At 39.3% G+C, this 72089-nt stretch overlaps 1 protein-coding gene across 4 annotated transcripts; it reads right to left on the bottom strand.

Moving 5' to 3' along the window:
• Positions 1-15328: 15328 nt before the first annotated feature.
• Positions 15329-54220, bottom strand: ilf3b (interleukin enhancer binding factor 3b). 4 transcript variants are annotated; one of them, XM_030783395.1, is made up of 19 exons: positions 54136-54220; positions 43843-43910; positions 42874-43088; positions 39526-39706; positions 39230-39377; positions 37719-37810; positions 35983-36078; positions 35525-35636; positions 35316-35413; positions 35124-35235; positions 34613-34726; positions 34201-34406; positions 33784-33954; positions 27475-27612; positions 26825-26968; positions 26352-26478; positions 22908-22955; positions 16185-16616; positions 15329-15986 (listed from the first exon to the last, which is right to left on the bottom strand). In XM_030783395.1, exons 2-19 carry the CDS (start codon positions 43843-43845, stop codon positions 15868-15870), a joined length of 2556 nt encoding a protein of 851 aa, XP_030639255.1. In that variant the 5' UTR covers positions 43846-43910; positions 54136-54220; the 3' UTR covers positions 15329-15867. The 4 variants fall into 4 exon arrangements, with proteins under 4 accessions (XP_030639255.1, XP_030639257.1, XP_030639258.1 ...); XM_030783397.1 differs by lacking the exon at positions 22908-22955; XM_030783398.1 differs by lacking the exons at positions 15329-15986; positions 16185-16616 and adding an exon at positions 17267-17748.
• Between the last annotated feature and the right edge of the window lie 17869 nt (positions 54221-72089).

Here is a 72089-nt window from a genome sequence, read left to right as displayed (position 1 = left end):
GGTGACTTCTTTTACCTCCCCATGTATGACTAAAAACCTCTCATCACTCTGGTCAACAGCCTGACCTTGGCACGAGGGGTCACATATTCTGATAGCTGTCGTCAGAATATGTGACCTCACTGTAACTAGGGAGAAAATGCCTGACACACCACCCAAACCATTTCAGGTGACTTCTTTTACCTCCCCATGTATGACTAAAAACCTCTCATCACTCTGGTCAACCGTCTGACCTTGGCACGAGGGGTCACATATTCTGACAGCTGTCGTCAGAATATGTGACCCCACTGTAACTAGGGAGAAAATGCCTGACACACCACCCAAACTATTTCAGATGACTTCTTTTACCTCCCCATGTATGACTAAAAATCTCTCATCACTCTGGCCAACAGCCTGATCTTGGCACGAGGGGTCACATATTCTGATAGCTGTCGTCAGAATATGTGACCTCACTGTAACTAGGGAGAAAATGCCTGACACACCACCCAAACCATTTCAGGTGACTTCTTTTACCTCCCCATGTATGACTAAAAACCTCTCATCACTCTGGTCAACCGTCTGACCTTGGCACGAGGGGTCACATATTCTGATAGCTGTCGTCAGAATATGTGACCTCACTGTAACTAGGGAGGAAATGCCTGACACACCACCCAAACCATTTCAGGTGACTTCTTTTACCTCCCCATGTATGACTAAAAACCTCTCATCACTCTGGTCAACTGTCTGACCTTGGCACGAGGGGTCACATATTCTGATAGCTGTCGTCAGAATATGTGACCCCACTGTAACTAGGGAGAAAATGCCTGACACACCACCCAACCCATTCCAGGTGACTCATCTGCCCTTCTTATGTATAACTAAAATAATTTTACCACAAATGTAATATAAATGCACGATTTAGTACCACTGCATAGTGCAACAGACATGTTATGATATTAGTAAAATCAATGCATTTTTTTACAATGAGGTGTTTTAATGTTTTGTTACAAAAGTTTTGTGATACAAATTATATAATGATATAAAAAAATGATAACGCAAAAAAATTGTACAACTTTAACATTTTAACTTAACTTTAATTTAACTTCACGCTTTAACTTTACAATTTAACAATAACTTAATATTACTATAACTTTATATAACTTTAACATTAAACATCAAAAAGGGAGGGGAGGGGGAGATCAGGATCGGCACGCCGCACAGCTGTACGACTTCATGGGGTCAGGCCTTCCAACACACTGCATGTGGAACCACCGGTCACACATGTCACACTGGATCTGTAAAAACAAAGGTCATAGCAACATTTTCAGGGTGAATATCTGAGATACAGTACAACATATAGCTATGATATATATATAAATATGTACACATATGTGTATGTGTGTGTGTGTGAGTGTGTATGTATATATGTATATATATATAGAGAGAGAGAGAGAGAGAAAGAGAGAGAGAGAGAGAGAGAGAGAGAGAAAGAGTATGTATATTTCCTACTATAAGAAAGATATGCCATGTAAAGAGGTCTCAGAGTGATCAGAGCCCAGTGATGGTATGCCTTATTTTAAAAAAGAGCTTTTTTACCCAAGTATTTGACAGTGGTTTTCTCTGTTTCTTCCCCACTGTCTTTCCTCCTCCAAAGTCACTTTCTCCCCACAATAGTGGCACAGCTCACTCAGGTCATCTGGTCATCATTGAAGACAACATGACTTATCAATAAGTTGTGTCAATGTATTAATTGTTGTGTTTTCACACATACACAACATTCACGCAGGACACAGAAATAAAATTGACCTTGACTTTACTGTATCTGTCTCCTTCATTCAATCATTAACAAGGACTACTTTCTATATATCAGTTAACATATCAATGTCCTCAACACTGCATATTAATAGTATCACGGAACACAAAATAGTTCTTTCAGTATCAGTGACTAAGAGTAGTTCTTACATGAACATAACATTAATCATTTAAGAAATGTATTATATGATTAAAGAGCACAGAATTAAACAAAAGTACCAGTCTCATTTAGCAGTGTCATGGCCACCTCTCTTCGGTACTCGTTCACTGCTGAGGTTTCATTTGAAAAGGTCAGAGGTTCCTCTGCCAGTATTTTCTCTGCATACTAATAAGACATAAGTTTAAAAAACTCATTCGTCAGTGCATAGTACAGCTGTAACATATAAACCACCAAACTGTTGATGTAAGAGAAACAAAAAATTTAACATTGTTTTGAAATACTTTACAGGTATGGTAAAAGTTGACATAGTATGACAGACAAAAACATAAACTTACTTTCAGGACAAATACTCCACATGAGGTGGCATCCCTTTGCAGACTGTGTGGGTTCTGTGCTGGCTGTCCACCTGGATACCTGGCAGCCTCGTTTTCTGATGAAGGCCCTGACAGGTATACAAAAGTAAAATAGGACAATGACATATTTTCAAATATTTTGGTTTGGTTTTTAAAAAGGGGCACTTTTTGTATCAGGGTTTGTATTTTGTATCAACAGTTACCTTGTGGACTCCAAACACTGTTTGATTTTGAGGGAACCATTTCCCATGGGATCCACCGCAAGGCTCCTTCTCTCAGAGGGAAAGATTGCCTGTAGAATTGGGTATAAGTCACATATGCTTACACTACTATTGGAAATATTGTAGCTCTCAACAAAGGTCAGCAATACACAGGACAACTTACTGCCAATATCCAATGGTTAGGCTCATGGACAGCACCCAAAATGACGCTGAACTTTGTTGGATCACACTAAAAAAGATCATGAGCATTTACAAAATCACTTAAATAGAATCATGAAAGTACAATCCACTTAAAAAACCTTACAATGAAAATAAACGCCTCTTCTATGCCTACCTTCAATCTTGAGCCCCTTCCCTCCCATATACGTATCATTTCAAATGAGTCGATGTGAAATGCCTTTTTGTCCTGCACCTGGTTATTTGTTCTGTGTGGGCCATGTATGCATTGATCACCTGAGGAACAGGTAAATAATGAGTATACAAATGTGAATTACTTAAGGATATCTAGCATTTCGCTGGAGAAAATTTAGATACAACTCAAGTAGACAAATGTTCCATTCCATTCAGTAATACAGATCACCTCACTCTCGAGCTCTTGATTGGGAGCTGTCCTGGCAATGTCCCAATAAAACAGTTTATAGGGTCCCATTTTTGATAGGAGGACGTGTGAATTTTTGCCTTTTTTGTCTTTCATGCCTTTGTGTGACATAAAACAATAATTAAAACAACTTTAATGAGGTGTATCACAATGTCAGTTACTATTTAAGCATATGAAATCTATTTCTGTTTGAATGTGAAAAAATGTTGAAATCTTACACTTACATGAAGTACAAGAACTTCACATGGAAATGGTTACCTTTATTTAAACAGAAATGCATTTCAGTGTTAGGCCATACATACACTTTTAATGAGAGGATGATTCTGTAGCTGAAGGTGGAGAGGGGTCTGCAGCCGGAGGTGGAGAGGGTTCCGCAGCTGGAGATGGAGAGGGTTCTGCAGCCAGAGGTGGAGAGGGGTCTGCAGCTGGGGTGGAGAGGGTTCCACAGCTGGGGGTGGAGAGGAGGTGACATCAGGTGTCTGAGAGGGGGGAGCTGATGATGCCCCTTCAATTTGTGAGGTATCCTTGGGGTCTCCTCATGGTGGTGTTTGAGGTGGTAAATGTAGACCTTGCATATGGACCGACTGTCTTTATCCACAAGATCAACACTTTTCCCCTCTATTTTTGTTACCATGAAGGGACCAAAATAATCTGGGTCCAGTTTTCCCCCTTTGCGCTGTTCGGATCGGACGTTCCTTCTCCACACCACGTCCCCCACCTGTAGGCTTTGGTGTCCCTTTTTAGAGAGCCTTCTCCTGGTTCTGGCATGCACTTTTTCAACATTGCCGTCAACAACGTTCATAATTTTTTCATGCCGTTCAATGTCAACAGCCACCTCTTCTTTGGTGTAGTCATCCTCAAAGGAACCATCAACCTATGGAAACATGTTAGTAATGATTTTATTGTACATAGCATAACTATGTGATATCATTTTTTAAAACAATGTACCATATTATTTACACAAAATTAGGAGACATAAAAAATGTAATTTTTCAATTTCACCTGATCATTTTCTGGGACCTCGGATGGGTATCGTGCTTCTCTCCCAAACATTAGATAATATGGTGAGAATTGTGTTGTGAGCTGCTTCTTTGTGCGCAGCCCAAACATGACGGCCTCCAAATACTGGTCCCAGGTATTGGGCTTGTCCTCCTCCAGCTTTGCAAGAGTTCTAAAAAATTATATCGAAATATGATGGGAAGGCTTACACAAATATATATATATATATATACACACACACACAAACAGACTGAACTCCTTCATCAGCTGTGCAAGCAAAGTGCTTCTGAGGCTATATGATGTAAACAAAAAAGCTTAAAACATACTGCTCATATATATGTTCTGTGTTGGATGCATTTTTCACCTCTGTATGGCGCCATTGAGCCTCTCCACCAATCCGTTTGTCTGAGGGTGGTATGGGGCACAGAGACTTCTTTTGATGCCAAACACTTTGCAAACCTCAGTGTTGATCTACAGAAGTTATGTTAAAAAAAAAAATATATATATATATATATATATATATATATATATACATATACAGTACGTGTAGTGAAAATACTTACAGCATTGACAAACTCTTTCCCTTGATCAGTAAGAATCTGTTTTGGCACTTCAAACTGATATACAAATTTTAGAATGCATTGTGTGACCTCTGCAGCAGACTTTGATTTCATCGGATAAGCCTGTGCCCATCTGGTGCAATAATCAATTATTACACATATATACTGATTCTGCTGGTCAGATTTGACCAACTTTCCAATTAGGTCCATTCCAACCAGTTTGAATGGAAGCTTGGCCTGTCAAAACAAAGAAGAATAGAAGAAAGTTACCATTATTAACACACTCATATTTTTACATTTGAAAATTAAATAAATGCATTTTATTATTTTTAAAAAGCCCAAAGTATGTAAGATATTAATAGATCTGCATATTTCATGAAAGCCTAATATATAAATTTGGAGTTGGTACCTTGATTGGTCTGTAGTCTGTCTCTTGCTTTATGTCTTTTTTATTTTTGTGACACACTGTACACTGTGATACCTGTAAATGTTTATTAAGTGAATTAATTGTATATTATACATTGTGATACGATAAAACTGTATTGAATTCATTAAGTAATTGACAATGTGCACGGAGTACAAAGAAAGGGGCCATCCATAAATCCATAAACTGATTTTTGAGGATTTTTCGACCCTCCTCCACCCTACCATGACTTACCACGACACTTCGAGGGACCTCCCTCCCCCCTCCCCGGAGTCATGCGATTCCGTAGCCCACTCTCTTTTACAGTAAACAGCAGCCTAGTCACCTTATTATTTCGCGTTAATGTATTACTGAAATGTTAATATGTATGCGAACTTTAGTAACACACATATTTCCATCATCCCCTGCACATAGCACCTCTCTAGATCGTAAAGAGATAACCTTTTTCCCACTCCCTTTTTGTGTCATTAAAATAACAGAATGTAAAAGACCAGAATACTGCACTAAATGCTAGAATTTAATGTGTAACCTATCCTGAAGAGTCGAGCGACTTAGTTAATGACCCCCTCCCCCTCAGTGTGATCACTATGAAAATTACCTTATAATTACGTTACTAAATTACCTTAGTGCACTTTGGGCACTTTCTGTGCAATATATGTTTGCGTGTGTCTATTATATATATATATATATATGTACTTTTGTTTTCGTGTGCAGGGTATTCCCTTAACTAGCTAGCTACTTTTTTCTGCTGTGCTGATTACATTATCAATCAAGCAGAAGTTCGAGGCCTTATCGGATGTTTATCGGCATCTTTGGGATATTCCCCCTCAAGAAGATACTTCTTCAATTCCGCAAGCATTTTCTGATCCATTATGCGCAGATATTATTAGTATATTAATGAGATACTGTAGTAGATACGTGACAATCACTAGCGAATGTACGCTCTTCAAAGATCAAGTGTTGTCAGAACATGACGTGTTCCGACTTGAAGAGCGTACGTTCTACAAGGTAAAAAAAAAGTCACCTGTAATAGGGTGGTTGGTGTGTCAGGCATTTTCTCCCAAGTTACAGTGGGGTCACATTCTGACGACAGCTATCAGAATATGTGACCCCTCGTGCCAAGGTCAGGCTGTTGACCAGAGTGATGAGAGGTTTTTAGTCATAAATGGGGAGGTAAAAGAAGTCACCTGAAATGGTTTGGGTGGTGTGTCAGGCATTTTCTCCCTAGTTACAGTGGGGTCACATATTCTGATAGCCTAAAGTTGTCAGCGTGAGGTCAACTTAATCAGTTGTTGGTTCCGTAAGAAATGCAACAATAGGCTACTCTGCAAGTTCAAGTTCAAGTTTATTTAAAGCCCAATATCACAGTTTACAGTCTCAAAGGGCTTTACATGCCCACAGGATTACAACAACCAGAGCAGGGTGGCACTCCCTGACTTGATCCTCATAGGAGGCAAGAAAAAACTCAAACTCAAAAAACCCAGATGCCAGGGAAAAATCTTGAGAAGGACCACAGAGAGAGGAGACCCCTACTAGGCCAGCTAGGTGTGCAATAGGTGCCAACCCAGTGGGCAAATTACAAACAACACAGCGATAATGAAAATGAAAACACAAGAAGTAGACAATATAAAGAATGACAAAACAGCAGGGGGCTCAGGCGGGGTTCACGATCAACAGCATTTAATCTGACAAGCAGCTAAGCCTTTATTGTGGAAGCCCTATGATGCCATCAGTTCACATTCAAATTTTGACTCTGTTTTCTCGTGATAACGCGTTATTCTTCTGTGCTTACTCGAGATCTCGAGTAATTAAGTCATTATCAAGAAATAACGAAACTTTGTTTTCCGTTATAATGACATGATTAATGCGATATCTCGGGAAAACGGTGAATTGTTTATTTAGTTTCGTCATTTCGTGATAATGACATCAATAAGTCGACATCTCGAGATGTCGGAGGAAACGAAGAAAAATAACACGTTATCACGAAAAAACGGGATTAAAAAAATCCACAGCATCTCATGGCTTCCGTACTTCATGGTGTGATAAACCAGCATTTGTAAACAAAAAACTTCGCACTGCATTCACCTTTATTTGTTTACAGTCTGAGCTTCCGCCGTCTGCGTAACGAACTTGTCTGTGCGAGCGATTTGAAGCTGCCCAGTAGCAACAGCGCCCTCTAGGGTCACAGATTTCGATGGTCACAGAATTCGGTGTAACACCGGCACTATTTAAATGCCATCCATCCCGTGCAAACAAGTAACATCTTTCCCAGAAACTTGCGAAGTTATCTGCAAATGGTATATTTAATGCATTACCATAGCCCTTTAGCCAGACATGTAACTGGCGAATGCAACTGAAGTTCATGTCTCCAAACCAGACCGAAGGAATGGGGCCAGAGACGATGCATTGTTTCCTGGAGTCAAGTAGTGTATTTATAAGGATTTTGAAATCTGCCTCCAATTTTTCAGTTTGCTGGAGTCTGATGTCATTAGATCCAACGTGGGTGATGACTGTAGATGCGCTCCAGTGATCTTGAACGACAGATGGGATGGGTGAGTTAATGTGTCTGATCTGGTTGCTGCGGTCAAGAAATCTAGTTCATCGAGCGCCGAAAATCGCGCGACTGAAGCGTCTTCCTCTTTGTCTATGAAACTGAACATTGGATCACGATGCAGTGGCGATCAGTGTGGAGCATGCCGTGGTTTTTCGTTTGGCTCTGTTGGGTATTTACGTTTTGAATGTTGAAAATAATAAACAGGCACGATGATGACTTGAGGTAGCTTTTGTTTTCATTGAGGTAAAAAGGTGGAATACACAGCAAAAGCAGAGAGAAGGTCATCAAAGGCACCCAGACTGAGTCTTGATGTTGGAAGACTAGCGAGAGCGGTACTTCTCACACACACAGATATACTCTGTGCAGCCAAGGACTTTTGACCTTGGTTGCTATAGATAACGGAAACTCCAAAACTTACACTTCCAACTGAAGTGACAGTACTTTGTTCCTGTGAATTATATGAACCAGCACTCACCTTAAGAACACAGAAAATATGAAATATACCTATGTGAAAGAACGTACAAGACAAACAAATGCACATCTGGATGTAATATCCACATAAGGTGAATCTGTTCACATAAGGTGAATCTGTTCATTAGACGGGCTAGGCTGTGATTGTATTTTACCGTTATCTTGACACTGGGAATACTCTGTGATGGCAGAGAATATTCAGCTAGGCCACAAGTCCGGTTCAAGGGTTTTCCTTGGGAACTTTCGTCAGCATCAGACGACATTGCTCGCTGGCTTTAGCGGTAGAGGAGGGCCAACGGGCGGTTGTTTCCGAGTGGGAGGATTCAGTGTTTTGGGATGCTACATGGAGCAAGTCTAAAAATCTCTCATCCTCCCTGATGGAGTGAAGATTGGAAATCCAGCTCTTGATAAACATCGATCACACTGAGATAACAGAGGCATATTTTAATATAAACAGAGCAAGTTCATATGGAATCTTTCTTGATTGTGTGTCAATATTTTGTTATATTTTCCTGTCTAAACACACAGCGACTACATGCAAAAGAGCAGTGCACAGCTAGAGAGGTCACATGAGAGGGCGAATTGGGATACCACTTATTCCTCCTTATACCAGAGGTTTTATCAAAATATTTCACTTTTTTCAATATCCAGGACCTTATCGGAGACACAGTTCCCATCTCAAATGCCCTCTATTCCAGTGAACATACTGAAAACATGTTTGTCCTTTGTTTTTATTTATTCCTATGACACAGGAATTCAATATTCATGGAGATACTGAGGCAAAAAAAAAAAAATGTAATCCTGAGATGGATGTTTTTCTGCCATAGATAAAACATCTCTCAAATCTATGTCTATTTTTGCATGAAGGTAAAAACAGAAGGACATTGGCACTTTGTGACTTTAATAGCCATACATCAAGCAATTTCCATGTACATTTTTATGTTCCTACTAGGTACCCCACATACCATTTTGGTCCTATGAAACTGACCAAAATATGCTACCAGGCCTTGTTTTATTCATAATATCTTCATGTTGATGGGTGGTAGAGACCTCAAATATTGGCACAAAATGAATTAAAATTTGCATTTTCAGAAAAAAATAATGATTGATATCATATTGGTGCAAAAATGTGGGTTTGTAGTACCCTCAATACCACTCTGGTTTAGGAATTTTGCACTTTTTTCCGAATCTAGGGCCTTATAAAAATAAAATTGAATGCAGTACAGGCTTTCAATGATTTCAGCATACAGAAAACATGTAGGTCTTCCATCCTACAAAGTTTGGTTAGGCTAGGAACACTACTTATCAAGATATATATATATATATATATATATATATATATATATATATATATATATATATATATATATTTAGGCCCACCACTCCCCCCCTCTCCAGAGGACAACTTTATTTTATTATTTATTTATTTATTTTCTGAGTGGAAATTCAGTATCTTCAGTAAAGCCACTCCGTACTCACCCTCCCACCCACCTATTCTGATCCCATGTTAATACCCGAACACACAGACATACAGACAGAGATATTACGAGATATGACAAGAACAAGTGGAAGGACGGACAGGAACTCAACACACAAACAAGACAAGACATGATGAGACGTGACAAGACCACACTAACAGACGGACAGACCGACAAACAGACTGACATAACAGGAAATAAAAAGACCAAGCATTGCATATAATAAATGAGAGTTAATAGGGAAATTTATGTGGTTATGTAGGGGGAATGATATCAGAGTGTTTGATGAAAGGTAGGAAGTAAGATTTTGGTGAGGACTGTAATGTGTATGTGTGTGTGCGCGCATGCGTGCATGCGTGTGTGTGTGCGTCTGCGTGTCTTTTGGAGCTGGTGGGTTTAGTTTACAGGCAAATCTAAAGAGACGATAAAGGGTCCCCAGATTTTTTCAACGTGTGAGGTTTGGAGCTAGAATGTATTTTTTTTCCATAGATATGTAATCTTTGAGGAGGTTTAACCATTGTGTGATGTTTAATGTATTTCTAGTTTTCCAGTTCAGGAGCATTGTTTTCTTGGTGATAGTTAAGGCAATGAGTATAGTTCTTGGGTTTTGGATTGGTGGTTTTATTACTGAGAGATCTCCAAGTAGACAGAGGGATGGGAATAGTGGAATGCTACAGCTCATAATACAAGAGATTCTGTCAATGACTTGCTGCCAGAAACTTTGAGTTGGTGGGCATAGCCAGGTTGAGTGGAGATAATTATCTGGGGTGTTTAATGAGCAGTGTGAACATGTGTCAGAGTCTGAGAGTCCCATCTTATACAAACTGTGCTGGGTGATATGCGCTCTGTGGATTACCTTGTACTGTATTAGTTGTAGGCTGGTGTTTTTAGTCATTGTGAAGGTGTTCCTGCAGATTTGGGTCCAGAATTCAGTATATGAGGTGAGTGATAAGTCGTTTTCGCAGGCTTTGATTGGTATGGAGACTGTTGAATCTGTGGTGGATATTAGTTTATATAATTTTGAAAGAATTCTCTTAGGGTTTGTTATTTTGTTGATTTCTTCTATAAGTGGGGAACGGAGTAAATTGTTATTTGATAAATTAATTTTGGATTTTAGGATAGACTTTAATTGGAGGTACTGGAGGTATTGTTCTTTCCTGACATTGTACTTCTGGAGCAGGTGTTGAAAAGTAATGAATTGTTATCCTGGAAAAGGTGGTGGAGGTGTGTGATACCGCTTTCTTTCCATGTGTTGAAGATAAGTGGTTTCTTGTTGAGTAGAAAGTCAGGGTTGTGCCAGATTGGAGTATATTTGCAGGGTTTCATTGTAGATTTGAAGAGTTTGCTGATTTTCCACCAGGCTGTCAGAGTTGCTGAAATCACTGTATTATTAAAGCAATTATGGTGTTTTATAGTTGTGTTGAGAAATGGAAGGTCGGATATTGATTTTTTTTTTTACATTCTGATTGTTCTATTTCTAACCATGAACTATTCTAACCATGAACTATGGTATTTCATCAATTTGATTCATCCAAACCAACAGGTTTGGATGAGTCAAATTGATGAAATACCATAGTTGATTTGCCAGATAGTAATTTTGGAAGTTTGGGGCTTCTAAACCTCCTTGTATTCTGTGTTTCTGTAATGTGGTAAGTCTGATTCGGGGTGTTTTGTTTTTCCAGTAGAATTTGCTTGTTATGGAGTTTAATGAATTGAACCATTTAGTGGTGGGCTGGGTTGGTATCATTGTGAAAAGGTAATTGATTTTTGGTAATATGAACATTTTAACGGTTACTATTCTGGCAATTAATGAGAGAGGTAAGTTTATCCAGTGGTTTAAGTCGTCTTCTATTGTCTTTAGTAATTGAGTGAAGTTCAGGTGGAATAACTCTGGTGGAAATGTTAATGCCCAGATACTTAATGTTACCAGTGGGAATTGGGAGAGGCGGGTTTCGAGCTGCAGCATTCCAGTCATCGCCATATAAGGGTAGAATTGTTGATTTTGTCCAATTTATAGCATAGTCGGAGAGTTGGGAGAATTAATTAACGAGCTTGTTGGCCTCTTGTGGGGAGTCGAATGGGTCTTGTAGGTAAAGCAATACGTCATCGGCATAAAGGCAAATCTTGTGGTGAGTGTTGAGGGTTTGGATTCCGTTAATGTTGTTATTTTGGCATATTGCAGCAGCGAGAGGTTCGATGAACAAGGCAAAAAGCAATGGAGAGAGTGGGCATTCTTGTCTGGTTCCCCTGTGGAGTGTGAAATTTTGTGATGTTAATCCATTGTTAACAACTGTGGCCATTGGTGAACTGTGCAGTATTCTTATCCACTGAATGAATGATTGTCCGAAGCCAAATTTATGTAGTGTTCCAAATAAAAATGTCCAATTTACTCTATCAAATGCTTTTTCTGCATCTAATGATACTATTATTGTTTTCAATTTGTTTTGTTTTGATATATTGATTAGATTAAATAATCTGTGCATGTTATTTTTTTTAGTGATCTTACCCTAAAATTTTGACAACTGCATCATCTCTCAAAACTCTTCAGCTAAAAACCTTGGTGTGATTTTTGACTCTAGTCTCTTACTAGTCACTCATATCAAGAACACAACCAAAACTGCCTTTTATCACCTCCGTAACATTGCTAAAATTAGGCCCTTTCTAAGTATGGCTGATGCAGAAACCATTGTTCACGCATTCGTCACGTCTCACCTCTATTACTGCAATGTTCTTTACTCTGGCCTGCCTGCCTCTAGTACCAATAGTCTTCAGCTGGTCCAGAATGCTGCTGCAAGAATTCTGACCAGAACGAAGAAGTTCGATCACATTACCCCTGTCCTGGCTTCCCTTCATTGCCTCCCAATTCATGCAAGGGCAGATTTTAAGGTCCTCTTATTAACATATAAAATTTTACATGGGCTTGCGCCTTCCTACCTGTCTGAATTAATTACACCCTATAACCCATCTCGCACCCTGCGCTCTCAAGATTCTGGACTATTAGTCATTCCAAGAGTGAAAAAGAAGTCCGCTGGTAACCGAGCATTTTCCTACTGCTCTCCCTTCTTCTGGAATGGTTTACCTACAGAAGTTAGAGAGGCAAACTCTCTCCATACCTTTAAAACCAGACTAAAGACTTATCTGTTTTCTTGAACTTATGCATAATATAATTTTGATTTGACTTTGTTATAGACATGTAAAGCCCTTTGAGACTATAAATAGTGATATTGGGCTCTAAACAAACATTATTATTATTATTATTATTATTTGATGAGTGTCTTCCTTTGATGAAGCCGGTTTGATCTGAATGGATTAGTGATGGGATTACAGTTTCGATACGGGTGGCTAGTGCTTTGCTAATAATTTTTATATCTGTGTTGATGAGCAATAGGGGGCGGTAGCTGGAACAGAGAGTTGGATCTTTATCAGGTTTCAGCAGTACTGAAATGAGGGCTGTGTTCATGTGTGGTGGAATTGTTCAGTTATGATGTTAAGTACCATTCTCTAAAACAGTGGTGAGATTGTGTTCCAGAAATGTTTATAAAACTCTGCAGGAAAGCCGTCAGGTCCTGGAGCTTTATTGTTTGGCATCTTATTAAGTGCTTTATGGAGCTCTGTAGGTGTTAATGGAGTGTCCAGTGCATCTGCTTGTTCCTTATTAAGTCATGGTAGCTCTATATTACTAAGGAAGGTGTTAATATCTGTGGAGTTGGGTTCTTTGTCAGGGGTGTATAATTTGCAGTAAAATTCTCTGAAAGCGTTATTTATGTCTTGGGGTGACTGTGTGGTCTGTCCTGCCGAGTTCTTTATGACTGGTATAAATGATTTTTCCTTATTTCATTTGAGTTGGTTTACCAGATATTTTCCTGATTTGTTATTATGTTCAAAATGGTCGTGTCTGAGTCTTTGTATCAGGAATTGGGTTTTTTTGTTGATGATATTGTTGAGCTGTGATTTAGTTTCTGACAGTTCCTTCTGAATTTGCTCTGAGGTTTTTTTTAGCATATATGTCATTTAGTGCTTTGAGTTTATGTTCAAGTTTGTTTTCGAGTTCTTGCTCCTTTTTTTTCTTGTATGATGAAAATGATATAATTCTTCCTCTCAATACTACTTTTGCTGTTTCCCAGAGTAGAGTAGATGAGATTTCCGGAGTGTTGTTCGCTTCCATGAAGGATGCCCACTCTTATGTGAAAAATGTATTGAAGTTAAGATCAAGTATACATTTAGAGCCCAATATCACTGTTTACAGTCTCAAAGGGCTTTACAGACCACAACAATCAAAATCAAAAAGGAAAGATCCCCAAATCCCCATCTGGAGTTTAGATTAAATGATACAGGGGCATGATCGCTGATTATGATGGAATGAAATTTGGGATCTGAAATATCAGATGTAATTGAGTTGCTAGTGAGGAAGAAGTCAATACGAGAACATGACTGATGGGGAGGTGAAAAGTGTGAATATTCTGATTGAAGGGTTTTTCATTTGCCAACTATCGCCAAGACCAAAATCGTTCATGTATTGTTTTAATATTTCCGTGGAGTGCCAGTTTCTGGAATTGGCAGTGGTAGATGATCGGTCTAGATTGGGACTAATAACTGTATTGAAGCCCCCTCCAATTATGAATATGGAATCTGATAAGTTTGATAGTGAATCAAAAAATGCGTGGAAGAAAGCTGGGTCGCCAGTATTTGATCCATATATGTTTGGAATAGTGAGGTTGTTGTTGTTAATAGTGATGTTTATAATAACATTTGCCCCTCAGGATCAGTGACAATAGTGTTATGAATTAGTTGCACTTTTTTGTTTATTAAAATTTGCTTAGAATTGTAAGTTGATGAGTATACTTGATTAAATTGTGGGGTTTTCAATTTCTGGTTTTCTGCTTGTTAAGTGGGTTTCTAATATCAAACAAATATCTGCTTGTATTTTGATCAAGTGGTTAATAATTTTAGTCCTCTTTGCCTGTGAACTAACCCCACAGATGTCCAAGGTTACAAATTTGAGTGAGGTCATTGATATGGCTCAGGGTCAATTTTAAAGCTATATGTTGTGGGGGGAAGTTTGTATGTGTTAGAAAATTGTAGTGGGTGTGAGTGTAAAAATTTGTGGTGAGTGTGTGGTGTATCAACATTAGTTTGCAGTGTTTACTTTACATTCTGAGACAATATAAAAAAAGTAACAGTAGAAAATTTGACATCCCTGTGAAGCGGCTTCACCATAGTCACCGCTATAAGACCATACAATTTCTCCTCACATATTTCCTCGGCTAGCTTCAACAGATAAACACAGACAGACAAAAGACAGTGCATAATATCTCCCCCTGTGATATTATGCATAGGAGGAGAGTCTGGCAGAATCAGAGAGAGAGAGAGAGGTAGTGACTGTAGAGTCAGCAGTAGGTGTAATAATTTTTTTAGCAGTGGACAGCAGGGTGTAAATTTAAGTTCTGTTCGGGTGACCTTTAATCTACCCACCAACAAATCCATCTCTTCACCTCTGATGACAGTTGCCCTTATGCTTGAAGTGGGCTCCACTCCACTTTTGACCTGTCATTCTGCACTGATGCAACGTCATGTAGCATGTACGCAAGACAACAACTGCCAGCCTAAAAATCTGCTAATCTTTAAAACATTTTCTTAACCGTTTATCGTGAATATTTATCTACTAGAAATTTTTACAGGGAAAAATTGTTCCATTAACTCAGCACACATCAGCATTCCTTCAAAATAAAAAACTTTAATCAATACAAACATCCTTTAACATTGCTCTGCACAAGACATTTCGCAGTCACAAAACACACCAAATTCTACTTTCACCCAGCTTGAATTCCACATCTTTTACAACTTGAGTAATTTCCAAAAAACAAAGGAAAAAAAAAAACAAAAAAAACCTGAGGACTTAAATTACAAGCAAATATGTCTACAAACCAGTACTGTTACTAGTCCACGGTGCTGAGATAAGATGGTTCAGACCAAACTGAAATCAATTAAATTATAGTACCATAACTGGGAGATTTTCTGACAAAAATGAAGAATTAATGATGAGACACATGTGATCAAACATTGACCAGAACAACACAGGAAAACAGACCATTTCTCAAAGATCTGAAACACTGCCACTCTTTTAAAAGGTTTTTTGGTGACAGTTGGTAAGCCAGAATACATTTCCTGTTCACTCACAGCAGAATGTATAAGAGTGGTGGACACTTTGGGAAAACCTGGTAAAAACAACAGAGGCCAGGCATGAATCTGGCCAGATTCAGTCTATCTATACTGATAATTCATGTTAGGATCTCCTCTTCCATAGCCCAAATTATGATGGTTGTGGTAAGAAGCTGGATTACCACCTCCCACAGAACTGTAGTTTGTCTGATTGTTGTAACCTAAGGGAAAAATTAAACAAGTCAAATATTGAAATAAGCTCTTTTGTGGAAGACAAAAGCATCTTAATTTTTTTTCCCCTGAAAACGTAACACCATCTGAGTGTTGAATCTGAAGAAAAGTATTAATTACAGCTAAATGGGATGTAGAACATAACGGTCCTAAACTGTACTTTTTAATCTTGAGTCAGAATTACTCACATTCATAGTTGTACTCTTGGCCTCCAGAACTCCCTGTAACTTGGGCAGGGTACGCAGTGCTATAGTTAGAGTATCCCCCACCTCCTGCTCCACCCTGGGTCTGACTGAAGTTCTTCTTGCCTTGACCATAGCCCTGCCCATACTGAGTGTAAGAGCTTTGTCCAGGGGGAGTTGAAGCCTGATAATTCCCTGGAGCAGACCCAGCTCCAAGAACACCAGCATGAGATTTTGTCCCTTGGTGCATTGACTGTTTCTTGCCAGGAGGTTTCTCAGCAGGAAGAGGGGCAGTATAGCCCCCATCACTCTGGTAATAGGAGTTATAGCTGTTTGATGCTGCAGGACCACCTGTCCCAGTCAAACTGCTCACTGATCCTACTACTCCAGAGGTGGACTGTACAGATCCGCCATTGGTCCCTCCAGTGTTATGGTAATCTAGGAAAAAGTGATAAAACGTACAGCGCTGCTAAGAAAAGGCCAATATATCCTATCACATATTACATTGCAGTTGTAGTATACACAGCTTACAGAAAAGACATATGATCATTAAATGTGTGTGGCTGATAATCTTTGACTGACATAATAAATTCTCAACGTCTTGTCATCGCTTTCAAAGCAAAAATTTCATTTTATAAGATTAATTAAAAAAATTGTATTCAGTCTGAGGAAAAGTAAACATGCCTTGCAAATATCACATTGCTTTTTCTTTATAAAAAACATAAGCAAAACAAAGAGACAAAAGGCATTCTATAACCATTTATATAATTAAAATGCAACATTTATATGAATTAAATATGCATTAACCTCCTAACTGTAGTAAATGCAATGAGTATAATTTCCCTAGTTTTTATTATAGTCCATCCCTAAGCCATTCTTCAAAACTTAATTAACACATCTAGCTGTATTAAAAAAAAAAAAAAACAAAAAAAAAACAAAGTTTGCGTTAAAAAGAAAAAAGAAAAAATATGGACACATGAGGGAGTCAACACAAACGATAGGACTTTGGTAACATACACAAAAGTCATAAAATAAAATATTGTTTAAATAAGGAAAATGTGCAACACTTGAACGTTTTTTTTTCTCTGCTGCAGTGAGGGAACAGTCTGAAACCAAGGCAGGATATGTAGAGCAGTCCATGCAAACTCTTTCTACCTCCCTGTCTCCTCCCCCTGCCCCTCAGTCACCATTCATCAGCAACTCAGAGAGGTCTATTGCTCTGGTCCCGCAGTGAATGCCAGGTGTAGCAGCCAACGACAGACCATCTTTTTGGCATTTCCTGTTGTCTGGTTGCTTGTTTCTTCCAGCAAGTAAGAGGGTGCCTGAGGCAGGGCACACCCCACTGTATCCACAGTGCTGTGCAGGTGCATGATGGGTAGCGGTATGGGGTTGTGGGTAACAAAAAGACGACTGAGTCTATAGGCGTTCTCTCATGGAGTAGTTCATATTAGAGAATATGAGTATTTCCTTGCTGTCCCTACTGCTTATGTTTGTTTTGTGGTATGCTAATTGAATTGGATGCTTTAAGTTGCAAACTCGTGGTAGCCATGGCAATCTGAGACAAAGTCACCTAAAGAGTGAGACAGAGCAGAGAAACACAATATTAGATTTTTCCGCCACTGCCATGACAATGGCATGCCATAACAACGTGGCACAAGTCAATGGTATCAATTAGGAGTCAAATTGAATTCTGCCATTTTTTTTTGTGTGCGTATTTTTAGATTTCTCTGCTCCCATCACGCTTAAGAAGGTCTGTCCTCAGAACATGCCGCCTTTCAAATTTTGTTAGGATTTAACAAAAAAACAAAGCAAAACAAACAAACAAACAAAAACCAGGCAGAAATGGTATTCCATGGCTCAAAAAAGCAGAGAAATGTAAAATCATCACAAGAGCCTTAAATAAACACAGATCAAATATGGATTATCAAACAAAATCACCTTCTGACAAAAAAGACTCAAGATAATGTTCTGCTTTTGACATATATATATATATATATATATATATATATATATATATATATATATATATATATATATATATATATATATAAATACAGTATTTTGAAACTCTGCTGAAATTCCACTTCATTTTATACTCTGCTGAACTTTCATTTGGTACTGATGAGTAATCACAGTTTATCCTTTAAATCAGAGAGGACCAGGCACTGAGATGATGATTCTGAATGCATTTTTTCATTCAGGAAAATCTGTCAGAAAATGTGCTGAGTTTTCACACATGAAAATAAATTTTCTTCTCTCAGGAAATTTTATTCAATTCTTTTGAGAGACTCCTTGATCTCAATTAGATTGAATTACTTTTCCAGTTTTAATGTGGCCTAAAATGAAAATTTGCTGAAAGTTCTAAATAGTCTGGCAAAAGGTGGGTCTGTCCTTTAAGATGGATAATAAACATGCTTAAAACTATTTTCAGTGGGATAAACTTTCATTTAAACTCTCAGATTCATTCACTGTAAGAGTACAGCAATGTCATAATAAATATCATAATTATTTTATCTACTTTAATAAATATTAATTCATGGATATTTTGTTTCAAAATTTTCCCTTAGAGGCCTGTGATCCACTTCAGCCATGAAACACAAAAATATTCACTCATTTACTAAAATACATTTTTTCAACCATTCTTTTCCCGTTCCCCGACCCCCCATCTGGAATGCCCGAATATTCATAAGCTCTCAAAGTCACACAGGCTCCCTGTCAACTAGTCTGCCTTCCTGCTCCAATATGTGTGAATTCTGACACTGCATCTTTTCAACCAATGAGCTGCACAGCACTGCCACACTGTGTAGCTCACTTGCAGCAGACTGCTATTTGAACAGCAATGTCAATGTGCCCTACATATGCATGTCACTGAGAGGTACTATGTAGAGAAGGGCAAAGTAATCTGGCTGGACATAACCAAAAGTGTTCCTCTTGCAAATGAGGCAAGGCTGGGATTCCATTTATGAATCACAGGTGTGGAATGCAGCTCCTCACTGCTAGAGTGTGGCAGACAAAAACAGTACTCCACAATAGGGCTGGGCGGTATATCGACTTTTTAAGGTATATGATATACTTTCAAGCGAGATATAGGATGACAATACAGTTTATATCGATATAGTTTGAAGTTGCGCTACACAACCCGTTTCTTCCGTAAAGCCATGCCAGTGTTTGAATCTCTCCCTCTCTCACACTGTCCGCACAATCCCGCCCCCATTCTCTCTCTGTGTCTGCGTTCAAACCTGGTGTCGTATAAATTCTGGAACAGGTGCATACGGTGACTCATTTTCACAGGAAATGCATCAAATTGTGTCGACAATTTGCAACATGCAAACCATGGACTAATCAGATTTGAGTTAAAACGCACAAGGGGTTCTATTGGATGAAAAATACACGTGAAGAAATCGAAAAAACACCGTCAATACTACCTTGATAAAAGGTAGGAAGGGTATTGGACACAGCTCGTCAGATCACCAAAAACTCAAAATGTCTACAAACTTTAATTTTGGCTTCACTCACAATGTATGAATAAAAAGCACAACAGGAAATCGTCAATACATGCTCAGCACTATGTCTTTAAGAATGAATTTATTACAAAGAAATAATCCACCCCCCCCCCCCTTCTATGATCCAGAAAATAAACTAATAGTACTTACAAACGAAATATTGGATTAAGTCCACCTCAGATAGCCCTAAAGTGTCTTTAAAATCCAGTGAAAAAACAGAAGCCGCCAAAAGTGACAACCATCCCGTGTCGGTCAACAGAAAAGAATCCACACAAAAAGGGCAAGATCCCCGCCCCCACCCAAAATGCGATCACTTGCAATGGTATGCCGCGTTAAAAACAGAAAAATAGCATCGATCTCACCAGGAACAGCGGAGGAGAGTAATCCGTGAATTTGTTCGTTCCCTCTTCAAGCGATGCGTCCACCCGCGGGAGACGCGCTGCGGGTTGCACAAGTCCTTAATTAAGTCCACTCTACAGTTTACCTTTCTTCGCTTTCAGTACTTAAACAGAAACAAACTAAGTATTTTTAGTGGTAGCTGCAGACATTTAAAACTGGGGCCACACAGATCATTCAGGCACTTCCTCCTCTCCCGTTGAATCCTCCGCCTTGACTAACGCACATCCTGCATAAAAACTTTAGGTGCGTATTAGGTGAGTCAGCTGCACAAAGCCTTAAAAAACCCACCCATACATACCATTATTTGACAGTGAAGGGAAAAGGATGTACCGCACTATAAAGATAAAGGAAAATGCATACCCTATTCCATTCGTCTCTCACAGAGAGCAGACCCAGCGTGTATTATATTTGTGAACTTCATAATGAGTTAAAATAATCTGACCAAAAACTTAACGTGGCAGTATCTCAAGTCACTAATGTAAACTATCACATTCAGAGCCACCAAACTGTGAAATGGCTGTTAAAGATGCTTTACTTTTTTAAACTATGTTGTATGTAACAACAAAAATTCCAGTGTCGTGGTGTATCTAAACCCTTTACAATACGTTTGGCTAACCGAGCCCGCTAACAGAGAAGCGATGCTTTGCCCCATACCTTCCATATGTAGATGACACGATGACACGAGATAATATTAAATGACACGATGACATGAGAGTATATTAAATGTCTATGCACACAGAATTATTCTCGTAAATTTGTACTGTGGTTTACCAGCGATTAGATATCATGTGTTGCTCAGGAGTCAAATATTTTTTTCAGAGATGTTTTTGTTTGACCCGTAGCTCCGTAACATGTTTTATTTACCCACCTATATTTTAATTAATTGATTTTCCCACTGTGTCACTCCTAGCTGATGTTTAGCCTAAATGTCGCAGTCCATCAAAACCGTGCTCTCAATACATTTTACACTACATAACCTCTATATACAGCTTGATGACAGGGAAAAAATGTAAACATGCTTTCAATCATTTTCTTACAACTAAAGTCTAATGCTGTTTGGAACACAGACGTTAAAAGTATTAAGATAAATACGTTGTTGTACTTCAGTAATTTTATTTAAGATAGGTAATTAATTTTAAATCATTTTTCATTTATATGTTGATATACTGTCCAGCTGTATATTTTCAAACAGGGCAGGCCTGCTGTTATTTTTGTCCTGTTTACATCTTTATTGTTATCTGCAGAGCTGTGTTTTGTTAAGCTGGAGAGAAATATCTGTAACTGTACTCTATTTTAATCAGTCTGTTATTGTTGCTGAACATAACTGAAGGAGCATTCTCAGAGACAGGCCTGTTTTTATTTGATACAGGCTATTTATTTTATTTAATTTTTCATTTACATTTTTTGCAGCTGTATATTTTCAAACAGGAGAGGAAACCCTGTCTTTGCAATTATTTTGATCACAGTTTGTTTTAATAAAAGTGCTTGTGACATATGGCTTTGACTTACAACTAAACATTTAGTCCACTACGTAGAAAATACAGAGATATATATCATGCATCGCCTTTCAGCGTAAAAATACTGAGACATGATCTTTGGTCCATGTCACCAAGCCCTACAACAAAGCATAGATCTTCTCCAGAATTACTATTATCCATCTTTCTCAAAATATGGATTTATCAGCAATCAAGTAATTTGGCACCATCATGATCAGTGGTGCTAGTAAAGCTAGTCAACACATACCATGAGGTCATCTTTTAACACACACCATTCTGCTGGTGTGTCACATGGTACACCAACACATCTCTAATTTTCTGCTCTTCCATTAAACCGTCAGAAATAGATCAGGCTCTCTTTTGTTTGAGATGTGTGTAAATTACAGAGCCAAACTGTTACAACTGACATGACAACATTCTCAGAGTCAACTTGAGTTTGCAGCATTTTTTCCCCAACAAAACTCTTTTTGCATTCAACAAAGCAGTGAAGAGCAGCAATGGGAGACAATTTGATGCGACTAAGTCTGCTGGCACGTGTGTTTCTGAAAAGGGATGGAGAAATGTTTCTAAAAATTCACTTTATATTGTATGACTTCTTTACATTAAATCTGCTTAATTTCCTTTAATTCTTTAAACTTCTTATGACATATGTCTGTGCCATAAAAGATCAAACCAGCAAACCAAGTGCATGAACGGATGCCAAGTCGTAAATCATACAGTGTTATTCTCTACAGTGATTTGCAAAACTTTAGCAAGTGTGTCTGAATTTCCTCCTTACAGCAATAATCCATGTTATTTATTTAAGTCTTAAAGTCTGAATAAAACAGCAGAGTCAAAATAATGCTCATTTGCTCAATATCAGGTGGGGATAGTTTGGAGAATTTTTATGCAAGTACAAATTAAGACCAGCTATGAAAAGCTAAGTGTAGCAATAGTATAGTGTGCTGAGATAATTACTGGTGTATTTAAAAGGACAAGAATATGTTAGACAAAAATGCATTAAATGACACACAGCTAAATAGACAGGAGCACGGAAATTAAGGTAGTGCAGTGATGAAGATCATTTCTAAACTGCTTGAGATATTGGCCTTGGACTAGAAAACCATCAAGTGCATATTTAAGCCTTGGTTTATTATTTAAAAAATCAGTAAATCTTTAAAGATAATCTGTAAAAGGTAATCGGTCTCCAATTGTCCTATGTCTTATTTATTTTTTTCTCTTTGTCAATAAAATTGAAACTGACCACAGTGGCATGGGTTCACACTGGCAAATAGCAAGTCAGCTTTTCATAGTACCAGTAAAAACTGAGGAACAGACTGGTAAATACTTACTATAGCCAGAATTTGCATTGTTCCCATATCCATAACCTCCATAACCACCTGTGGAAAGTTAACAAGCACAGTTACTAATGCTTGATCACAGTGCCATTTTTGTCAATATTTAGCTTCTACAGACTTAGTATGAACGGAACACATTTCATATTACTGTATCTATTTGCTTTACACTAGCCATGGTGTTGATTTTAATGGATCTAAAAGTGCAAACAAAAATGTCATCAAGATGTAGGGATGTCACAAGAACCGATACTTCGGTGCCAAGTCAATGCCAAAGTTCAGATGACATAAAAGAACTAGTTTTCGATAGTATCTGAGTCAAAATTGGTACAGCACTCCTGTCTGACTGACGAGAGCGCGGTACCTTTCTGACTGACCAGGGCGCAGTACCAGTCCTCTGCAAGCGGAGGAAGAACTTGAGAACGGCCACTGACACATGAGACAAACAAAACATAAAAGTGGTGCATAATAGTGCTGTTGAAGTGTTAGCTTCACCAAACTAAACACCCATCGAAAAGAAATTTGTATACAATTTTTGACATGGCTAAGTGCTAAATTACCTCACTGCTTTAGACTATAACTGACTGTAGTGTCCTTACTGTTTAGTCAAGAGTAAATATAACATAAAAACGTAATATAAAACACAGATTAATATAAAAAAGGGAGATGTTTACAGATTATAATGGTCTGTTGCAATGTCAGTAGATTACAGCAAGTTAAAGATGGCCATTTTGTACAGATCCTCAAACTGAAAATCAATATTGTGTCAGGATACTCAAAGGCTATATGTCATTGCTGGAGTGAGAAGTTCTGTTATCGTCACATCCCTACTAAGGTGTTATTACTTTAATAATTTCATCATGACATCCTAAAAAAAACTTAAAAGGCCTAAATATGACTGTACAACAAAGTACTGTGGGACACTGCAAGCTGAATGCAACCTGTTGCACATTTAAGAAGCGTGCTGTAGAGACAACGGTAAACAGAGTTGGTTACCATTGTCTCCAAATGGGTACTGAAGCACTGCTGCCAGCTAAAGTGATGCTGACTGACTCATCCACCCAAGGGAATACATTCAGTTGCAATCCCTTGGAACCCCACCCAAGTTGGCACTAATAACACAGCTGGGATTCAAAGCATGAATTTCCATATATTCCCATGTGGTGCAGCTGCCTGCTACTCAAATCAATCAGTAAAACTGCCAAATAGATGAAAATGTAAAGTTTAAAATGTAAAGTGAAAAACTGTTAAGTGATTTTCTTATGACACAAAAGCCTAGTGTTTGAGTAATGGCACTCCTCCTTTTTTGTACACTCAGGTCAAGTGTGACATAACTACACTGAAAATGCTCTTAAAGAACCTTTCCATGACCAACCTAAATTTAAATTTTTAGTGTAACAGAATTAAAAAAAGAACCTTTCCACGACCAACCTGTGTTTCAATTTTTAGTGTAATGGAATGGAAAAAAAACCCTTTCCATGACCAACCTGTGTTTCAATTTTTAGTGTAACGGAATTAAAAAAACCTTTCCATGACCAACCTGTTCCAGTTTTTAGTGTAACGGAATTGAAAAAGAACCTTTTCACGGCCAATCTGTGTTTTAATTTTAAGTGTAATGGAACTAAAAAAAGTTCCTTTCCACGTCCAACCTGTGTTTCAATTTTTAGTGTAACAGAATTAAAAAAGAACCTTTTCACGGCCAACCGTCAAGTTTTAGTGTAACGGAATTTAAAACAAAACGCTGCTCTGAGATAAAATTCCAACTTCATTTTTCAGTTGAATTCTTTTGGGCAGTTTAGAAACTTTGCCCATCTTTTACATATGTATAATCTTATTAATATGACAGCCTGCACACAAATCCTCGAAACCCATGCCCTGTGTCCTGTGAGGCTATAGTATAAAGCACAATACAAATGTCATCAAATTACATTGAACTGCATTAGCTAGCCAGCTGCTGTCTCTAAGTTATATGGAAGGCATGTTTCAAACAAATGTACATCTGTCTACTGCATGAACCCACTCACAATGTTAAACTTCAAAATGATTAAAAATCTAAAGGTGAGATCCACTCACGAACAGTTTACACTTCTGTCCGGTGTGTTTACAGCAGCCTAAATAGATTCCTCAAGTATACTATACACCACTACACAACTGGAAAGCATTTTTTTGTTTGTCTGTCTTGGAATAACTGCAATACAAATTAGTACATTTAAGGTATTTTATTTTCGCAGTTTGTTGCCAAAAAGCACCTAATAGAGTATGAAACGGCAAAAAGGAGAAAAATGTACAAATCACAAATAAGTTAACAGTACATGAAAAGAATAAATTTTGATAAAACGTGCAAATTCAAATGTGTACTAATGAAGTCTATCAGTCTTTCTCCTCCACTCATTCTCATGCCTGTCCAGTCATCTCTGTGTCGTACAAACACCTTTAGCATGTTGTGTAGATCCAGCCTTCATTGGCACAATGTCAATCTGCAATATCACCATTGCTCTACCAAAACTTCCCATCTCTTGCCATGGCAGGTGGATATGAAGGCTCATTTACAGCTTTTGTGTGGCAAGCTGTTCCAGCAATACTGTTCCAACATTGATATACTTGGGCTGTTGTCAGGGTGCAGAATGATAATAAATCGTGTCTTCCTGGGGCAAACTATAGCAGCTCCTTTACATAATGAAATTATTACACGACTGCCTTAAACCTTTTCACTGATTATCGATGCAAAAGATGCATTATATCTATCTTTTTGCATCAGAGTAGATGCAAAAGATGTTATTTCTGAAGAAAGACCAAAAGACTTTTGGATGGTTTCGGGGAGAGAAGAGCATACTTTGCGGTTGGGTACCAACTTATTGACCTATTTGGCAAAATCTGCTTGGTGTGAAAATAGAGGGAAGGCTTACTTGAAGTGAATAGCACTCCAAATTTTTTGAATTGCGATTTTTGATTTGCAAATTAGGTAGCCATCTACAACAATACTTGCAAAAATCAAGGAAGGACAAGACAATTAATATTTTAAATACAAAATCTGCACCATCAGGTATTTCCTTGGCCTTTCCACTGTTGAAATGTAAGAAAGAATAAAGTACAACGGTAATTTATTCCCCCAGCCCCTCAACAAAACATCGATTTATATGTCAGTTACTAGTAGAAGATCCCCAAATTGTTGTCTGCACTAAACCTGGCCCTGCTAGCATTTCTTCAGAAAGCCTAGTTCAGATCAAAAGGTTTTCAGGCAATGAGACTACTTTGAATTGAACAGCCAAATATTGTGGTCTTAGGGTTTTGTCTACCCTAAATTTCAAGTCAATTGGTTTATCATTAAGCAATTCAAAAGTACACAGAAAATTTGATCTGAATTGGACTTAAAAGAAGGATATGGCAGCATATCCAATTACATAAAAACCCAAATTCAGAATAAGGTCATGTATTCTTTACCTTGATTGTAGCCCCCACCATTGTTGAACCCTCTGCCCCTCCCCCTGCCCCGCCCCCTACCCCGGCCTCTAGGATTAGCAGTTGGGTCAGTGGGAGGTCCACTCATCATTCCAAAGCCTGAAGTGTGCTGAACAGAGAGGACAAAGATCCGTTAATAGTTTTCCTTGAAAACAAGCTCAAATATAGACCAGTCACCACACAAATACAGGGACATATACAGGAGATAGCTTTCTAAACGCTTGGTGCTGTTTTGAAGGGACCACTTCAGATTGCTCTAGAGACAGAGTTCTATTCAGTCCAAGTGTCTCCAAAAGTATCTTCCAGAATGTAGCTCTGTCTACTGAAAGCAAATGTGCTCCTACTCAATGAACACTTAAAACTCACATGGCCTTTAAGATATTTACAGGAAAAGGCAACTGAAACAAAAAAAAACAAACTTCAAAGTGGTTTTGGAAGCAAGCCAGCAAGTTTACCAAGGGTGGAAGTTTTTTCTTCTTAGATGCCTCAGATGCAGATCCCTCTGGAAAGAGTTTCTCCAGAGCAGCTAGCGCAGCATAGGCCTTCGCCACTTTCTTATTGGATCCAGAGCCCTGGAACTTCTGTCCTTCAATCTCCACCTGGAACATACAGTAAGGAGGATCATTCCTAAGACCTTTTCAAATGCACATTTCCAGCAGTGACAGGACTGTGCTTGCACTGTGCTTGCACTGTAAATTATAATAGCTAACATTACAGATCTCTAACTAATGCAATTTTATATCTGTAATTTTGACAAGAAAATTCATGTTTCTTCAAGCAAGAAAACACCTGGAATGATACAAAGAATGTACTGGATCTTTTTTTTTTTCAAAACTACAGCCAGTTGAAGAGTATGTCCAACTGTAATCATCTCGAGCAATGCTTCCTCACAATGAATTAAAACAGCTTGCGCTTTGATGCAATGGACATAGTAGCAGTGGAGGAATGGAGCAATTGCCTTGACGAGCAGTCTTGACATTTGTTCAGTTGAGCATTTTTTTCTCTTAAAGTTTTATTTTTTAAAGTTTGCTGCTTATATACAAAAGGTTGAGGCTAAATCTTTAGTGTCCCTAGGGTCATTTGCACTTGAATAAAAAAGATTCACCTCCATAACAAAGCGTTTGTCATGGCTGCCACCCGTCTCTGAGATGAGCTCATACTTAAGGCCTCTGCGCTTCTCGTTCAGCTCCATAACAGGGTTCTTCCCATGTTTGGTCAGAATTGGTCCCTGCTGCCGGGCACTCTGAGGAAACAAGGAAAAATATAGGTACGTGGAATGTACATTTTAGGGTAGAGTGGAGAACTATGACACTTCTCTGCAGGAAGCAGACTCCATTCTAAAGTTTATCACTCTAGCACACCGACACAAGACACAAACACACACCAAACCACCAACGCACTCCCCACATCCCTGCACAGGGAAACCTGGACACACACCAAACCACCAAAGCACTCCCCACACCCCTGCACAGGGAAACGTGGGCACAAACACACACCAAACCACAAACTCACTCCCCAGACCCCTGCACAGGGAAGCCTGGACACTTTCTGCAGGCCCGTAGACCATACTACCCATAATTTCCTGCTCGACCCCATGGGTAATCTGAACCCATCTTCTCAGCTATCACTGTAACGGTTTTGGATACAGCAATGGAGCCAGATACCAGACACAGTGATGATGCAATTTTCGCCATAAAACCGCAGAAAAATCCAAACTCGCTCTCTCCAATTTTCCAACTCTCCAGCAGCGGCTCGCTCTAGCAGCAGCTTGCTAACAGAGGGTGTCCCTAGCGGGTGTTTTCGCCTACATAAAGAGACACCATTACTCCCTGGCTTTGGATCTCTCAGGCGAGTGATCCTACCTGGATAAAGAGACAATGTTTCTCTGCCGAAGAAAAGAACAAGGAAACAACGAAGCGAGATATTTGTACAGCCAAAGTTTTAATGTACTTTCTCTCGCGCAGTTGTGACTTTAACTTCAACCGGCTTATTACACTGTAACGCAGATAGTATTCGACGGAAGAAAAGGCGACCACATCCCTTTTTATTTCTTAAAACGTCGAAGAATTAAATTAAGAACCCTTCAAGATCATCGGACGAGCGACGGAACCCCCGAAGATCTTCAAGCGACAAGGAAAAGAACTTCTCCCTGGACCTGCACATGGTACTGCTCATCAGGCCACCAAAGACACATCTGGGCACACTTTAGTCTTAAGGTTATATTCAGTTAGCGTGAGGGAAGTGCTGTTATTTGAATTCTTTTATGATTTAAATGTACACACTGTATTTCATGCACAATGCGGTTTTTAGCCGCTTGTTATTTTCCTTTGGTTACAACTTATGAATGATAGATCTGGCATACATTCTTTCTCTCTCTAACTCCCTTTTTCTGATTGCACACCTCCAACATTGGGATTACAGTGTGAGTTAAGGGTTGGGTAGAGTTACAATTTACAGTTTTGTTATTTGGCAGACGCTTTTAACCAAAGCGAATTACAATCAGTGCATCAGTCAGATTACTAATACCTCATGAACACAGATCACAATAAGACTGAGCGTCAATTTACTCCTTCGTATGGCGCCCCTGGAATACTTTGACAAACACAGATACAAGACAAGGTTTTTTTTTTTTTCGGAAAGGGAGGTTAGGCAGTGGGGGACAGATGGGTTCTAAAGAGGTGAGTTTTCAGATTCCTGCGGAAGATGGTAAGAGATTTCCCAGTCCTAACTGCATGAGGGAGGTCGTTCCACAACCGCAGGGCAATGGCAGAGAAGAGGCGTGGTTGGGAGGAACAGCTGCCAGGTTCCCGAAGTGAGGGGACAGTCAGTTGACCAGAGGTCGTAGAGCGGAGGGTTCTAGTAGGGGTATACGGAGTTATAAGGGACTGAAGGTATGATGGGGCGGAGCCTCTTGTGGCCTGGAAGGCCAGCACCAGTGTCTTGAACTGGATGCAGGCAGCTACCGGAAGCCAGTGGAGTGCAGTAAGCAGTGGAGTGACATGAGAGTGCTTAGGGAGGTTGACTACCAGGCGTGCAGCGGCGTTCTGCACGAGCTGGAGTGGCCTGATGGCGCAGGTTGGCAAGCCTGCCAGTAGAACGTTGTAGTAGTCCAGGCGGGAGATGACAAGCGCTTGGACCAGGAGCTGGGTCGCCTGTTGTGTGAGGAATGGGCGGATTCTCCTGATATTGTATAGGGAGAATCTGCAGGATCGAGTGACTGCCGCGATGTGACCGGAGTAGGTCAGCTGGTTCTCAAAGGTTATGCCAAGGTTTTTGGCTGCTGTGGTGGGGAACACCACAGATCCCTCGATGGTGATTGCAGTGTCGATCGCTGGGGAGTTCTTAGAAAAAAACAGAAGCTCTGTTTTCTCCAGGTTGGGTTTGAGGTGGTTAGCGGACATTCAGGAGGCAATGTCAGCTACGCAGGCTGCGATACAAGGCTGAACCTGAGAGGTGGGGGGGGGGGGGGAGAAGAACAGCTGTGTATCATCAGCGTAGCAGTGGTAAGAGAGACCATGGGCAGAGGTAACTTGACCGAGTGATCTGGTGTAGAGAGAGAAGAGGAGTGGGCCGAGTACAGAACCTTGTGGGACTCCCGTGTGGAAAGGGCGGGGGGAGGAGACCGATTCCCTCCAAGAGACCTGGTAGGAACGGTCAGACAGAGAGGACTTGAACCATGCGAGTGCAGAACTCGCGAAGCCCAGCCCAGCAAGGGATTAGAGGAGAATCAGCAACTCAACAGCTGATGCGACAGGAATTAAATACAAACTCCCTAGTAAAATAAGCTAGCGACGCTACCAGACAGAGCACACAGTTATAAATTGACAGAGAACCTAAGTTAAAGCGAACCCTGAAAGAATCTAGCACGAAGTAAGTTATATACGGTAAACGACAACAGAGTAAACAGAGCAAACAGAAATCGCGGCTACTCAGGCAATTAACACGCAACAGAAACAAACATTATCATTATTATTATTATTTTTATTTAACTACTACTCTTGCAAGTTGAGCTGGCCCCCGAGCCCAAGAATTTCATTGCTGATAATGTCCACATTGTTATCTAGTAAATGACAATAAAACTTGAAACTTGAAACTTGGGAGTTGTTGAGTTTAGGAGCTACTTGCTTGAGACTAGCTCTCAAGTTAGAGATTCTTTGTTCTCTCACACACATATGCTTCTTGCTGCCCATCCCCACACACGCTTGCGCACTACATCCTCATACCACACATACCTCTTGCCTGTGCGCCTGCACACAGCCTCTCTCCCTCGCTCCTCCTTCTCATTTCTGTGCGCCTGTGCACAGCCTCTCTCCCTCGCTTCTCCTTCTCTTTTCAGTGCGCAGCTGGGCACATGCCCACACACACTTTATGAGACGGATTTATATGACACTGATATTTATATGAGACTGATTTATTAATCCTATCACACCTACATCTTTTGGTGTCCCCGTGTTAGGATTGCAATTGTACCTACACTGGGCTGGAGGGTCTTTAAAGGGAGCTTTGCAGTCTTCTGACAGCTTGAAAGCACTGCTGAACCATTCCTTTGACTTTGTTCTAGAATGCAACTTAACTATAATGTGTGTGTTTACATAACATGTTTTGTGTTACCTGACACGTATACCTATTCGTGTATGCATGCTGATTGGGACGCTGTACAGAGTGAAAAGATGAATAGAGATAAATCCTGCCTCTGCTACCCATTTTCTCCTAACTTTAACCCTAACCCTAACTGTAACACTAGAAGCGCCGAGCGGCGGTCATCTGACCGCAGTGACCAAAAAAAAAAAAATCTCTGCATTCGGTCAAATTTCAGGACCCTCCTTTCATGACTTTTCCAAGATTTGTGCGTTTTATCACCCAGCATCCTTAAATTTTCAAAATCACCCCGGTACAAGGAAATTTAAAGCTATTTTGCTTCTATTTCTGTGAAATTGCCGTCAGCCTCACGTTCGGCCATGTTGTTTCCTGCCTTTCAAGGCTGCGATTCTCTTTTCTCTCAGCAGATGTCGCAAGGGTTCGCTCGTACTAGTTTTCCGTCTTATGTATATATATATATATATATATATATATATATATATATATATATATCTCAGGGTTTTATATATATATATATATATATATATATATATATATATATATATATATATATATATATATATATATCGAGAGTTAGAAGAGTTATAAATTAATATTACATAATGTGCAAAAATGACGACAATAATTTAATAACTTTGATGCGCATTTTTGTTTCATGTAGACCTACATGGGCGTATCAATTGTCACTAATTTTTGCACTAGCCTACTTGAGCCGTGCGTAATTGGTCATCATATGACTGATAGTTCGTGTGTAGACTATGGAAAGCTTTATTCTCATGTCATGACAATACATTATTTTAGAGCTGCAACAATAATTTACAATATTAAAATGCAAATATTTTGTAAAGCGGATAAATGTATAATAAACGCATTTTTGTTTCACGTACAGGGGCATAACTAATTATTATATGACTTAGTTGGCAGGAATTTTGCAAATGGTAATATAATATAACACCCTATGCAAGAGACGGCACAGTATGGGTTGAACAAACTGGCAATCCTCGGGGTAGAGCGCGAGAGTGCAATATGAGAGAAACCCCAGGGCCCACATGTTATGCCAAGGACAGTATCACAAGTCCATTGAGCAGTTTAGTGTGTTTGATTGACACAGAAATGTGGTGAAAGATTCAGAAATACTCTGAAGCAGAAACTGATCGAAATGATGCTGATAAGTTCAAACTGCGGGTCTCCTTTATTTGAGAGGTATTACAGGCGGTAAAAGCATGAACCCGGACAACTACTGGTCTGCTAACTTGGGAAATCCCATTTTCAGAGACAGATGTCTCAACAGAGATTCCAAGATATTATGCGTTATCTGTGCTTTGATGACAAGAATGCAAGGGCTGCCTGCCTTGAGACAGATAAATTTTCGATATTAGATTTTCAATACAGTATTGCTATTTTACACACCTAGTGAGAACATAACTGTAGATGAACAACTGTTCCCTATCAAGTCGTTACTGTGTCGTTTCACACCGTACATGGCCATTAAACCGGGCTAATTTGCTATTAATTTCTGGGTGGCTGCTGACATTGAAATAAAATACATGTTGAACACAATTCCCTATCTAGGGAAAGATGACAGTAGGCCAGCAGTAGGCCGAAAATTTCTTCACCTCGTTGGCACTGGCAAACAATCGTGTGGTCTACGTTGAAGGGAACTTCTGAGTTGGTCAGTTGACCAAGTGATTCATGACGCGGTCGCTAGGAGGGGGTTGGGATCACACCTAGGCTATTGTTCTAAGCTGTCGGTCGAATATCTCTCCAGGTGTTACTCGTAGGTTACTTGGCAGGCTAGGTGTTAGGCTACTCGTAGCCCACTGAATGCCTTGAAAAGTCGTAGTGTTTGCTTCTATCATGGCATAGAATGATCTGTTAGTTGTGGTAGATAATACATTTTAATAAATTTAAGTGTAGAGCTTGATATGCTCGGCTTATTATGCGGTATAAGCGATAATTTCACGGAGACAGACGATTTCGGAAGTGAAACGCTTTAGTCTACTTCTCCAGCGCCACCCAAAGCAGTCTCACACTCTAAACTTCCACAAGTTTTGATTTACACGCAGTGTAATTCTCAACCAATTACTGCCTGTCTTGTCATTCCGATAGGCTGTTCTAGTGAGTAAGCATAAAGTCCAGTGTATAGCTTACTCCGTCACCCGAGATGTCGCCCAACAATTAGAATGTCCAAATCTGTAATCGCTCCCTACAATAGTTAACCGCAGTCTAACTCGCAACGTGTGTGACATCCCTTATAATGAACTAATTCTCCAAGATAGAAGATTAAATATTAAAAAAAACTAGTCTTGTTCAGATGGTTTTCTCAGTCAAATTTGATCAAGACTTCTTCCGGAATTTATACCTTTGGAAACACGGTTGCCACAAATAAGTCGTCAAAACATTATGCTGAATGATGGAAGGGCTGGACAACAAACGTTCTAAAGAAATAATAACCGACTATTAATACTGAAATGAATGATACATTGGCCGAATGCAAGTTGATCTTGTAAGCAAACTATTTGTTTTGTGCAAGAAGCGCCATCTAGTGATCATTATGTGTCAGTAACAGTGTCCTTGTCTAATGACTCGGCGGTCTTTTGACCGCCTGGCCGCGCTATAAGTAGGTAAAAACAGCACGGCGCTCCTAGTAGGTAGTCACAGCGGTCAAATGACCGGCGCTCGTGCTTCACGGTATAAGTAGGTCAAACCGGCACGGCGCTTCTAGTGTTAACTCTAACCCTAACCCTTGAAAAACAGCAAAGGTGGTAATCCTACCATAGCTAAAAATGTTCCAAATATCCCAGACTCGAATTACCTCAGCATTCTCACTGGGTTCTGGGTTGCTGCACACAGCAGTGGCATCTCCCATGTCAGCAAGTGCAGTCACAGGTTTCACGTCTTCTTCAGTGGTGACCACCTCCTCTACTTTCACTGGGTCAGTGCTCTTCTGCTCCATTCCTGTGGGCAGGCCCATGTCCTGCAGGACCTTGGGGAACATTGTACAAACTATGCCTGTGACTTTGTGACACTTCATAATCCTTTCAAATGAAGATTTATAGAGACAAATCCCTTTTTCCATAAAAACACTGTCATCCTACTGTCCTGAAAGATGATCCAGGTGGATTAACACTGCATTGAACATACCTTCACCAAATGCAATACACATGCAAAACATTTCACAATGCTGCACAGTCCTGAACTCAGTCCCAGCCACAGCTCCATCAGACCTCACCTTCACAGCGACATGGAGTTTTGCAGTGCGTTTCGATGGTCCAGAGGCCTCAAAAGTCCTCCCATCAACCTCCACAGCCATGGTGAAGACAGGCACATGCACTGGGCCCGTCTGTGACACCAGTTTATACTGCAGCCCAGGTTTGAGCTGGTTCAACCGCATAAGTGCATTCATGGCCTGAGGAGGATCTGGCCTATCTTCTGTGGCTAAAGACCAAAAAATACTATGTCAATCTTTAAATAAACCAAAACTAATATAGCCCAGTATTTAAGGTCGATTTACTAAAACTGGTAGCAAGTGCAGCAGCAAAACCCGCATTACTGCTGCAGAGTTAAATAATTGCTAAAATTTACAATGGTAAAATGTGATGAAGATTTGGTGAATCTAAGTGTTAATGTTAATTCACACATACATTTCTTTTGCAGTTTCTTCTTCTTTTTATTAGGACTTTTCTCATCTGTTCCCTCATCCTCCTCTATGGGCCGTTTCATTGGTGGAGCATAGGTTGTGCTAGGTGGGATCTGAACTGTAAATTCCATATAGAGAAAGGCCACATTTTTAACTAGCCAAGACATGTCAGGATTTTCTATAACTAAACAGTGTACCATTTCAGATATATATCTAAATAAATAACAGATCACATCAGATATATAGCTAAAGAGAAACAACAGAACACATCAGATGTATAACTAAATAAAAATAGCAGACCACTTCAGACATATGACTAAACAAATATAATATAAATTAACAAATATATATTAATTAACAAAAATCGTTGCCCACATCAGACACATAACTAAACGGAACAACGACAAACCCAAAAGAGACAAACATAAGTCTAACGCTACCAGTGAGGGAAACAACCACTTTGATGCTAATTATTAAGTGTTCATTCATGCAGTTTGCCTAGAAATTGAACAGACCTGTGTAATCAATAGGCATTTCACTTCTAGGCTTCCTGGGCATTTTAGAGGGCAGTGGGTCCATTCCCAGCACTTTGTGAAGTTGTCCAAATGCAGAAAGCCTCAAGGCATGCTACAGGTGAGAATCACACATAGAGAGGGTCACACTGATGTTACACACTAAATATTTTTCTCTTTTGAGCTGCTGCCCACCTGAGCACTCTGAGTGATATCTTCCCGCTGCTGGTTGTTCATGTGTCCAATGGCATCAGTTAGCTCTTTCTCACAAGGGTCACAGATCCCCGAGCCATCTGACCACAAACAGCAGACATCAGTCAACCAATCAAAAAAGTTATTTGGTGCAATGAACTCTAAAACTAAACCCACTGAAGAGACATGGAAACTGTATCTGGGTTTGTTACCTGCCATTAGGATGCCAGAGGCAAGACATTCCAGAACTCTCCGCAAAGCCTCCCCTGCTCCCATTGGCCGATTACCTGTGCAAATCGCTTTCTCACACAGAAGCTCTAAAGGCTTTCATTGAACAAACAAAGAAAAAAACAATAATGCAAATTACTTTAAGGAAAAGAGGGAGCATTGGTAAATACGCTGATTACAGCTGCATGGCCAATTGATGTGCATGTAAAACAAATAAACAAACAAATAAATAAATAAATAAATAACACAATGACAACGTTTCACAAAACAGAGGACCTAACAGAGCCTAACAATCACCTCTTGTTGTTGGTGGTTGTCAAGACAGGCAAAAATATTGTTTTCCAAGTGTACACATCCTCACTGAGCAGTGAAGCAAGCACCGGCAGAATATTGCAGCAGAAAAAACTGCAAGGAGCAAGCAGTGGAACACATAATAACTCACCCATCCTCTCAGTGGGCCCCAGGTGGGGACTCGGGAACACAGGTCCCTTAGGATACGGATGACTATTACACAGGAACGCAGCCCATTTGCTCTGGCCTATGAACACATTCAGGAAGTAGGCAAAGCGAGGCTTAATCAAATTCATTCCCTAAACAAACCATATTTAGAATTAAGATAGTAAATTACACCTACAAAGTCGTATTATAAATCAGTAACACAAAAGAGCATTATCAGATATGCGCAATGTCAATTAAAAATTAAATGGTTGCTGACTGGAGTACCTGCATTTGAGGCAGACTGTTTTGACTGCTTCTGTTCTGATGACTTAATTATCTCAAAACAAAAACAAAATAAGCTTTCTTGTTTTGGTTTCCTTAGTGGTCATGCATCTGAATATCTATTTGCCAGCTTGTAGTGAAGTTTCCTGAAAACATTTTTTGTATCCAGACATCTCTGCAGTCTGAAAGACAGAGCAATGCATTCCTTTGGCTCTGCACAGATAACTGCACACATACCTGAAATTTCCAATTGAATAATCTCTTTGTTTTCAACTTTTCTACTACTGGTACCTTATCTATTTATCTACTGAGCTCTATTAACAAACTAATGACAAAACAAAACACTAATAAACATTCAAATTTAAGGAAGACCAATTTATTAACCAAGTGATGCATAAATAAATAGGCGCTTAATTTTTTTGGCTTTGTATTCATCATAATAAGCCTCCAAAAGGACATTTTCCACCAAATGGCAGAATCTCGGCCACAAATTACTGAGTGATCTATTTGGTTAGAGTGCCTAGTGGTTTCTTAATGGTTGCCCATGGTCATTGGGTTAGCTGTTTTGGTGAACACATTTTAGAGGCTCGGGGAGCATACATCTTACAACTGAAACAAGGTGTGCTGGGTTTCATAGAAAGGTCAATCTTGTTTCAACAAGTCTGGTAATGCACCAATGTTTGAGAGGCCTGGGACCTAAAAAGACTGTTGGTAATGTGTGCTGATAACAACGTGTGTCTCTTATCAATGTTTATTAGATAAAAAGCATTAAAAATAGCATAACAAAAATAAAGTGAGAATCACATTGACATGAATTCATTGCATTTGCAAGATTGAGCGCGTCCCTGTACAGCCCTCAACGACAATGTATGACAGAGCACAACATAGGGGTTGAGGTGCAATATTCTATTTCATGGTACACAGCTGCAAAATAGACTGAGGGAAAGTGGCACGGACCCAGAGAGCTCTCAGCGAGTCAGAAGGATGAAACCACTTCAACAGTAATGTCAAATCAGATGATATCAAAAAGAAAAATGTTCTGGTACAAACACAGAGCATACTACATGACAACAGAGAATATAGCATTGCTTGAAAATCTTAATGATGCTTTAAGTTAGAAATATTGCACCTGAAATACAGCAGATTTGATCAAACAAAAATCTGAGGTGTTAAAGTTAATGTCAACAGTAATAAAGCAGTGAATCTGAGGGGTTTTTCAGTTAGCTTTGACTGGACATGGTGCTATGTTGCAAGGTAACAAAACACCAGTTAAAAAGCCATCATAAAATCCATCGGGCACTTGTGAAACAGGACTGATAAAGTTTTCTCGGCAACACAATAAAAAACATCTAGCAAGGCGAAGGACACAAAATCAAATAATTCACACCAAAAGATGAAAAGATATCCTGAAATTAAACAACTTAAGTACTATAATACAAATAAAGACAAGATGCAAACCTGGAACCACTTGGCGTGGCGAAGAGACGCCAAGGCAGATAGGCATTTCTGCCTGTCCAGAACATCCGGGGGATCGGTGACTGATAGCGTGTCTATTGGCAGGTGGAATAAGAAGATAAGGTACAGTTTGACCAAGGGGTTTCTGTCTGACGGCCAGGGGGATGGAGGCAGCAGGAGGGGGGGGGGAAGGGGGGGACTTACCCCAACAAAGAAACACAAACAACCCTCCAAATGGTTAAGAAAAAACAACTAAACAGAACATTATGTTTCTGAATCTAGGACTGGGCTTTTGTCTTCAGTGTCACTCCCAGAAAGTTGAAATTGTTTAAGAATGCATGCAGGTGAGTGCATGGGAGTGAAGGGGTGGTTGTTTAAGGCAGAGCTAGTTACACTCCCTCTGCTGATCTGTGTCACAGTGTAATGCCTCAGTCTGGTTGATTAAATCTGAGTGCATTCAAAAACACAGGAGCAGAACCCCTCCCCTTCACCCCTTATTCAGGTGTACTGCCTTGCCCCTTCCGAGACAGAGAGCGTCCAGTTGGTCAAAGGTCCAGCGTCCCTAAAATTGACAAACTAGAAGGCTTCACAAAGAGAATCAGATTTTGAACCACAGGCAGTAGTAGAGAGTCAGATACACAAAAGGTATTATGAACTCAAGTCCACACTGCAGCAAAACTGATGGCTATTAACTTCCAAACTAGGCTTCTCTCACTGCACGGGGTTACTGATAGGGCTAGATTTCCCTTCATTATTCAATTCCTAACTTTCAAGGCCCCTTCCATCACTCAGTCCAAACACTGTCTGAATTAACCACAGTCACTAAACACCTGTTTATATCTGAACCAACTTTCTGAACTAGACTCCTTAGATCATGTAAAAGCCACTCACTCACACAACCACCAAGAAGCTCTCACCAGTTGTACTGGCCTCTCAATCATGTCTGACAGTGAGTGAATGTCCTTATGATCAGCCTTGCAGTCTAAACGAACTAGCGTTATCGATAACCCCTTCAGTTTCCCTGACAGGAAGTCTACAGTGCACTTCTGGCTTTCACAACCAGAGCTCTTGACAGAATTTGCGATTCATTTTTGCTGCAATGCAAACTGTTCATTATTGTTTGATATGAAAACACATGCAACAACCAGGTCTGTGTTTTTTTTTGTTTGTTTGTTTTTTAATTCTCAGTAAGCCTTCATTATGGTGATATTTGGTTTTGCCTCGGTTTGTTTTTAACTCAAAATTCTTAAAAGGGAAAGAGCCCTAATTCAATCCTGTAACTTTCACTTGCTTTACTGCACATTGGGGCATCGAAAATGAACACACACACACAACCCCGTAACCTAGCTGACCTAGAAACAAAGCAAGGTCCGTCATAATGTCCCTTAGACCCAATGAAGGCTAAGTGAACCATATCCATTAATTTAATCCCCTTTTTTCTAGGTGCTCTCTCTCTCTTTGCTCAAGACCGAATCTGCATAGGGATGTTCCCGAGTTCCTCTGGGGAAACTTACCTCCAGCAGCCTGTTTCTCCACATCCTCTCTGACGAGTGGTGATGTCAGATGAATGGTAAGGGTCAGAGGAGGTTCTTTGGCATTTCTGATCATGATGCTAGCCTCTTGAATGCACTGGGTCACCTCATACTTCTCATCTGTGATGCTCTAGAACAACAGAGAGCTTCTTTCAGTTCTACAACCCTTTATTCAACAGGTTAGTGTAAGGAGCTTCTAATGCACTTCTAACAAAACCATTAAAACTTACACAAATCACATCATGCCTGAGGGCATCTGAAGGCTATGGTAACCGTACCTGCAGCTGTTCAATGAGGTTTTCCGTCACCTTGTTCAGCAGTGAAATCGTGGGTTTGTCCTTACAGAGAAGCACCAACTCCAGGTTGAGGTCCCCCTTCAGAAGCAGGCCTTTGGCCACCAGACCCACACGCATAACACCACGCAGGGTACGTGTGGGCTGCTCCACTGACTTTGGCTCACTGACACAGCAAGATGATGGGCAAAACAGGGACATTCAGAAATCAGTTTTCAAGTATATCTGATGAGTATGCTGCTTTGACCTAAGGCCTGAAAGCATATTTCTTCCCCAGCAGCTCATTTTGAAAACAATATTTTAATGTTTCAGGTCTGGCATTAAAGTCACAACATAATCTCCCTGAGGCAGTTTAAAATGAGCCAAAAAATGCTCTTTTATTTATTTTCCCCAAAATACTGAATTCACTCTACAGCTCTATTTTGTCAAGGATTCCATTTCCAAAAATGTAGCTGCAAGCAGCGATGAGGGGGCCAAGCAGTCAAGCAGGGCAGAGTCGCCATGGCAATTTCATGTGATCGTGTTAAAAGCACAGCTGTAGGCACTGATAGTTTTATGTCAATTGACCTGACACAAAAACACATCAACACTCAAGGCAAAAAGTTTTGTTTTGCTTACTCCTGCACCCACCAGCAGTCAAATGACAAAATTTTTTCGTATATTCTCACAATGTTGTCCCAAATCCATTTACCGAGTTTGTCAATACGTCAAAGCGTTGCTGATATGCCCTCACACCCTACTTGGTGGCTTCACCGCCCATTTCGATTGTCGGTGACAAATGAACAGTTTCGAAAATCAAAAATCCATCTGATAACTTTTGTGAAGCTTGGTCTGAAGACCATCTGTGCCAAGTTTGGTGAAGATTGGGCAAACTTTGTGGCATGTGAAAAAATTTTTAAACATTTACAATAAAATCTAATATGGCGGCCACACCAATTAGGTTGACATGACAAGTTGCCATGTCTTGGACCTCCCATGGTATCACCAGACACGTGAATCAGTTATTTAAGGCAAACAACATCAACAGTTATTAGCCAAAACACATTGTTTATTGCAGCACCACCCAGTGGTCAAATGATACAGAATTGTTTGTGCTTCCTCAGAAGGGGGTCCTGAGTCCATGTACCAAGTCTTGTTTTGATACATTAAACCATTGCTGAGTTATGACCTCGCTTCATGTTAGGCAACTTCACTGTCGAATAAAACGGCAACATGTTCAGACCTCAGGATCAAAAAAGGCATGACTTCAAATGATGATGATTTCAGACCAAAGATATGAAGAGTAATGAGCAAAAACATGTGATCATCTTTCATCCGCCTGTCAGCCTCCCCGTCAGCATTGCCATCCCCTTTGTTCATGCTCTGGCCAAGAAGGGTTCTCCTCTCTCTGTGGTCCTTCTCAAGATTTCTCCCATTTTCCCATTTCCCTTTTGGGTTTTCGGGGAGTTTTTTCTTGCCTGCCATGAGGATTAAGTCAGGGGGTGCCGTCCTGTTTTGATTTTGACTGTTATGGCCTGTAAAGCCCTTTGAGACTGTAAACAGTGATATTGGGCTCTAAATAAACTTGAAACTTTGTTATTATAGCACCCCCTGAGTGGTAAAACTTTTTCTGGACTCTGACTCTCTTTGGGCGGAGTCTTGAGTCAGTCCACAAGTTTGGTGTTGAAACATCAAAGCGTTGCTGAAATAAGAGCTCATTTCTGTTTGAGCGACTTCACCACTGATTTCGATTTTCTGTGATGGACAAATGCTTTCGAAAATCAAAAATCCATCTCATGACTTTTATGAGGCTTGGTCTGAAAATCATCTGTGCCAAACATGGTGAAGATTGGAAGATTGGACAAAGTTTGTCAAAGAAGTAGCGAAAAATCACTTTTTGATAAAATCCAGTATTGCGGAAAATCCACAATGGCGGAAATTGACGTCATGGCGTCATGAACTCTGCTTGATCCAAGGAATCCGTGTTTTTGATAATGAGGCAAAAGTTAAGTGCATAAATCTGCTTCAATGTTGACCTGTCGGTGGCACTAGAGCGCTAGAGAGGTGCAGACATAAAACGTGGTGAAAAGAATCAGGGGACTGTCCCCTGTCAGTGTGCCAAATTTCAAAACTTTTTACCATATGGTTCTAGGGGCTGCCATAGACTACCTAGCCAGAACAAGAAGAAAAAGAAAAGGAAGGAGAAAAGATAGAAACACAATGGATGCCAATACAGCTTTGCTGCTTGGCCCCCAGTTAATCTTCCAGAGAAATGAAAAACATTCTGAGACAATATTTGGGTACACAAAGTCAAAGTCACGCACTTAAAACAAAGTCTTCGCCATGTATTTTTTAGTAACCAAAATGCTATGCAGCTGATAAAATGAGAATTATCACATATATTACAAATTCTAAAACACTGTAAAAAGATGAACTTTAAAGTGGCATTTTGACATTTCGGACAGAACTAGACAATGAAACTGATGAAACTAATTTGAACTCTTGTTCCACAACATTGAACACTGACATTTATATGTGAGCTATTTGGAAAGAGGATAAAATAAAATGAAAATGAGAGGCAGCTCAGTTGCCAATAGGTTGTTAATGACTAATATGAACAGAGCAAGCTTTTGAATCTTCCAGTGAAAATTTGAATTCAGTCAGAAATATCTCCAGTTGCCGGCTGAAAATGGAAACCCTATCTGCAACCCTGTCTCGAAAGAGTGGGTGGAAGATAGCAGAAAATAAGATCCATCAAATGTTTACCATGTCCTACTTCTGTGTTGCTCTGATGAGCTAAGAAGAAAGCCCCTACCCCATATGATCTGCAGCACTAAAGCTCACTAGAAATATCTGAAATTTCATTGGGAGGATGAATTTTTAGGTAATTTTATGTCAGTCATGAAACCACTCTTGAAAAAATAGAAATCAAAGTTGGCATTGTTGACCCTTTTAGAGGTGTAGCCTACAAGTTTAATTCTGACTGAAACATAGCAGACACAAAATCTTGATGTTGTTTTAACTCTAGTGTAGTTGGTAGCTATTCACAAAAACATAATTTAAAAAAAATTTATTTGGCACATTCTACATAATGTGGTGTATGAGGGTTGAAAAATCTTAGGTGCCTTTTGAGTTCTGGCCCATTTTTGAGGGGTGATAATAACTGTAGTATAGCACACCCCCTCAAAGGGATTAGAAGAAGTTATTTAAAAAGGCTTTTGTTTTACCTTCAAATAAGTCTAAAGATCATCAAAATAATGACTAATAGATGATCTCTCAATAATGCACTGACATCAAGAACCAAAAATTATGTGGAACTGCTATGGAATTATGTGGACTTGCACACACTCCTACCACTCTTTTTCTGTTTCAGTGCCCTCTGAAGCATCATGTCGCTCCTTCTCATCCAGCCAATCAGAAACTGCCTTGAGACCACGCTCAGTATGTGACACCATGTTCTGCACAGCTTCCAATTCTTCCTGTGTGGGGTAGATGGCTGAGTGCTTTGCCATCACAAGACGATCATCGTTCACAAAGATACGCATAGAGCGGTGACGCAGGGGAGGGGGCTGAGACAGAAAAACAAAAAGAATAAGAAGAGAGGCAAAGGGATATTTCACTTGAAATATCCTAGGTAACATGCAAACCATCACAGCATAGCTCTATTCGTAAAGCAACAGAGATGTGTATCTTGCATTTCCTCAAGCTTTTATAGTAATCTTATACTGCTCTACAACTCAGATTGGCAATTCTATTTGTGAAGGGTTGGCTTTCAGACAGGATTCTGCTACATAACCAGGGATGTGCAATATTGACAAAAAAATTATATCTCGATATTTTCTGAGATATTACCGATAACGATAAGCAGACGATATTTTGCACCCTTCAAAAATGTGTTTGTAAAAGTCTTATATTGTACTAGCTCTCTCTAGGATACGAATTGTTCCTTACTAATGATATCAATGCACTCAATGCGCATGCGCAGTAGTCCATCCTACTGTGGTACATGATGCAGTGAATGCATGGATTCTCCAGGTGTGTTTTTGATTGTTTTTTGCAAAGTGAGTGACATACTTGATAGTGTTAGCTTGCACATCGTTAAAACAACAATTAAGATGTCATCGTAGACGATACATATCGCACACCCCTATACATAACTTATCCAACACTGAAATCTAATTTACAAACACTCTAGGGGACATTTATCCAAATCATGGGTGTTTGTACAGCAAAGTAAAAACTTTCATACCATACTGTCCTCCAGGAGGACAAAAGCCCATCCTATTCTACAAATGTAACAAGGGAATAAGAAGAGGAAAATACCATGGTTGTTGTGTTGAGTTTCGGGAGTGGCAGCAGTGTTCTTAAGAAATAAATGATGCTCTTAAAATCTGTGGAGAGATAGTAAATATTTAACACAGTGACAGAAGCTTCATCTCATTACACGTGTGACTGCACCTTTACCTCAGCTTAAACACCATCACACTCCCGTCAACATTATCAGACCATTCCACATGAAACCACAGGTGCTCAGTACAGTTCAGTACAAACGTTTGAGCCATTAATCAAGACGGTATTCGCATACTGCATGCTTACAAAGAAACAAGTCAATGTGGCATCGTGATTTCAAATGTTTCATTTGATCCTTCGTATCATCAAAACTCTGGTCTTACATCAAAGATCAGAATTAAAAACAAACAAAAAAAAATCCATAAAAGCTCATTAGCCACAGTTTGAATGTTTTTAATCAATCCCAACTTAAGATAGGTCTCACTTCACCTTTCACTTCCCTATTACTTTTTACAGAGCTCATTTCTGAAATAATTCTATGCAATCATACCAGAGTACTCAGAAAAAAAACTAAGATGGTTATTCTCTCCTGTAAAGAATTCATTTAGAAAATTCCTGCTTTGTTTTCAAAATATCAAAATATTTGTGCACTCCCGCTTTCGTTTACTTGTGCCACTGTGTAAAGGCATGTCCTCCTGCTGTAAATGACACTCTAGACCTGCTGCTGTGTACAGTGCTTTGATTATGAAGATTACACTTGTTTGGGTTATGTTAACTAATGTCCTCTTTCCTGGGTCAACAGTAAGGCCACGATGGAAAGTTTGGAGGCAGTTTAGTCTTTCTTTTCTACAGCCAAGGCCTGAGCAATACTCACCATTACAGCTTACAAATATGAAACTCTAACACCTCAGCATCCACCAGGCTTTAATGATCTGATAGCCCTCATTAGACCGAACCACGCTTCATAATAAGGTCATAATAAGTATCACCAGACTTTACTGATCTGCTGGCCCTCTCAAACCTTGATTTATTTGTGAAAAATTAAAATGCCCTGAAAGTTGTCAATAGCAATCTCTTTCAGCTAATACTGAGAGCAGCCTTACTGCCTGCTATCAGTCTACTAAATTCACTCTCACATTAAAAGGCTTTCACCAAATCCACGAAGTTTTCTGTCAGACACTGTCCTTTTTTGGATTTGCAGAGCTCCATTATACTATTCTCTGTGGTTTATGTTTTTGTTGTTTTGTTAGTACAATAATTGACAAGAAAAACTGTTTGTTTTGTCAATGCACCATGATGATGGAGCCACTGTTACTGGTTTATTTTTCCTGTTTGATCCTTTGCCTTTGTATCAGTTCAGTGAGCATGCCTAAATCAAGAGCATTTGGATAGATTCAATAAAGATTTTTTTTTTTTTTTGGCATCACCCGCCATAGTATTATAACTCTTACTTAGTCACATAGCTCTTTGTAGTCATTTATTGTACTTATTATGTACTTACTTATTGCTCAGAATTTTTGTTTCGAAGTGCTATTTCAGGAGAGAGTGGGGAGTACGCATTCCATTGTACTTGTCACACAGGTCAATAGAGAATTTTGGATCTTGAATCAATGCTCTACTTATTGTTCTAGCTCATCTGGTGTTGCACAACCTTTGAGTGTGATGCTAGCACTAATGCAAGTGCACTGCAGCCTTAGTGAGCTTACACTAACCTCTGAAAGAGATTAATCACGTTCTGTCCTCTCTATACACTACCGTCCTCAAATCAGTGTCCCTCTTCCATGCTAACTCTGGAGATTCTAAAGATCTTTATTACAGATTGTGCACAAACCTTTTTTTCCTGAGGACAACACTCTTTACATCTTTACATTCTCTTAGAGATTTTTCACTTGCGTTTTATGATTTTGCCAGTGCAGGCTGGTATAACAAACTTAAAACATCCTGATGGAGCCATTTAATGCCTTCTCCAAAGGGTACCTAAGATCTTCAAGAGGTCAATTCCCTCTGATGCTTCAACCCAAACTTAGCCTAGCCTACTTTCTACAGCCTTCACTGTTGGTGCCCGTATCAAAGGAAAACCTGGTGGAGAAGGAGGCCTTTTAGACATGTGAAGACTATAGGCCTATAGGTTAAGTTCTTCTGGTTCTAAAACTTCTCACACAATTTGATTGAGATAATCATATTGCGGTTATTAGGCGTAGCCTATAGCCTAGATCAGAACCACGTTTTAAAGGATCTTAACCACATTTGATTATTATCACTTTTTAAAAGATCATAACTACATCTGATAACTATCACTTTTTCAAAGATCATAACTAGGCTATCATTTTTAAAAGTATTGTAACCACACTTGATTATTATCATTAGGTTAATTTGAAGACATTCTTTCTTTGGTAAAATTTGTGGCTCTTAGCAGGCCTCAGTCAAGAAACAAAAACATCTGATCCCACTCCCATTCCTTAGCGGGTTGGTCAACTGAGCAGTGTACAGAAACAACTCTATCTGCCATGTTCCATTAGCCTTACAAAACAACACCAACCAGTGGGAAAACCTGGTTAACTGCATTCTAAAGTTGCCATTAAACAAAAAATGTAGATAATTCTTAATCGGAGAAAATAACCATCTAAACATTATTGTGAGTACTCTGATATGATTGTATCGACCAATTTGAGAAGACTTTGAGCAGGTGAGCTCAGCAAAATATTTCAGTAACTGAGAAATCACATTGGGTATAATTTTGACAAATGTTCAGACTGTGGGATTCTGAGGGTCTTTTTTCCTTCTGATCCTTTACCATCAGTAGGACCAAAGCTGTCATAGTTCTGACAATATGAAGATTTACAGACCTACCTTTAACCAAGACTGGTGACTTCTCTCAAACTGTTATGTATTTTTTTCCTGCTTTGTAACCATTCGACATTTTATAACAAAGCACCATAACATCATTACGGACTATCTGATGCACTGACTCCAAGGTCTGTACTGGATGTTCTAAACCTCCTTTCCTTGGTTGAAAACACATGGCATCGCTGTACCAAGTAGCAATTATATCTGGGCTTCTAGATCAATGTTTAAGGCCTACACAAATAAAGTGGCTGAGAAGCTGAGGTCAAACCTAAATTTCATCTTTAGACATGGTCTGAATTTTCCAAACAACAAAAAAAAAAAATTCCATTCTTAAGCATCTTTTTAATGAATATGATGGTACGGTTTGCAATAGACAGGTTTAGAAAAATTGTATTTTCATCTACAGTGCTATTACAAAAGCAACTGTTCAATCCAAGTTTAAGTGTGTCATTGCCATAAGCCCTGCTTGTTACCATCAGCACTGTGTCATTTTTAATGGCTCTGCAATCATTCAAGGAGAGGTTAAGAAAATTCTATTCATTGTACAGATTAAGAAAATTCTACTAAACTTCTACATGTGGAAATCTGGAGCACTCTTTTACTATTGATTTCCAGTGTTTACCAAAAGGTGGAGTAGGCTAGTGCTTGAGCAAGTTCCCACCCATACAAAGCTGCCCGGTTTTCACCCAAAAATCTCTGCCAGTATGTTCCTCTTCAGGGAGAGGTTTGTCCAAAAATTTTCATGGAATACTTGAGACTAAATTTCTTTAAATAGGGTCAACAGGCCTAGTTAAACCCTCTTATCTTAAAAACAAAAAAGGCAAGACTTTTAAAATCTGCACAAAAAAGAATGCAAGGCAAGTTAGTTTAGCCATCTTCAGAAGTAGCTATACATGCTGTTACGACCCACAACACTACATGCTCTGAGAGGCCTAATGGAAGCCATCAAAGGAAATCTATCACTACAAAAATAAAATAGCTCAAATGAAGCCTGATGCCATTTCACATAAGTTACATCTCAGAAACAGTTTGTCTTGGGCACAAAGGAAATACTGAAATAGCCTACATGAAAAAATATCCTACATAAAATGTGTTTAGGTAGCTTCAGAAGATCTGGGAAAGTCCTAAAAAAACTGTGGGAAGGTCACACTTCTGCTTCTTGATGAATTTGGAACAACACAAAGCAGAGAAAACAGGGAGTAAAGACCCACAATGGAGGTACATTAAGGATGCTGTATAAAACATATGTTAGGAGAGGAAATCAGCTTGATATAGTAAACATAGGCTACAAATAAAAAGTGCTATTACAAGCCTGTGGATAAGACCCACAAACTACTACCTCAGTGAAAAAAGAACGACTATAGCTGTTTTCACATATGCACTACGGACTATAACCACAGAGTCAGGTTCGCATCAGCCTATGTCCTAAGTTGCCCTTTCACACATGAAGCTCACAGCAGCAGATAGTCCGAGTCAGATGCTTTCACAAATACTCGAAATACTCCGTTTGGTTTAAGCGGGGGGTGGCGCCTGGGTAGGAGACAGGACATGATGCAAAAAGTACAAAAATCGCAGTGGTTTTTTATACCAAATCAAAAAAGGCGGACGAGGCTACCGATTTTTGTCTGAAGATTTCGGCATCGGCCCTTACTGACAGAAGTTCCTGAATCTCATCGTCTCTCCAGTCAGACATTTTCATTGGTGTCAAGTAAATGACCCTCCGTTTTCATCCTCGGATGTTTGTATTCTTCCGGTTTCACGTCAGTCACATGTTAGAAATGCCATCAACACGCCCACTTGCTCACTGTGCATACTCCAGAGTATAATCTGCTCTATTCACACATGGACCCAAACGAAGAGAAAACGGAGTTTGAACTAGGGGGCTGGTAGAATATAGTCCGTTTAGAATCCGAGTTGACTGATTCGGACATTTTTGTTCACACATGCAGCCCCTCCGGTTAGAATCCCGATTATTTTAGGGTTGCACTGCATGTGTGAAAGGGGCTAATGTCTAAAAGTATTCATCCAATCAAAGGGCTTGACTCGACTTTGACAAGTGATCTGCAAGAAATTAACTGTTTCCAAGACTTTTTATAGAGAACTATGTACCTCTTTGTTAACACATTGGTTAAGAATAATGCAGACTGAGACTCAGACACTGTTGACATTCTGTTGTTGACAAGGATTTTCATGATGAACCTGTGTCCAAGGGTGGAATTTTACAAGCTTTTCAGTGCTGTCAGCCCTTCAATGAAGGAACTCTCCAAACCTTGGCAAATATACAACAGCTTTGACACTTTAGCCAGTTTAAGCCAGAAAAAAAGAGGGAGACAAGGAAGTAGGAATGAAACGGTTACTGGTTTCACGATAAACCACAGTAAAATTCCCGATGGTTAGTGATAGGCTACCTTTTCAAATGTTGCTTGATTACCACACTTTGAAAAGCTCACATTAAATAGGCTACTGTCCAGCATCAGCCAAAGTTAGCAACAGTCTCCCAGACGTGGGTGCGCAGGCACAGCATGCAACATGGGTTTGTTTTTGTGTCAATGAAAACATGGTAGGAGGCAGTAACCCCGGGTGGAAATTCAAGTTGAAAATCCAGTAGCTAGTCTATTGGAATGAACTGGTCTCAAATGGTCTGTACTGGTTTCAATTGGTTCCAGTTGGGTTTTCAGATTCTAATGGTTTGCCCAGATAAGAATACCAGTTGAAACCATTTAAAACCCATTTAGACCGATAGAGCTATGGGCAGTGGCTGCTTCACCAGTTCCACCCAGTTGAAACCAAGAGGATGTAACTGGTGGTGTCTGCTATTTATTTCAACTGGAAACAATTGGTCTCAACTGGTCTAACAAACCCAATACCTTGACACTTGGTGAGAGAGTACCGTAAGTTGAGAATGCACTCAAATAATGAAATATAATGAAAAGAATTGCTTAACTCATCAAAAGAGAATACACTGCTTTTTGAAAATGTCAAGTCATTTGTAAAACGTTTTAACCGTTAGTGTTTCTTTTAAAAATGAGTGTTTTTAAATTGAATATGAATTCAGTTTAAAAACTAATTTTTAAAGTTGTATATTGCTTAAAGAAAGTTTTCTGCCTTCCTGTTGGTACATTTTTATTAATTAGGCTAGCCTGTATTTTGCTCAGAGTAATCTGATTGGTGTAATCAAAAATCCTTGCTGTAACATCGCGCAAAGGCAAGCAATCAAAACCTGTGAATTTCGCTCACATTCGGTTATAACACAGCTTTACAGTTACAGTATACAGTTAGCCTTAGTTCACAATAAAAAAAAAGTTTGCTCAGGTAAGGTACTTGGAAGATAATTATCAGGCTGTTGTCCCCATTTCTCGTATAAAAAAATTAAATTTTGACAAAACTACCAAGAACTGGGTGTTTGTTACCAAGGCCAAGTTCTGCTACTGGTAAGTTACTCATTAAGCATTAAGTGTTTAACTTATCTTTAACTTACTTTAGTTTTTACATATGACAAAAACAAGTACTCACTTTGTGGGCTTGTATGCTACTATGTTATAGAGTTATATTGATAGTTAGTTGAAGACAGATGATAACGTTACCGAATCAGTTCGTGTCCCCTTTGTATCTCAGACTGTATTCAATGTAGCACACGCTTGCTACCGTTCTTTTTTTGTTAACCGTAACTGGCCAGATAACAGCTGTTTGTAGATGCAGCTTTATATTGAGTATGCTTGCTGCTGTTCATGCGTTTATTGAGTACATAGTCACGGATTTTATATAGGCCTAATGCAGTTGAAGAGAACTCACTACAACAGCCTGGAGAACAAGCGGGCCCCCTCCCCGAAATAAGGACAGAAACACCCACCAGGAAATGCAGAGCTGGATTGGAGGTCACCGCCATTAAGAATGACAAAATATGATTTTAAAAGTGAAACTCTGTATTGTACTTATGACCATTACTAGCGAATGTAGTATGATTAGTTAACCATGTTTAGGCCTATTAAGTAGCCTAGAATTTGACACTGCCTAAATGTTTAGAAATTTCCATCCTCCAGCAGACTGCCTATTAAATCAAACAAAACATTTCCTGAGGCACCGCATTTCCACTTAATAATTTTATGTTCATATTTTTTTGTTTCTATATTTTCTTTATGTTTACATTTTCTAGTTATATTTTAATTCCTTCTACGTAGCTTGGTACTGCACTCTGAATGTCATTGTACATTTACGATGACAATAAAGGTATTTGAACTACAGGCAATGTACTGAAATACAGGCAACATACTTGTTGCCTGAATTTCAGTATGTTAAATTGTTATTATGAAGGTGTATGTATAGATTACAGTATACAAAGATGTGTGTGTGTTCTGGGCCTGTGTGGGCATGGTGGAAGTGAACTGTTACAACATAAATTTAATGCAGTGATGCATTCACTATAATTCCAGGTTCCGCCAATTGCAATTAGTTTAATCAATTTAAATACCAACTGTAACATTTCACACACCATTGTGAAATCAGTAACCTAGCTGTCTCCAGCTAAAACCAATACAGACCAGTTCAACCGATACAGACCATTTGAGACCAGTTCAGCCAATACAGACCATTTGTGACCAGCAGCTTCTATCAGTTTTTTACTCAACTGGAACCAGACCAATACATTCCAGTAGAAATTTCTATTGTTTTTTAAATGGTTTTCTACTGGTGTTCTACTGGATGTCTACTGGGCAGTCCAGAAGAAACCAGTTATGAAACCAGTTGAATGTGTTTCAGTTCCCCTATAAAAACCAATAGGAACCAGTTAAAATTGCTACTGGTTTTTAAATGGCTTTCTACTGGTGTTCTACTGGATTTCAACTGGATGTCTACTGGGATTTTCTACTGGATTTCAACTGGAATTTCCACTAGGGACAGCACTCTGGAGATTGTTCAGTGTCCTCACTTGGAAATCAGTGTCTTCCTTACAAACTCATTTAAGCTACTGCAGCCATGCATGGGAATGTTGGACCAGGTAGCTTAACTTTTGCATTTAAAAACACATAGGCTATCTGCACTTCATTTTAGAATGTTTTTGCAGCCTGAGAAAATAATGTCATCTATGAAAGGCCTAGTAGACTACTGTTCGTTAATTCATTTCAACGGACTGAATAGATGCAAGCTATCTTATCACCTTCTTTTGATGTGGGTATTTAGCAACAATAACAGTAATAGGCCTAATAATAATAATAAACAACAACAATAACAATAATAATAATGGCTTTGACCCCCGTCCTCTGTTTGTTCTCCTGCTGTATGCATTGTATGTCTGGAGACTCTATTCGCTCATTGCACATGATGACATGTTAGGCTATGTAGTTTAGTCACCCAACCAACATATTTTGTTCAATGCATTGCACATTTGATGTGGTTTTCATATGTTTACATAAGGCTCTGGCTATGTTATTACTTTAATGTGTATGCAAACAAAAAGTGTATATTGATGCTAATTTTATTTGTGGTTTTCAATACAAAACATGGTGAAATGATTTCAGTTTGTGTATCAGTACTTTCGAACATCTTCAGCCCATTTAACAATACTCTGATAACCGTGATAATGTTGGTCACTACAATCATGATATTAAATTTTCATACTGTATCATCTCTACCAGGAAGTAAACTGTCCATTGGTTTGCTGAAGGTTATTCACAACACCACACTAGGTTACTTCAGTGTATGAAACTGGGTGAGGAAACAAATTTAAAACATAATTACCATATCTCCACAAATTCCAGTGGCACAAAAAGCACCCCTGAAGCCTTCAGAAACCAAGCAAAGTACGCACTGCAGGGTTTTGTTGCTCAGATTGGAATATTTTAAGCAATTCTTTTCCCCTTTAAAATTTCTCACTCATAATTTATATATTTGAACACTACATACAGCCTTGCAAAGACAACTGTCAGAGCCAACCAAGACTGTCTTCTCAAACATAACAGATCACAAGCATATGATATAGGCGTAGTCACTACTTGAGTGTTCTTGCACAAACCTCAGACCAGCACAGAAAAGCTGGGAAAGGCATGTGGGGCTTCATTCATGTAAATCTACTGTTCATTAGTATTTTGTACAAACTCCAGGTGTAGCATAAACCATCAAGATTTTGCAGAGAGCATATACGCGACAAACCTGAGTCGGATGTTTGATTGGCATGGACTTGTTTGGCTATCGGTTTGGCAGATTTACGTTTAGGAATTACACTGGAATTACAGCTGGCAAGAAAATGGCCCACGTTGTTATTGAAACTGAGTACACTGTGACGCTTAACTCAAACTCCGAACAAAGGCTAACAACCTTAATACAAGTCTGAACGTCAAACAAACCAGAGTGCTGGCACTGACGAGGCACTGTTCACAGCTAGCTGTAGCCCATGGAAACCGTGTGAGGAAGTGATTTTCACTTTAAACGCCTGAAAACAAGCACTCTCCACATCTTGAACTTGGGCCATGATCCAAGCGCAAAACACTCGCAAGGGCGCAAGAACGCATTCATTTTACCGGCCCTGGGAGAAATTACGCCCCAGCCACTGCTTACCTTCCAACAGCTGCCGAAACATTATTTTCTGTATTTGTTTACTAACTCTAAAAGATCCCGTGCCATTATCGAAAGAACTCTCTATTAAGTGATTCTCACAGATGAAAGAAGAGGCATTTACTAAATACAACGTTAACATCGGTTCCAGAGTATTTACTTTTATTCACCAAGTCATCTGTCAGCTGCAAGTCTGAAGTCAGAGCGCCACAGTACGTTACCTGTTGGTCTATAAGCTTTCCTCTGTTAGGCTGAACATCTATATAGAGCTATGAAAACGTCAAGTAACATATTTTCAGGGGTCAGAAAAGAAGATTTACCCCCACCACCACTTCAGTGGAAAGTATATTCAGTAGAAAGGCCGCCATTTTGATATGGGCCACGGGGCTACTTCAGCAACCGAATGTTTACTAACTAGTTCGGAAAATTGGCTACTTGCAAAACTGTCAACAGCCACTGCGATACCATTCTGTACGTCCTCATATATAATCACGTCACATGCCCAACTGATCTCAAAATGTTTGTATCTCAGTTTCGGATTGCCGTTGACTAACTAAAATGGTTGACTGCTTGTTCAAGACCTACTAAGCTCTCTCTCTCTAAGCAACGTTATTAGAATTTGTGGTCCTTAATGCCGTAAGGAGTATATTTTGTGGATTTGACCCGGTCGGACACAAAGCTATGTCCATGTTTATCTCGTTTTGATTATGGTATAGTCCAATAACCTAGCTAGCTACCCGGCTAGAACAAGCATTCGCATTACTGCACAAAGGGAGGCAGCTAGCTGGCTTGCCAACATCAGTGACGATGATGCTATCACTAGATCTTCTGTAATTATAATAGGTTCGTTTTAACTGCTGCCATTGATTCAGCGGTGCATTCTCTAAGCTGAACAAATGTCACACAAACAGAGGAGACAAATAATTTCCTTACCTTGGACACACTTCTTTCAGCAGCAGCGACCATAAGAGACAGCCGCCTGTGTTCATTTGGAAAGCTCTAAAAACGAACATGTGACAATAGCTAACCAATCCAGTTAGATGTTTCGTGTCTCTCGGATACTGTCAGCTAAATTAGATGCATTCAGCTAAGTTCGATCGCAAACATGCAGGAAACCTAGTATGTCAGATAGTAAACGAAACTGTCATTCCTCTGTGCGTATATACCATATGATTTCACAAAGTCATGGGACACATCTGCATAGGCAAATATTATTCTTCACTTGGCTATGATGTACTCATGCCAAAATGAGAACAAATGTGAAGTTGCCAAGTTCCCATGTAACCCCATGATCCCCGTGAATTCACTTCAAAGTGATGTACAGGGGGAATAAAGACAGCTGGAAACAGTTTTATATCAATGTGTAAAAAGAGAATGTTGAAAAAATTGTTCAGTGCAGTAAAAAGCGTAATGATACAAATGAGTGGACAGACATACTTGAGGGACTGAGGGAAGGAAGGAGAAAGAGGAATGAAACCCCTGGGAGACTGGGTAGCTTTGTAAGAAAGAGAGTACAGTATGCTATGAGGCGCCGTTCCGGACAAAAAACATTCGAAATATGCGTAACTGTACGTTCACACTGAGAGCGGCGAGAGCGTCAAGAGTCGCCCAAACCTCCCTGCCAACGACGCTGTTGAACACTGTGGACGCTCTGCCGTTGATGAAATAGGCGGGTACAAGTTCCTTCGGACAGCTTGGTTATGCAAATGTTTTTAAAGGAGCTATAAAGCAAACAAACAAGTCGAGCGGTATCTTTGTGCTGACTGACCACCAGTAGGCTATAAGTTAACCTTATGAGATATTTTAAATGTGAAGGTGCGAAATCGACCGATGACAGAAATAAATAAACAATGCTAATTACATATGTCGTAACAAAATTTACTAATGAAAAACACTACTTAAAAGCTTTTTGTTGTTGTGTGTCTTTTGTGTTAATGATAGGCTAGGTCAAATTCCAGCATGGAGTTTATAGGACACGTTTACTAGCCTTGGTCTTTAATTAACACTAACGTTTGTGCATAACCTACATTACAGTACAACATGGGGAAACCCACCACCGATATAATCAGTTTCTCCTCCATTTTGCTTAGGACCAAAAGTTTTGTGGGAACAATAGTTTATACTGTTGTGTTCTCTACAATTCTCTAGAGCGGAGCACTTCCAAGTTTCTATTGGTTGCCGCCCAACCGCGTCATATCTGACTACCATAAAGTTAACCGAACTTCAACTGTATTTTGACGCCCAAACCACCCTCGCCGCGACGCCCTTTGCCGCGACGCTCTTCGCCGCTTAAAGACGCTGGCTCTCACTGAAAATGAATGACTTCCGGTCACTTTGGCTCTCGCCGCGCTCAGTGTGAACGTACAGTAAGTGACACAACGTCTCAAGAGGGATCAGGTCACTTCGCGACAGAGGACCAACTATGAAAGGTTGAGACTCCCGAGATAGACCCACTATTTGCGCGAGGGCGACATAATACAACGTAGAGAGATCCAGCCATGCATTATTCATGAATTTCTTATATAATGCCCTCAAAATTACGTTGCTCTATTTTGCTCGTTCTCAAGACAATAAAGTAGACTGAACCACCATTCAAAAGCGACTGATATGACGTCATAGGCTGGTACAGTTTTATGTTTCAAATCAACCTCTAATTAATTTTCCAAGCCATAGGAGTCTTGTCCCTTAAAAGCTAGAGGTGCTAAAATTTGAAATGTCCATTTGACCTTTATGATCACAGTGTCCCAGTGAAGTATATGTGTGATTTGTAATCTGACCCTGATCAATTGCAATGATCAATTTAGGCAGCAGGTTTTTGGCCTATAGGCTAGCAGGCTGTGTTTATATTGGACATTGTATTGGTACCACCTCTCTCTCTCTCTCTCTCTCTCTCTCTCTCTCTCTCTCTTTCTCTTTGTCTTTCTCTTCCTGTTCCACTCCCAGCATGCACCACTCTGCTTAGGGAAATGCATGCTGGGAGAAGCTATTGCTGTAAATAGTGGGTGCAGCTGAATAATAAAAAAAAATTACGTCCTAAGTCCTTTCATAACCACTTTTCCTTGACATCGAGGGAAAACGTCATGAGGTTAAGGAAACGTGGGAAGGAGAATTAATAAGGACTTAGGAAAAGACAACCGCGGTGCTGAGAGAATCTGACTGCACTTAGACTAGGCTACGTAATTATGCGACGGCGGATATTACTGACGTGAAACTAAAATGTTCTGAAGATGGACTACTAAAAGCACATCTTAGATACTTCACCCTGTGCGCTCTTATCCTGTTTTTTCATGGTATATCGACGTGCACAACCCGGTGAAAATGTTACTTCATTACCAAGGTTGGAATTGAAGTTAAAAAAAAAAAGGCATACTGGCTACCAATCACAGAAGTGAAACGAATGGTTGCTCGTGCTCCCTCCTGTTCACTCACCATTATCGACATGAATCCAAGTATGATTGTAGGAAAATAATTGTTAATTTTATGCAAGATAGGCATAACATGTTAGGCCTGCAAATCTGCTGCTGTGCATACCATCATTCATAAATTTCAAATATGTTGAATTAAAAACATCATTTGGCTATAAACGTCTCATATCCCTTATCGGTCATGTTGATCTGATCCATTTTTAGAAAATAGAATTTAATTTGTTTTGCAATTACTAATACTTGTATCTCAGTACCAAGATTCACTTCTAATCAGAAATAGTTGAAAAAATGTTAGTAAATTATTTAAGTTTATACTGTGAATTTCAACTGTCTGTTAAGAATTTAAGTAAGAATGCATGAGCATGACGCGGTTTGCGCGAGCAGTCTTTTTATAGTCAGGAATCATTAGAAACTTATGCTTGGACAGCATATACGTTCTTTGACCGACACCATCACTTCGTCATGTAACTTTTATTTATTTTTTGATTTTACTTGTATAGGATTAGCAAATTGTTAAAAGAGAAAACAGATAAGTTGTCACTGTCCAACGATTACTTTTACATTCACATAATCGTTTGTGTTCATGAACGGCCAAATGGTTCGTTGCTTTAAATGCTGCTACCGCAAAGAATTGTGGGACGAAATTATCTCGTTTCCTTTCGTAAAGGATGGTCCAGTGTACCCTACGCTAAAGGAGATAGGAAAGGCAGCACTGAAGCACCTTTCCTTAGCATTTAGAGAATTCGAACAGCTCGAACATCATGGCTGCCACTTAGAAACTTCCAGGTCATTTCAGTCAGTTAGGAACCTTCTTAAGCAAAAAAGACTATTCAGGTGTACCCAATGTTGTTGCTGAATCCTGCTTTGCTTCTAGACACCAAACGTTACAATGTCATAGTTAATGTAATTAACTTGACTTGATATGATTATTAAACTAATCTAATGAAGTAGCTAACATAGCAGTTTTGCACGAACACCATAGCCTTGAACTCTGTCATTTATTGATTAGTTCCAGTGGGTCCATATGGGTTCAGCATATGTGTGATTTCTATTTCTTATACCCTCTTTAAAGATTTTTCTTATACAGTTTACAAAATGTAGGCATTTATTTACTCATTTCTCTATTTATTTAGCCTCAGTATCGTTCTATCTTATTGCTGGATTTTTTCCATTTGTTTGCTATGTTTATGGTGTCACAGAATGTTAATCTTATGATCTTTATGTTAACTGTTTAACAGGATTATTTACATCATACATGCTATGCCAGGGCTGCCAACTTTTGAAGTTAAGTCTCCGTGATTGCACATTCAGCTTGGAGTGGGGGTGGGGGTGTTAGTACTGCACTCATTTTTGTTAGACAGTGGTGTGCTTAGCCATCAAAAAAAAAAAAAGAAAAAAGAAAAGGAAGAAAAAGTAAAAAAAACAGCCTTGGATCACAAGAAGTGTACAGTGTTCCCTTATTTATTGTTAGCTGTCAAAACATTTCACAACTGAACAGTATTTCCTTAAATGTTAGGCTACTGACAACATGGAAAGTTCAATTCATATTTCTTTTTGAGGTTGACTGACCTGAAACATACTAAAACCCACAACCGCAAAGTATAAAAGAAATGACTGGTTGATAACTTTTTAATCAAAATGAATAAAGTGTATATAGGCCCAGGCAATAAAACGATAGCGATATGTACAGGGATAGACATTTCATCAATAGCACTAAGAAAACTGTTTGATAGAATGTTCGATAGTTTCACTTAAATTTATTAAGCAAACAGCCAAGAAAGCACATAACAAATACACAAAGTTCGGTTGCCTGAACAAACCCAAATCGTACTCCCTCCCTGGCTCATAAACAGCCTATCATTGTTCAAGTTGCTACTTGATGAAGAAAACTGGAAATTGGAAATTGTTGATAAAAGTGAAGTAGTTAAATTCTGAGATTTCGAGAATAAGGTCATAATATTACGAGAATAAAGTTGTAATTTTACAAGAAAAAAGTGTTAATAATACGAGAATAAAGTTGCAATTTTATGAGGAAACAGTCATAATACTACGAGAATAAAGTCGGAATTTTAGACTACGTGTTATTTTAGGGGCAATGTCAGAGGAGCAGCCTGCTGCTTGCCTTCAAATGAGGAACGTGGAGCATCTTGTGAAGTTATACTTTAGTATAAGCTCAACAGATAATGAAATACTTAATCTTTTGGCACATCAGCATCACATTATCATAAGTATCTGGACTTTGAACAGATTGTGCAAGAAACTGTGTCTATTCTGAAGAAAGAACCACACAGACATGGAGGAAATTGTCTCTTTTGTAACGGGTTTATTCTTGTAATATGATTTTTTCTCTCATAATGTTATGACTTTTCTCTTGAAATATGCCTTTATTCTCATTATATTAAGACTTTATTCTCATATGACTTTTCTTTCAATTACGACATTATTCTTGTAATATTACGACCTTATCCTCAAAATCTCAGAATTTTTTTTCCCTTAATGTGACCCTAATAGTCCGTCATACAAAATGAAGTGGTAAAATTCAACCTTTTTTCTCCTACTAATTATTAAAAATAGGTCATTAAGAATTATCAGTAATTATCCATATCGACTGAAATGAAACATTTTATCATGATAAATTTCAGCTATATCCCCCGCCCTAATTAGATACAAATAAGATCATTTGAGCCGAGTCGTTGTTGACAGCCGTGGTTTGTTTCTTTGGAAAGCAGTTAACGTTAACTTCTAGGCATGTCCAAATGTTTGACTGGTACTGTAAGTTTTATGATGTTTTTCAGCATAAAACAATGTAAATAAGTACAGCTAATTTGCAAGTCCTAGGCCAGCTCTACGATTCCACACTGACAGATCCTGAGTAACACCTGACAAATTCATAAAATTAGACAAATGACCATTGCACTTATGTAGGCCTATTTGTTCTTTTAGCCTTGCTCCACTCATGCCCAGCAGGTTAGCTGCTTGACCGCAAAATCATTGTGATTGGCTGCTCCACCAGAACGCGCATCGCAACGGTTTGTTGTTGCACTCACCGCTGTTCCTTCGCTTAAAAATCACAAATTTCACATCAGAGGAAGCAAGGCCCGAAGTTAGCATGAGAAAACGCGCGTGTGGTGTGAGATCGCGAGATCTGTGTCAACTGCATGAGTCTCACGCTCAATGCATGAGAGTTGGCAGCCCTGTGCTACGCTACGCACCTATCTTCGAATAAATACCACATTACGCTACAAACTGTCACTTTATTTATCTGTGTGGCGAAGTAAATATATTACTGTGGTAGACATTTTCTTTGCACAGCATAGGCCTACTTATTGTTAATGTTTGTTTAAAATCGTATAATGTTCTCCTTTTCCCTCATCATCTTTTGAGCGTGTATGTTTCATATGCATGAGTATGAATGCCTGGTATGTTGCTGTCTTCCTCCCAGGTGTGCCCCGCTTCGCTCCGTCCTCTTCATCCCTCCCTGTTAGCCTCCTCCCCATCGCCAACCCCTCGTTCTACTTCTGTTGTCATTATTTTGTCTTTTTGCTGGTGTATTTTCTTTTGCATTGTTATTGTATTACTTGTAATTTCCCACTGGGTCGGCACCTATTGCCTGACTGGCCAAGAGGGGGTCTCCTCTCTCTGTGGTCCTTCTCAAGATTTCTCGCATTTTTCCATGGTACACCTGGATTTTGGGGGAGTTTTTTCCCGCTATGGGGAATAATTCAAGGGGTGCCATCCTATTTTGTTTGTTGTGGGCATGTAAAGCCCTTTGAGACCTTAAACAGTGATATTGGGCTCTAAATAAACTTGAAACTTGAAACTTACAGTTCACTCATTCAGAAACAACAATAAATACATTTGTTCAAACTGTAACAATAAACAAATCTGTTCATACTGTAACAGCAGACAATAAAACAGAATGGTCATTTCTGTTATATTATTATTGTTTCTTTCACTCAGAGTAACAACAAGACCTTATTTTATGGTCTTGGTTTACCATAAAATAAGTTTTTGCAGGGCTCGCAGCATTCTCTTTGTAGTTTATCACTTCTCTTGGACTCTTTGGGGCTGTTACACTTCCTTCTGTATTATTGCTTGGTTCTGCTTTTGACTTTGTTCCAGGCAAGTATTAAAAGGTGGTTTCACTTTGACTCACTGGAAATTATTTTTCTTTGTCTCCAAACAGTGTCTGCAGTTTCACCTGTAGATCTGCTCATTTGATGTTTGTAGATAGATAGATAGATATAACATAGACATACAGAGAGAGAGAGAGAGTAAAGTGTATTACAAAAATAGAATAATCTGCCATGCCAAACATACAAGTTGTTCCCCCTTCTTTGGAATGGCCAGGGTCCACCCAACAACAATGGTCCTGCCACTCACTGACAGATTAATCACAGTGCAGAGAAAACAAATTTCTTCTCCCTCAGCATTGGCTGTGCATGGGTTAACTTTACACATAAACCAGGGAAGGAATGCTAAACTCTCTGCCCAGCCTTACAGCAAAGTGCATTTTCATTAGACAAGTGGGCATTTAAGTACACTGTGCAACCCTCATGTATCCAGTTGATTAATGAGCTGTGTTAGTAGCATATTCAATGTAAAATATTGTATTACTTATTTGTCACTTCATAAACCTTTGAGGCCGACTTACATCTATCTTTGTGAGGCTGCAGAAACTACATTACTCAATCACTGTAAACACTTCAGTGCTATTTATTTTTCATATTGAATTTGCCTGTTTTTAAGAAAAATCTTTTAATTACTTTTTTTTTGCTGAAAATGAACTTCGTTGCTTGTTAATACTGAACAGTTTTAGGCTCCACTGTTCACTTTCAAGACATCCAGGACCTTTCCTGATCTGGTGTTACATTTGTGCATTGGTGTTACGTTTAATTTGGCTTGAAAAAGTCTGTTTTTAGTGTGTGTAGTATTTGTGGCATGTGTTTAATGTGTGTGGTATATGTTTACAGTGTGTTTAGTGTAGGACAGAACATCTTAACAGTTTGAGCACTGTTAATTTATTACCATGGCAACAATATTCAAAATGTATGTACGTTGACAAAAAGTGAAACATACACACACAGAAAAAAATAGTTTTAAAATATTAGAAACATCATTCTTTTAAGGAGTATGTCTCTAATGTTCTCTGGTTGCTGGGCATATGCACTCTGAACTGTTGCTGTCTCAAGTGAAGCTGTTATCATGCTGGATCTTGGCTACTGATGACAGTGCTGTTTTTTCTGATGTGCTGGGGACTCTCTCAGACTTTTATTCATTGAGTGGGATGTAGGCCACCTGTGATATTTCTCCTGGATGTCTTCTTAAGCGAGGGCATTGGAGACTTTAATCTTTAATGAGTCCAAAATACATGATTGTTATTTTTGGAATTCTTTGGCCTCACAAAGGGCAACATTTGTTTATCATTTCTGTTTCTATTTTATTCTAGTGTAATGAGTTATACCTTGCTTGATTTTCATTTACCATTAATTCTCAAATAAAAAACAGGTCTTAAATAATGGCTGGCTTTCAAATTATAGCCGGGGTGCCACCTGTTTGGGTAAATAAAGGCCAGTCCCAAATACAGGCCAAAAAAACAGAAAAACATAAAAAACAAAAATTACAGAAAGGCTCATATTTCCGCAGCATTATTTACATCGGTACAACAACATACGGTAATTATGCTCACCACTCTGTTGCTATTAGTTTCACTTTTTAACAAAAATACCATACCGATAGTTTTCTAACTCACATGGATTGTGGTCGCTATAGGACTATGTGTGTTAATGTCCCATTATTAGTACTCAGGGACATCACTGCCAAAACTCTCTCCTTCCTATTTCCTATGTGTTATTTCATTATTTCTATGAGTTGTTTCACATAACAGCACATCTTACTTGGAAAAAGTCACGGAAGGGAAAAAATGTTTGATTTTAGATGGTGTAGGTACAGCAGGGACATGTCGGCCGGTGAGCTGGAAACAGAGGAACAAATTTTACCTTTAAACCTGTCATTATTTCAAGCTGTTCCCATTTATCCTTCTTGATTAACAATAAAACAAATAACTCACAGAATAATCAACACTAATCGACGTAAATGTAGTAAATGATACAGGCTACATATATATATATATATATATATATATATATATATATATATATACATACACTGTATATAGGCTATATTTGAGGTATAGGCCTACCCATAAACCCTTATAGTATAAATTAGAATTTGAACACTACCACAACGTTATAAAATACACAATTAAAATGGGGCAAAATATAAATAATGGCATGTGTCTAATAATAGCCGGTCTCAGAAAAGGCCTTCAGCCTGTCTTCCTTCAGTTGAGGCAAGTAAAGGCCCTGGCCACTATTTGAGAATTTACAGCATTTACTCAATTTTATGATTACGTCTTACCGTTAAATTGATTCCAGTGAGCTGAGTGTTATACTCAGTTTTGATGTGTGTGAGTAAATTTTCAACATAAATACACTTTAGTCTATCATTGTGTGTCAACAGAGAATCATACTTACCTGTAGACCTGTTCATTTGCTAATGAATGGCCTTTTCACCAATAATCCCACACAAGGACCAGCTGCTGTATTAATACAAGCTGAACATTACTATAATAATCATTGTAAACTTTACCCCAAGAGGGCTGCACACAAAATCCCAATAAATTCAGGGCAGTCAATCCTCAAGAGTTTCTGGACTCAACAAACTCTAAGGAAATCCCTGCTAAAGGTTCATTCTAAATGAGTCTGGGTGGAGCATTGTAGACTAAATACTTCTCAGCTAATCATTACCAATCATAATGCAGCACTTAAACAATGAAAGTAAAATCATAATCTTTCTGTAATCACAACTGAAACTTTTAAAATTAATTTTCCCAACATTTGACTTATTTGAATAATGCCAAATTATTGCAAGATTACTGCAAAATTCTAGATGTCACCTTGTGATATATGCAACAGTCTCATGTATGACACTCAGCTATTGTAGTACTTTATGGTTCTTGTTGTTCATACTGCACTAAAGGTACTGTAAAGAGTAAAGGGTCCAATAAATGGCCAAACACTACGATTTCATAACATGTACATGATTTCATAGCTGATGTAAGCCAGTCATTGGAAGGCAAATGGCCTCCCCAGCAAAACCACAGAACGAAGAACAACCTCTGATGCATCACTCAGGATGATGGAGAGAGAACTATTCTGCTGAGAGAACCTCATTATCCCATGATGGGGTAGATCTAAGATAATTAGCATCTATGTTTATGAAAGATTGACATGATATAAAGACTGATCACTGTGAAGCAACTATATTCTGCCTGACAGCTGAAGGCTCCGTGGCCATCACTTTATCAATGAATAACATCTTTTACATGATTTGTGCTCATCAAGTATTGGGTCCAATGTTAAAACAATCTTAAATATCTTCATCTGACAGTGTTCACCTCTGTTGTTTAATGTCAGTGCAGGCATATCAAGTATAGTCTACTGTCTCCACTCACAAAGATTGCTTTGTTCTGAAAATTTATAATTATGATCTATGGCTTAACCTTATTTGCACTTATTAAAATTGAATGAAATCAGGTTTGACAAATACTGGTTGGATTTTGCCTTTTGAGACTGTAAACAGTGATACTGGGCTCTGAATACACTTGAACTTGAATTTTGAGCTTCATATCATAAACATTACAATATTAATTTTGGGAAAACAATCTAATAAATATTACAAAGCTGGCAAGACTAACATCAGGACATATGAAGTTATTGTCATGTTTGTGTTGTATGAACCAGAAATCACATTGTGTAATGTACTCACAAACCCGAGTTCAAGGTCAAAATGTCTGTATATAACTTGGTGTAAGAACTGGCCAAAAAATTAAAAATGAAATTATAACAAACAAGTATGAAATGGGATAGGTGGATAGCAAATGAAATGGCAAATGGAGCAGATAAAATCTTTAGCTTCTTGAAGTCTAGAATGAAACCTAGCAGAAAATTGCAGAGTTTGAATCCAGAAATAGAGAGTTCTACTTCACTGGAAAATATTGGAAAAGTCAGATTGGGTCAAATGTGTTATATTTCCACATATGGCCAGAGACAATGCCATTAAGGTATATAATTGTCACACTGGTGGTGTGGTGCAGGACCCAAGTGCAAGACACGATGAAGGTGACCAAACAGAAGACTTTACTGACAAAAGAAGAATAAAATACAAGTGCAAACTGATAACAAAAACTGATAACAAAAAGGTGCAGCATGACAGTGTGCACTAAAACACAAACAACGATAGACAAAGGACAAGGAAAACACTAGGACTTAAATAGAGGGAGAACTAAACAGGGCAACACAGGATTGGTAGAAACTAACAAGGTTAATAATTAGACAAACAGGAACAGGTGAGGGGCGGAGACAGACAGAGCAGGAACACAAAGACAGAACAAAACAAAATGGAGGTGCAGGCTGTGACAATAATACTTTAAATTTTGATGAGGACATAGACAAGAAGTTCAACGCATTGAAAGAAATGTTTAGGGGAATACTGTGACACAAGAAAAAATCGTATGTATTGAAGACACCTATTCTTAACAAGAGCATAAGGACAAACCAAATCAATTGATACTTATGTGGCTGACCTGAAAAATAAAACTAACAGTTGTGGATTTGGACAACTCACTGACTCACTAATACAAGACTGATATGTGTGTGGAATCAAAATGATGTAGTCCAAGGCAGCTGAACAGCTAGCGATGAACAAAGGAGCGCTTATTGTTAAATTGGATTGGAGAGCTGACTCTAACATGAGTAGAGTTGGTGGCATGAGAATATTACAGCTTGAACATGAAATGTTGAGAAAGTCAGCACAAGTAACTGATAAGTTCAAGCCACTGGATGGAGCCAATGGGCAAGACAACACTGAGATGCCAACACAAAGGGAATGCCTATGAACTAGAATTTCAAGTGATAGAGCAGATTGTGCAATTTTTGGTAGATTAGTGTGTCTTCAAAAGTGCATGATTCAGAGGATATGCAAGCAAGCATGTCATGAGGTAAAGGAAGATCTGTACAATGCTTTTCAGGAGTACAGAAACACACTATTGGAAGGAGTAGGTTACTAGCCAACTCAGCTATTGATGGGAAGAAGGCTTAAGACAAAAACACCAGCTCAAAAACACTGGGAAGGCCAAGATTTTATCAGAAGGCCAAAAGTTGCCTCATCAGTACAAAGGAGAAACAGAAACAATAGTTTAACAGAGGCACAAGAATGCTATAAAAAATGAAGGCTGGAGACAAAACAACAGGTAACCAGCCATAGTATATATATATACACAAATATTCTGTGCTGCTAGAAAAGCAGCAACTGCCAGATACCTGCAAGTCCTGAGTAAGGCAAGTCCTGAGAAATCAGCTGAATGGGAAAAACAAGGTCCGGGCTATCAACATCTATGCCCTGCCGGTCATCTGCTGGAGTAATAAGCTGGCCAAAGGAAGAGACAGAAGCCACTGACATCAAGACAAGAAAGCTCCTTACAATGCGTGGAGGAATTCACCCCAAATCCAGCATCCTGAGATTGTATACTAAGCAGAATGAAGGAGGCCGAGGACTAGTGAGTGTCAGAGCCACTATCCAGGATGAGACATCAAAGATCCAAGACAACATCAGGAAGATGGCCCCAAGTGATGAAGTACTTAGTGAATACCTCAGGCAGCAGAAACTGCTGAGGGAAGAAGAACAGGAGCAGGAACCATCATGGAAGGACAAGCTTCTGCACGGCATGTACCACCATCAAATAGAGGAAGTGGCTGACATGGAGAAATCCTACCAGTGGCTGGACAAGGCTGGATTGAAGGACATCACAGAGGCACTGATCATGGCAGCACAGGAACAGGCCCTGAGTACAAGATCAACAGCGACTGAGGTCTACCACACCAGGCAGGACCCTGGGTGCAGGCTGTGCAAAGAAGCCCCTGAGAATCCAGCACATAACAGCAGGGTGTAAGACACTAGCAGGCAGGGCGTACAAGGAACGCCATAACCAAGTGGCTGGCATTGTATACAGAAACATCTGTGCCGAGTATGAACTGGAAGTCCCAAGGTCAAAATGGGGAACACCCCTGAAGGTAGTGGAGAACGACAGGGCTTTCTTTTATATATATGTATGTATATATATATATATATATATATATATATATATATAAAATTGTCAATTTATATGCCTTATAATTTATATTATACTGTATTTTCTTTATTTACAGTACAATTTGTGTAATTTATTTTAGTTTGCCAGACTATCTATACAATCTACCCATGAACATAAAACAACACCAACACCAATAATAATAATAATAATAACAATAATAATATTAAAAATATAAACCATATGAGATCATGTCTGGGGACCCACAATGGACCAATGGGGAAGGGTTTTAGAGGAGGGGCAAGACATTGCTCCACCAATCCAAAGTAAGACTTTTGACCAATTGCAGGATACCTGGTGGCCCAAGGTGTGAAGTGCAAATGTTCCCTTGCAAGCACCCCCAAGGGATTATTCACCATGGCAACTAAGGGCTCTAGGCAGACCCCCAAACACGGTACATATTCAGGAGTATTCCATGCCACGTAACAGAGCTGCAAACTGCCGGATACAGCCGATTATTTGTGGAGTATCCGGGAATATACAGGAGTATTCCAGTCCGGATACACCTCTTTTCACGCAATGCATTGTGCTGGATAGGTAAAAAAATATGAGTATCACCAGCAGAACAGTGGAGGTTAATGTTGTAACTGCGAATAATGCCACCCAAAGGGAGCACGTAAACAGAGAATAGAAGAGGGCCAAGAACTGATCCCTGAGGAACACTATAGTTAAGCTCACAGTGTTCAGATTATTATAGTGGACACACTGCTTTCTCTCAGAGAGATAAGACTTAAACCAAGAGAGCACCAGGCCACAAATGCCAATTTGATTTTTCAGGCGGTTTAACAATAAAGTGTGATTGACCGTGTCAAATGCTGCACTCAGATCGAGCAGAATAACAACAGAAGTAGCATCAGCATCGATGGCTAATAAAAAATCATTAGTTACTCTGATAAGCGCGGTTTCAGTAGAGTGAAAACACCTGAAGCCTGACTGAAATATTTCAAACAGACTGTTAGTTTTAAGTGACATATTTAGATTTTAGTTGGGCCGAGAACCGAGAAAAGCTCTATGTGAAGTTTAGCAGGTAGGGGATCAAGGAGGCAAGAGGATGGTTTAGCAGAATGCACCAATTTGGATTTGGCTGTGTAGAAAGTGAATTTTTAATCTATCAGGCTGTACAGAGGGTACAATTTATGCTGTCCGTCAAGTTGTTCAAAGATCTTTGCTGATCATTAAAAGAGTTGAGAGCAGTAGGAAGCAGGTCAGCGAGTGCAGCAGTGGTGGAAGCATTAATGCAACGACAGCTAAGAACTGTGGTAGAAACTGGCATGAACGTAAGAGTTACTTTGAAAATAATAAGAAAATGGTCTGAGAGGGCAGCGGAGTAAGGAGAGACGACAACGTGAGAGACATCTAGTCCGCGAGCTAGAATAAGATCTAAAGTGTTGCCACTGAAATGAGTTTGTTCGTGGACATATTGGTTAAAGTCAAAAGTGTCTATGATAACTGTAAAAGCTTTATTAAGAGAATCAGAACTGAAAGTCCCCCAGTATCAGGATTTTATCCACTCTAGTTAGAATAACAGAGATAAATTCAGAAAACTCATCTAGAAACTAACTAGCTTTTTCAGGCATATTTAATTGTCTGGACAGCAATCAAATTCAAGCTAATTGTTCCTCTGTTTTCTTCTTTTTAAAAATTAACTACGGTCAAGCTGACCTCCTGTTCTTTTTGATGCCATTCGGGCCAATAAATTAACAAAGCTGGCAATGTTGCTTGCATTCCTGTGTGCCTCTGACCTCCTCGTGCATTTCGCATGGGTAGCCTGCATCACCCTATCGGGGTTTATTTCACAATAATGTCCACCTCGCTGTACATTATCCCACTTTTTACTCAGCTACTTACTAAAGAAATCAACAATTTGACACAAAGTATTGATTTAAAAATGCTTTTATTGATTTAAAAATTATTTTATTGCTTCCTCTCAAAGAAATAGTCTATACCAATGGTCTGTTATTCATAGCAGCAGTCTGCTACTCAGAATCAACAGACCATAGAATGCCATAACTGATGAATCCGAATCAATAATTCAACAAAGCCATGTATTAAAGTTTAGAGAATATTATAGATCCAAGACAAAACTGTCAGAAGGGCGGGACTGAGAGAAAAAGGCACAATTACAAATCCATCTGCTACTTCAGCACTACAGTCTAATAGGGGATGGAGAGGGGGGGGGTGGCAGGTTAAGAAGGAGGATGCATTTTGGTCATTTTGCTGACAAGGGATGTACAAAATCCCCTGTCGTTGTTAAAAGATATTGTCTCTTTAAGATCACCCTGTTAACGTTTGTACATGCACAAAGTTTGTTCTTCCTTAGTGCGAAGTTGTACGGAGTGTTACGTTCCCCTTTTTGTCCAGGGGGTAACAATTTTTGTCCAGGAATGTGATAATAAATAAATACTTAAATTAAATAAGTAAATGTCCCCAGCACTCCACAATACAACAAAAACCAGTTCTGAAAAAGTAATAATTGGATTTATTTATCAAACTTAAATGAAACAGGAAGCGTCAACCAAAACAAAAAGAAAGACTTCAGGGGGGTATTCCAGAAAGCAGGTTTAACAAACTCTGAGTCTAATCCTGAACTCTGAGTTGATGAACCTGAGTTGGGAAACTCCGAGTTTTCGGTTCCAGAAAAGCTGATCTGAGTTAGTTCAATCAACTCTGAGTATGCTAATTCTGAGTTAAGCGCATGCATGACAATTATAAAAAGCCATCATCAATGGAGCTCCGATACTACGATTCACCAATTCTGATACATGTTTATGGTGAGTATGAGCACATTCTCAAAAAAAAAAAAAAAAAGGGGGTAACACAACTGCATCGGCAAAGGCGAGACAATTGGCGTGGGAGAGAATTGCTGCCTGAGTCAATGCGTAAGTTTGAATGCAGTAGTCTATTCATTTAACATTTAAGCACACTTTCTTTTAATATTACAGGTGGAATTGGTGGAATGTAATTGAATAAAATTCTATTTTATTTTAGGAGCAATCCCATGGGCACAAAGCGCACTTGAAGCGAAAATGAAATATAAAAACATAGTTCAAACAGGTAAGACACATTTTGCTTAGGCCTATAGGTTCATGATTGTTCCTCATTTTGGTTTTTTATCATATTTGACATATTAAACAAGGTAAATATCATTCAGTGGCTATTTCAACTTGGAGTAGCTTTAAACCCCAACAGACTGCTGTTTTAAGACACACAAATGTCCTCTCACCTAATATCCTGCTTAGCAGATTAACATTCGAGTTGTAAGTACTCAATACTCCAGAGATTTTGCCAAATATAGTAGTTTAAAGTATACTGAAACAGAATGCTCTTCTTCATTACAGGATGATGATGAAGACATGGTGCTGCTGCCACAGAGAGGGATTCAGAAAGGCCTACAGTGGTTTACATCTTAATATTATGTATGGTAGTTACTGATATTTCTCTCCCCATTCAAATGTTTTTACATTCTTGTGTGGAATTGAGTTTGAAATGCACACGTTCTTATCCTTTTTAACAGAGCATGACTGGGCATTACAAGGAGGAGAGTCCATCAACCTTCAACAGGTTAATTCTGCATGTAGAACTGTAGAATGTAATGTCATCCTTATGTTTTCTCAGTAACTGATTAAGGAGTTGTAAAAAATGCATCTCCTGAAGATAAAGGCTAAAACTGACTGAGAAATGGTGTACTTGCAGCAGCAGGTTAAAAGGGCCTATCTTGAAATTGAATTACTGGAACACCAGCTAGAGGTGAGTGCATGGTCACAGGAATTGTTAATTGTTGGAACAGTCTAAATAGAGTAATTGTTGCATTTGTAGGAAATAAAGAAGACCAAATGTAATGTAACTGATTTTTCTTTATTTGACTGCGGGGGGTGGTGGTATCTTAATCTGTGAAATGATTTTGGCAAATTGTCTCAGACAGCTCCTCCATCCAGGACATCTGCGGGGTGGATAGGACTGTCTTCCTCAGGGTCATTCATTTGTGCGGCAGGGTGCTGCTCTCCTCTAATTGTGGCAATATTATGGAGAACAACACATGGCAAAATAATGTCACACACCGTCTCTGGGGTTACTCTGACTTTACGCAGACGCTGGAGCCGGGCTTTGAGCATGCCTATTGTCATCTCAACCCGAGCTCTAGTCCTGCAATGGGCCAGACGGGAACGTTGTTGGGGGCCCAGGTCAGGGTCAGGGTAAGGGCTCAACAGAGAGGGCTGGCATGGGTACTCTCTGTCACCAAGCAGGTGGCCATCAAACTCTCCTGTAATTATACAGTTGATACACTTTAAGGGTGTTAAAAGAGGGAGACAAGGGAATGATATTTGTGCAAAGCTTTACTTACCATGTGCAAATCTGTAGCTTAGGGTACACTAATGATATATTCATATATCATGCACAGAGCCAGGCCACTTGGCTTCAACATTTGTGATCAAGTGCGTTGCATCACATATGATCTTGACAGTGCAGAGAATGAGGGATATTAGTTGCAGTATATTGTGATGTATAGTCTTTGTTATTGTAAGACAATAGTCAGTATACCTGCACATTAATGCTGTGGAAAGACTTCCTATTCACATATTCTGCTTCATTAACTGAAGGAGCAGTGATAGGGATCTGTGTGCTAACTACTGATCCCAGTCTGAGGTCACAGCAGAATGCCATGAACACGATATAATTTAAAATATCATCATCAACTTCAACTGAACTAACCTCCTTGGAAGAGTTGCATTCTTTCTGACCGAAGAATTAGGCCAGTGGGTGTACGACCAGCAACTTTACATCCCATAAACCCCCACAAGTGGTCCTTCGAGCCGGATGGTACATCTGCTGCGCCATGGCTGCTTCCAGAGATGTCCAAGATGAAGCACATCTGCCTGATCCTCGCCTCATCCGTAGACGGCATCCCCCAGCCTAAGTAGAGGACTACCACTGGATTGCTGACCAAGGCTCATCACGAAATTGGACAGCTGCAGCCTCAGTCTCCAGGAGCCCCAGTCAGTGTCCCCCTCTCTCCACAGTTCCAGGCTCTACCGGTGCAACCGCAGCCTCCTCAACCTGTGCAGCCACCTTCACCTGTGCAGCCACCTTCACCTGTTCAGCCAGCTTCACCTGTGCAGCCACCTTCACCTGTGCAGCCGCATCTACCTGTGCAGCATAAGCTACAGCTCCGGTACAGCATAAGCTAGAGCAGGGGTCACCAACCTTTTTGAAACTGAGAGCTACTTCAAGGGTACTGAGTAATGCAAAGGGCT

This window comes from Chanos chanos, chromosome 8, assembly GCF_902362185.1.
Source record: "Chanos chanos chromosome 8, fChaCha1.1, whole genome shotgun sequence".
In the NCBI taxonomy this organism is placed as follows: Eukaryota; Metazoa; Chordata; class Actinopteri; order Gonorynchiformes; family Chanidae; genus Chanos; species Chanos chanos.
The sequence above is the reverse complement of the archived record's forward strand: the minus strand, read 5'-3'. Positions and strand labels throughout refer to the sequence as shown.

Bases quoted from the DNA above. Each gene is read 5' to 3' on its own strand.
- ilf3b (XM_030783395.1), bottom strand. The intron at 39,378-39,525 runs GTACGGTTACCA...CTGTTGTTCTAG, and splicing joins ACCTCATTGAACAGCTGCAG to AGCATCACAGATGAGAAGTA. The intron at 34,407-34,612 runs GTATGTGTGAAT...TTTGGTCTTTAG, and splicing joins GAAGAAACTGCAAAAGAAAT to CCACAGAAGATAGGCCAGAT.